At 38.4% G+C, this 72089-nt stretch overlaps 1 protein-coding gene and 1 pseudogene across 1 annotated transcript; both read right to left on the bottom strand.

Annotated features, from left to right (window-relative positions):
- Positions 1-20784: 20784 nt before the first annotated feature.
- Positions 20785-59283, bottom strand: LOC129667287 (vomeronasal type-2 receptor 116-like). Its single transcript, XM_055594849.1, has 6 exons — positions 59075-59283; positions 57205-57496; positions 56034-56840; positions 53708-53935; positions 52408-52531; positions 20785-21716 (listed from the first exon to the last, which is right to left on the bottom strand). The coding sequence occupies exons 1-6, from the start codon at positions 59281-59283 to the stop codon at positions 20785-20787; spliced, it is 2592 nt and encodes an 863-aa protein (XP_055450824.1).
- Positions 36817-37417, bottom strand: LOC129667288 (ubiquitin-conjugating enzyme E2 K-like; annotated as a pseudogene).
- Positions 59284-72089: the final 12806 nt, after the last annotated feature.

Here is a 72089-nt window from a genome sequence, read left to right as displayed (position 1 = left end):
GTCCCTTCTCTCTTCCAAATGAGTTTGACTTTTGAAAATTCAAATTGTAAATAAAAAGGCAGATAAGGGTAAAAAGAGAAAGGAAGAGAAAAGAGGGAGGGAGGAGAGAAGTGGGGGAGAGAAGTGAGAATCTGTAGACTGTGACTGTGGAATTTTGTTTGATCCAAGGACCCGGAGATTAAATGCATACTTGGACAGGAATCTAGAGTAGTAAATGAGGGAAGTTTGACAGCCTAAGGAAAACATTAGACACTACTCTGGGACTGGTGTAAAGGTTTTGGATTTACTGAAAGAAGGCTGATGCATGAAGCGTGCATCGCAGTATGGGGGAGGTGGTGAGTTCTTGCTGTGCCTCAGCTGATCTCCACCATTAGTGATATTAAATCTTCCAAACATTCAGAAAAATCTTGGTGTTAGGGCCAGTGAGATGGCTTAGTGGGTGAAAACTTGTTGCCAAACCTTATGTCCTGAGTTCTATCTCTGGGTCCCATATGATGGAAGGAGAGAACTGACTAGTGAAAATTATCCTCTGACCTCCAAGTATGAATGTGTGTGTGTGTGTGTGTGTGTGTGTGTGTGTGTGTGTGTGTGTGTGTGTGTATGTTAGACAGTCATTGCTGGAGAAGCTGGACCACAGCCAGCCTTTTCTTAATAGAACTGAAATTACAACTGTGCATCAATCCCCAGGGTTTTTGTTGTTGATGTTGTTTGTTTGTTTGTTTGTTTGTTTTTAAGTGTGTGCTAAAGAGAAAATTGGTCCTCTTGCTTGGATGGTAAACACTTATAGACCAAGGCATCTCCACAGCTTTGTGTATGTGTGTATTGAGATTATCTCCCTATATAACACAGAATGACCTCACAATTTTCTCTTGTCAGTCTTCTGTGCTGAGATCACAGACATACTTCATTTCCCTGGCTACCTACACAGTTTTTTGTTTGTTTGTTTGTTTTTTTTTTTGTTTGTTTTTACAGGGTCACACTATGTAGTTCTGATTGGCCTGGAACTTGCTACATAAACTATGCTGCATGTTGGTCTCAAATTTATAGAAACATGCCTATGCCTCCCAAGAGCTACAATTAAAACTTGCAATATTATGCCTAGACCCACAGTGTTTGTTTTATTTGTGTTGTATAAAACAGAGTGTCTATCCCAGGCTAACATTAAACTCATTATGTAGTGGAAACTTTTATTATGATTCTCCTGCCTTCAACCCCCTCCCAAGTGCTGAGATTATAGGTTTTCATCATCATACCTGCAGTAGGGACCAAACCTAGGGCCTCAGATATGCTAGGCAAGCACTCTATCTACTGAGCTACAGTTCCTCTATGTAATTTTTGGATGTAATGCCTAGAAAGTATTTCAAAATACTTTCAAGAAAAATGCTCTCCCAGGCCCATGCTTGAGTCACAATTGTTATTCCAGAGCTTGGAGTGGGAGAAGGGGATTGGATGCTCAGCTTGCAGAGCTGTCACACATAGGTCTTGCTAAACTCATGCTCCTTGTTACAACAACCAGGCTTGTAACTTCTGACCATATGTTGATGAACACGCTCCTGTGACCAGCCACAACTTCTGTGTCTAGAACATGCATCTAACCCAGCATGTCCCAAGTTGTTCTCACAATTGCCTCCCTTGAGGATAGACTGGGGAGGTGTTTCAGTGGGTAAGAACACTTGCTGTACAACCACAAGGGTCTGTGTTTAAATCCTCAGCATTCATATAAAAAAAAAGCTGAGGGGGCTTCAGCATACACATGCAATCCTTGTACTGGGAAAAGGATGGAGGGGCTGGCTGCAGCTTGTTAGGTATCATCTCAGCTCCAAAATCACTGACAGAACCTATTTCAAAACAGTAAGGCTCAGGGTGATAGAGTGGGACACATAACATCCTCTCTGAATACTGAGTGTGCATATGGGCACATAAATGTGTACGCATGTATATGCAAACACACATGCATGCACACATACATTTTGAAGTTGTTACCCTTTTTCACAAGTAGCAGAATTATGCATAACAATTGCTTACAAACTAAACACTGTTATTACCTCTCACATTTGTGTATGTGTATGTGTGTGTATTTAGTGTGCCAGCCAACACATTTAGTGGCGGGTGAGATGGCTCAGTTATAGCCTCAGTTGTGTTATCTTTCTGGTTCAGGAAGATTCTTTCCATTTAATCAGATCTCCAGTATCATTCAGTTTTCTGAAGGATGTAACTTCATCCATTTTTATGTCTAAGTAAAACTTCACTGTGTAGGGGACAGCAAGATGGCTCAGTGAATTAAAAGTGTCTTCCACTAGAGATGACAACCTGAAATTTATCCCCAGTGCTCACAGGGTGGAAGGAGAAAACTGACTTTCTGTGTTCAAGAATGGTCTGTCTGCACCACACCTAAGACAGGCATGCTGTACCAATGACTCTCAACAATATGGATGCCTGCACAAGATTATTCCAGTGATATTCCAGCACTGATGCTGGGATCACTGAGGGTAGGTACAGCATACGGGGCTAGAGGAAACAGATAGATATCACTAGGAAAGGGAAATAGTTAGATATGAAAAAAAAGGGCTGTAATTGGAGACTCAAGTGAGGAGTGAGAGGAAAATGTTGTTTTAGGAGGGGATGTGGAGAAAGAGACATCTAAAATTAAGAGACAGTTGAGTGATAATATGAAAACAGATCATACCTAAAATGTATACATATATGAAGGAGATCTAAAGTCACCACATAATAGGGAGGCAAGCTCCTATCTAGCTATCTCTATCTAGCTATCTTTTGTCATGAAATGAAGCTTCCAGTACTGGGATTTGGTTTCTTCTAATTGAATTTTTGGTCAAAGAGGTCTCATTAGAACGGGAATCCCTACACAACTCAGACTCTTTCCAAGACCATATGTTGTTCTCCATAAACTGATAGCATATCCCCATTGCTGAAGATAAAACCTACACAATTCACTCAATGTGGATATGTTGGGCTGGTGCCTACACAGAACCTTCACTCCTATATTTCTGTGTCTTTGGTATACAAATGTACTCTGTGTGCTATTAGAAGAGAAACATAAACACCAAGCAAGCCACAAATACTTTATCTACAATGGTGTATTTCTTGAAAGATATACTAGAAAACTGGTGTCACATAACTTGTGGGAGTAGCCAACTAATAACTGACTTGACTTAAGGCCCACTACACAAGATGTAACCCATACCTATGGATACTTGATTTTGACAAAGGAGCCAAAACCATACAGTGGAAAAATGACAGCATCTTCAACAATGGTGCTGTTCTAACTGGATGTCTTCATGTAGAGAAATGCAAATAGATTAATATTTATCTTCCTGCACAAAACTGAAATCCAAATGGATCAAAGACCTCAATATAACTCAAGATACACTAAATCTATTAGAAACAAAAGTGTGAAAGGGCCTCGAACTCATTGGTACAGGAGACAACTTTCTGAAGAGAACTCCATCAGATCAGGCTCCAAGATCAACAATTAATAAATGGGACCACTTAAAACTGAAAAGCTTTTGTAAGTCAAAGGACACTGTTACTAGAACAAAATGACAGTCTACATATTGGGAAAAGATCTTCACCAATCATACATCTGATAAAAGGCTAGTATCCAAAATACATAATGAACTTAAGAAGTTGAACACCAATTAGTAAAATAACCTAATTAAAAACTGGGGCACAGAACTAAACAGAGTTCTCAACAGAGGAATCACAAATGGCTGAGAAACACTTTAAAAATGCTCAACATCTTCAGTCATCAGGGAAATACAAATCAAGAAGGGAAACTCCGGGGGCAGGGGGACGTCACTTTGACAAGCTGGGGGTCTGTGACAGGATAGGCTCCTGGGAGGATATGGTGTGACTCTAGCCGAGGCTCTTAATTGGGGAAGGGGGTGTCATGGAGACTAAAGTGACTACCACATAGCCAGTCAGGACTTGTGGAGGGAGGGGAACAACAGCCCACTGACAAAACCTTTGATTCAAAAATTGCCCTGACTGCCAGAATAGTGGATAAAGAAGGAATAGAGATTGAGGGAATGGAAATGTCAACCAATGATTGGCTCAACCTGAGACCCACCCCAAGGTAGAGAGCCAGCCTCTGTTACTATTAATGATGCTCATCTATGCTTGCTGACAGGAGTCTAACATGCTTGTCTTCTGGGAGTCTCCACCAGGCAGCAGATCGAGACAGATGCTGGGACTTGCAGCCGAGAATAGGGCTGAGCTCTGGAGTCTTGTGGAACTGTTGGGGGAAAGATGGAAAGACTCGGAGGGGACAGGAACCCCACAAGAAAACCAACAGAGACAAAAACCCAGACCCACAGGGTCTTATAGAGACTGAGACAGCAGCTAAGGAGCATGCATAGTCTGGACCTAGGTCCTGACCTAGGTCCCCTGGACATACGTTAAGGGCAGCTTGTTCTTCATGTGAGTCACCTAAAGAGTGGATGGAGGCCTGTTTCTAACATTGCTTGATTTTGGATCACTTCCCCTTTGCAGGGTTGCCTTGCCTGGCTTCAGCGGATGAGGATATGATCAGTCCTGATATGTCTTTATGTGCTGGGGAGGACTGATATGTAGGTTGGAGGGAGGAGGGATCCCCTTTTCTAGGGAGAAAGGGAAAGGAGAAGGGAGAAAGATGGAAAGGGGGAACTGGGAAGAGAGAAGGGAGAGGTCATCTTTGGGATGTAAAATAAATAAACATAAAATAAATGAAAAAGAAATGCTCAACTTCCCCAATCATCAGGAAAATGCAAATCAAAATGACTTTGAGATTCCATCTCATACCATTCAGAATGACTAAGATCAAAATCTCAAGTGACAGCACATGCTGGCAAGGGTGTGGAGAAAGGGGGACATTCCTCCATTGCTGGTGGGAGTATAAACTTGCACAAACATTTTGGAAATCAATCTGGTGCTTTCTCAGAAAACCGAGAATAGCTTTATCCCAAGACACAGCTATACCTCTCCTGTATATATACCCAAAAGACACTCCACCATACAAGCACAACTATGTTCACAGCAGCTTTATTCACAATAGTCAGAATCTAAAAACAGCCTAGATGTCCCTCAATCAAAGAATGGATAAAGAGAGTGTGGCACATTTACACAATGGACTACTACTCAGCTATTAAAACCAAAGGAGTCCTGGAGGCATTGTAAATATAGAGGAGGACTTTGCCCTCACAAATTAGTTACCCCACAACTCAACTGTAAAGTCTATATACTTACAACATCAAGTAGAACGTTATGAAATGTATTTGTCAACAAAATGATTCCTAATGACACATTCCTATACCTATAGATCTGTGCAGTACTCAGTCCTTATCAGAGAAACTAGACATAGCATCCCACTATTGGGCCATTTGAAAAGCATGAAAGTTTGGAACAGTTTGCCCTACAGGGGATGCCTTTATCACACTCTACCCAATCAATATCTGGGATAATTTGGAAGAAAAGACCAAAATATTGTTAAAATAAGAGTTGATAAATCATTGTAAAGAAATAGCACTTCCTCAAAACAGAAAGACAAATGCCCTTATAAATTCACAGAAATTATGACAGTGTGCATGAGTTCTGCACATGACCAAGACAGACAAAAACCCAACTTGGAAAAGGTGGAGTAGGCATAAAGTTACAGTGCTATCTAGGGTTGTATTTTTATATTGATACATATCTTTTGGGAGACAAAAAATGAGTTTTTTATGATGAAGTGACACCGGGTATATCAACCAATTTCTAAGTCAGACCTCATGTTTAAAAGCTGCTTATGAATAAATTACATACTACTTGTTTTTAAAATACTTTTTAATGAGAGATAAAGAACATAAAGTTGGCAAGATGGCAGCACCGGGAGGACTGTCATTCTGACCAGCAGCACAGCAGGATCAGCACACGGTGGGGGATTCAATCAGCTTTTAACTCACCTGGCTAAACCGTGGAAGGGATCCCAGTTCCGCCATACACTTGGTCGCCAGCCCAGAGCCACACACCAATGTGCTCTGGTCACAGTCCCAGACTGAACTGTGCACACCACAACACCAGAGACTGGAATTTCTAGTTGAGAGATAACCCCACGGTGCAGGAAACGATTGGGACTGACCTTAGGTCACCCAGACATCCCCTGGAAAGGACTCGGGTTCTGAGGGCACCCCAGGAGCCAGCCCAGAGCCAGAGCTGGGGACCCAGGCTCCAGCACAGAGCCCTTCCTGTGCACCTGATTTGCTGCCCCAGATAGAACTGTGGGCCCCAGGGGACCAGAGACTGAGTTTCACTGTCGGGTGCAAACCCACAGGGAGGGAATCGGCTGGTCTGATCTCAGAGCACTCAGTCGACACCCTCACCCCGAAAAGGTCTTGGGAAAATTACCCAGTTTAGGCAGACATCCAGACTCCCAAAGGCTGGAAAGGCAGAGGCAAACGCATCTGTGCCTGCAGGTTCTACTCGCCATCTCAGACAGAACAGCGGTCCCCAAAGCAAAGACTGGGTGTCCCTGTCAGGAGGAAACCCCACAGAGGAGGAATCATCAAGACTAACACTCAGGACACCCAGCATCAAAAGACTTTTTGGATTCACACAGACTCTAGGCTTTAGCCTTCTACTGCAGGCAGGAGCGCTGTGCTCAGCCGCCATTATTGAGTACCCCTAGGGCACTGGGGCACACAGTTGCACCCTCAGACCTACAAAAGCCAGAGAGCCATTACAGCAGCCCTCAGATACTGTGCGAAGGATCAACCAGTTATCCCTAGCTAGACTGACAAAACTGTGGGAATCCCTGGTCCTTCAAGAGGGCTGCACCCAAAAATTACACCTTAAGAGCAACAGCTGCTGCTCAATAAATTCAGAGCAAGAAACCCAGCAGCAGGACAGCCATCACCAGGACCTCTCCTGAGGAGAGGAGAGCCTTCCTGAATACCACAGTTACCATACAGGTCCATACACCTGAAGTGAACTGTGACAATTCCTGAGAAGCACCACTATTCAGTTGACCATACCCAAAAATCAGAGGAAAACTTCAGAACCCCGCCAAGTGGATTCTCCTCACCCCAGGACTCAGCAGGCACCAGAAATTAACAGACAACACCTGAGACAGAGAGATGGGTAGAGGCCAGTGAAAAAGTACAACCAACAAAAGGCAAAACAACATGGCATCCCCAGAACCCAGTTATCCAGGGGCAAGTAGCCCTGGACACCCTAACATAAGTGAAATTCAAGAAGATGACCTAACATCCATGCTAATGAAGAGGTTAATGGAGGAAGTAAATAAAATGCGTAAAGAATTAGGGGAAAATATAATAAAACAGATTATGGTCATCCGTAAAGAAATACAGGAAGATGCAGCCAAACAGTCTGTGTTACTGAAAGAAATAAAGGAAACAGAGGAACGCTCAAACAAGCAGCTGAAGGAATTTAAGGAAAAACAGGAAAATACAGTCAGACAGGTAAAGAAAATCAACAAAATGGTTCAAGATCTGAAGATAGAATTGGAAGAATTAAAGAAAACACAAATGGAGGAAATCATGGAGAAGGAAAACGTAGGAAAGAAAACAGGAACTACAGAGGTAAGCATAACCAACAGACTATAAGAGATGGAAGAAAGAATCTCAGGTGTGGAAGATACAATGGAAGAAATTGATGTATCCGTCAAAGAAAATAATAAATCTAAAAAATTCCTGACATAAATCATCCAAGAAATCCAAGACAACATAAAAAGACAAAACCTAAGAATAATAGGAATAGAGGGAAAAGAAGATTCCATTCTAAAAGGCCCAGAAAATATTTTCAACAAAAATCATTGAAGAAAATTTCCCCAATTTAAAGGGGAAGACTATAAGAATACAAGAGGCCTACAGAATACCTAATAAATTAGACCAGAAAAAAAAATCCTCCTGCCACATAATAATCAAAACAGTAAGTATACAGAACAAAGAAAAAATACTAAAAGCTGCAAGCGAAAAAGGCCAAGTAACTTATAATGGCAAACCCATCAGAATCACACCTGACTTCTCAACAGAAACTATGAAAGCCAGGAAAGCCTGGACAGATATCATGCAGAGCCTAAGAGAACACAGATGTCAGCCTAAGCTACTGTACCCAGCAAAACTCTCAGTCCTCATAGACAGAGAAAACAAGATATTCAATGACAAAAACAAATTTCAACAATACCTACACAAAAATCCAGCATTACAGAAGATACTAGAAGAAAAAATACAGCACAAGAAAACTAACTACTTTCAAGAAATCATAGGAAATAAATAACCTCACTACAGCAAAACAAAAGTAGCCAAACACGCAAACACACTACCATGGCCAACATTAATATCAAAGGATCTAACAGCCACTGGTCATTAATCTCCCTCAACATCAATGGACTCAATTCTCCAATAAAAAGACACAGACTAACAGAATGGATGTGTAAACAAGATCCAACAATCTGTTCCATACAAGAAACACACTTAAATCACAAAGATAGACATTACCTGAGAGTAAAGGGCTGGAAGATGCTTTTCCAAGCAAATGGACCCAAGAAGCAAGCAGGAGTAGCCATCCTAATATCTAATAAAGTAGATTTCCAACCAAAATCAATCAAAAGAGATAGGGAAGGACACTTCATACTCATCAAGGGAAAAATCTACCAGGAAGATATCACAATCCTGAACATCTATGCCCCAAATGCAAGGGCACCCACATTTGTAAAAGAAACTTTAATAAAACTTAAATCACACATAGACCCCCCACATAATAATAGTGGGAGACTTCAACACCCCACTCTCAACAAAGGACAGGTCAACAAAACAGAAATTAAACAAAGAAACAATAACTCTGACAGAGGACATGAATCAAATAGACCTCACAGACATCTACAGAACCTTTCACCCAAACTCAAAAGAATTTAACTTCTTCTCAGCACCTCATGGAACCTTTTCCAAAGTAGACCATATAATTGGTCACAAAGCAAGTCTAAACAGATACAAGAAGATTGAAATAATCCCTTGTATCCTATCTGATCACCATGGACTAAAACTGGACCTCAATGACAAAAAATAGCAAAAGGCCTACACACACATGGAAACTGAACAGCTTGCTTCTAAATGACAGCTGGGTCAGAGGAGAAATAAAGAAATTAAAGACTTCCTAGAATTCAATGAAAATGAAGGCACAACATACACAAACTTATGGGACACAGTGAAAGCAGTGCTAAGAGGAAAGTTCATAGCACTAAGTGCCTTCAAAAAGAAATTCAAAACATCTCATGCAAGCAACTTAATGGCTCACTTAAGAGCCCTAGAAAAAAAAAAAAAGAAGCAGACACAACAAAGAAGAATAGACGGCTGGAAATAATCAAACTCAGGGCTGAAATCAATAAATTAGAAACAAATAAAACAATTCAAAGAATCAATGAAACCAAGAGCTGGTTCTTTGAGAAAATCAATATGATAGACAAACCCTTAGTCAAACTAACTAAAAGGCAGAGAAAAACTATCCAAATAAACAAAATCCGAAACGAAAAGGGGGACATAACCACAGACACTGAAGAAATCCAAACGATAATTAGGTCTTACTTCCAAAGTCTACATGCCACAAAATTTGAAAATCTAAATGAAATGGACAATTTTCTTGACCGATTCTACATGCCAAAGCTGAATCAAGACCAGGTAAACCAATTAAATACTCCTATATCCCCTAAGGAAATAGAAGCTGTCATAAAAAGTCTACCATGCAAAAAAAGCCCAGGGCCAGATGGTTTCAGCGCCGAATTCTACCAGACCTTCAAAGAAGAGCTAACACCAATACTCTTCAAACTATTCCACAAGATAGAAACAGAAGGAACTACCAAACTCATTCTATTAAGCCACAGTCACCTTGGTACCTAAACCTCACAAAGACCCAACAAAGAAAGAGAATTTCAGGCCAATCTCCCTCATGAACATTGATGCTAAAATACTCAACAAAATACTTGCAAACCGAATTCAAAAACACATCAAAGACATCATCCACTACGACCAAGTAGGCTTCATCCCAGGCATGCAGGGGTGGTTCAATATATGGAAATCCATCAATGTGATCCACCACATAAACAAACTGAAGGAGAAAAACCACATGATCATCTCCTTAGATGCTGAAAAGGCATTTGACAAAATCCAACATTCATTCATGTTGAAAGTATCGTAGAGATCATGGATACAAGGCACATACCTGAACATAGTAAAGGTGATATACAGCAAGCCTATAGCCAACATCAAACTCAATGGAGAGAAACTTAAATCATTCCCATTGAAATCAGGGACAAGGCAAGGCTGTCCACTCTCTCCATATCTCTTCAACATTGTTCTTGAAGTCCTAGCCAGAGCAATAAGAAAATTGAAGGAGATCAAGGGGATAAAAATTGGAAAGGAAGAAGTCAAAGTATCACTGTTTGCAGATGATATGATAATATACCTGTGTAACCCCAAAAACTCTACCAGGGAACTCCTACAGCTGATTAACATCTTCACCAAAGTGGCTGGATACAAAATTAACTCAAAAAAATCAGTAGCCTTCCTGTATACAAAGGACAAAAGGGCTGAGAAAGAAATTAGGGAAACAACACCCTTCACAATAGTCACTAACCACATAAAGTACCTTGGTGTGAACCTAACCAAGCAAGTCAAAGACTTGTATGAAAAAAATTTCAAGTCTCTGAAGAAAGAATTAGAAGAAGATATCAGAAGATGGAAAGATCTCCCATGCTCATGGCTTGGCAGGATTAATATAGTAAAAATGGCCATCTTACCAAAAGCAATCTACAGATTCAATGCAATTCCCAGCAAATTATCAACACAATTCTTTACAGACCTTGAAAGAAAAATTCTCACCTTCATATGGAACAACAAGAAACCCAGAATTGCTAAAACAATTCTCTACAGTAAAAGATCTTCAGGAGGTATCTCCATCCTTGATCTCAAGCTGTACTATAGAGCAAAAATACTAAAAACTGCATGGTACTGGCATAGAAACAGACTGGTGGATCAATGGAATCGAATAGAAGACCCTGACATAAATCCACACACTTATGGACACCTGATTTTTGACAAAGATGCCAAATCCATTCAATGGAAAAAAAGACAGCATCTTCAACAAATGGTGCTGGTCTAACTGGAAGTCTACATGTAGAAAAATGCAAATAGATCCATACTTATCACCCTGCACAAAACTTAAGTCCAAGTGGATCAAAGACCTCAACATAAAACTGGACACACTAAACCGCTTAGAAGAAAAAGTGGGGAATACCCTTGAACTCATTGGCACAGGAGTCAACTTCCTGAACAGAACACCAACAGCACAAGCTCTAAGAGCAACAATCAATAAATGGGATCGCATGAAACTGAAAAGCTTCTGTAAAGCAAAGAACATTGTCCTCAGAACAAAATGACAGCCTACAGATTGGGAAAAGATCTTCAGCAACCCTATATCTGACAGAGGGGTAATATCCAGTATATATAAAGAACTAAAGAAGTTAAACAGTAAAAAACCAAGTAATCCAATTAAGAAATGGGGTATAGAGCTAAAGAGAGAATTCTCTGTAGAGTAATATCGAATGGCAGAGAAACACTTAAAGAAATGCTCATCCTCACTAGCCATCAGGGAAATGCAAATCAAAACGTCCCCAAGATTTCACCTTATACCCATCAGAATGGCTAAGATCAAAACTCAAGAAACAACACATGCTGGAGAGGTTGTGGAGAAAGGGGAACCCTCCTCCACTGCTGGTGGGAATGTAAACTTGTACAATCACTCTGGAAATCAATCTGGCGTGTTCTCTGACAACTAGGAATAGCGCTTCCTCAAGATCCAGCTATACCACTCCTAGGCATATATCCAAAAGTTCCTCAAGTACACAATAAGGACATTTGCTCAACCATGTTTGTAGCAGCCTTATTTGTAATAGCCAGAAGCTGGAAACAGCCCAGATGCCTCTAAGTGGAGGAATGGATGCACAAATTGTGGTATATCTACACAATGGAATATTACTCAGCAATAAAAAAACAAGAAAATCATGCAATTTGCAGATAAATGTTGGGATCTGGAAAAGATCATCCTGAGTGAGCTATCCCAGAAGCAGAAAGATGCACACGGTATATACTCACTCATATAGACATATAATATAGGATAAACCTATTAAAATCTGTACACCTAAAGAAACTAATTAAGAGGGAGAACTGTTGCTAAAATGCTCAATTCCTATCCAGAAAGGCAAAGAGGCTGGACATCAGAAAAGAGGGAACAAGTCAGGAGCCTGACACAGAGGACCTCTGAAAAGCTCTGCCCTGCAGACTATCAATGTAGATGCTGAGGCTTATGGGCAACCTTTGGGCAGAGTGCAGAGAATCTTAGGAAAAAGTGGGAAACACTCCACAAGGAGAGCAACAGAACCAAAAAATCTGAGCACAGGGGTCTTTCCTGAGACTGCTATTCCAACCAAGGACTATGCATGGAGATAACCTAACACCCCTGCACAGATGTAGCCCACGGCAGTTCAGTATCCAAGTGGGTTCCATTGTAATAGGAACAGGGACTGTCTCTGACATGAACTGATTGGCCTGCTCTTTAATTACCTCCCCCTGAGGGGAAAGCAGCATTACCAGGCCACAGAAGAAGACAATGCAGCCACTGCTGATGAGACCTAATTGACTAGGATCAGAAGGAAAGAAAAGAAGTCCTCCCCTATCAGTGGACTTGGGGAGGGGCATGGATGCAAAGGGTGGAGGAAGGGAGGGATTGGGACAGGAGTAGGGAGAGAACCATGGGGGGGGATACAAAGTGAATAAAATGTAATTAATAAAGAAAAAAAAGAAAATCTAAGTGAATAAATGAACGAATATATATGTTATATATGTCACGCCCTTTCCAGGTCAGGTCTTAGGTTTCAGAGCAGCATATGTCAGATGCTTTGATTTGTATAGATCTCAAAACCTTTTTGTGAGATCAAAAGAATATCAAGTTTCATTTGTGGACGCTGGCAAGAATGTAGGAGGAAGAAATGATATGAACAAATATACAATAATACAGTCTCAAAAGTGAATAAAATGGTAAAGAAAAAGTCTACTTAGTACTGGCATGCTACATACAAATGCAATCATGTAGTTTAAGTCATAATAACCTACATGTACATTTTAAAACTGGTACTAGAATACTTGGTTTAAATTCAACACTATTCAGAAGAAATAAGGCAAATATATTATAATTTCTGTAGAGTACTACATTCTGATTCTAAGTGAAAGGATCTTCATAAGCTAGTAAAGTTTTGAGGTAACCACTACTTGTTTAAATTGCTTTGCTTTAGCCTCATCACATGAAATATTCTTTCATCCTAATTTATGTAGTTCTTTACTTTATGTCTACAATCAAAGGTTCTTTACTTTATTCAATATGGATAACTAGCTCTGGTTTTGATAAGAAAGTTTTGTGAATTAGAAGAGACAAGATACATTCTTGGTAATATGCTGAATATTGTTGGCTTTCTAAGGCAGAATTGTATCCAGTGGCTAACAGGGGACAGAATGGAAGTACGTGGATAAATGTCAAGACAAAAAAAAATGTGACAAAAAATGTTTGCTATAAGCATGATCTGTGACAAACTGGGAACCGAGACATAAGCCTGTTACAAATTCTAATAGTACTTGAAAGACATCACTAGGATGAAGTGGTAGTCATGAAAGAGAAACAATATTCTCACCCAAATAGACACAGTTTCTGTAGTTCTCAAACATGACATCTTTGTACAGTGCCCTGTGAGTAGATTTCTGTCATTACTAACTCTTCTGGAAGAAGTCTGTAGCCACATCCTTTAATCTCAGCAGGCTTTGATGTGAAAATTATCATCTTTTTCTTTGTATTCATTGGATGAGTCATTTCTTGGTCTTCAGGAAATATTTGCTTTCCAGCCTAGTGGCTCTATTATTAGTAATCTATATAACTTGTTTGAAAATTTAAGTTTGTTTTTTGGAGGGCGGATAGCCTTGGCTGTTCTGGACTCGCTTTGTAGACCAGGTTGTCCTGGAACTCACAGAAGTCTGTCTGCCTCTGCCTTCCCAAGGGCTTGGATTATAGGCATGTGCCACAGTGCCCAGTTGAAAATTTAAGTTTTTAAAGGGAGGTGGTTGTGACTTGTTTATAGAGTTTCAAGAGAACCTCAGTGAAAAGCTTCCTGGTACATGGGCATTAATTCTATGGTAAATAATGACGGAAGTGGGAGTGAGTAGGAATTGAGAATGTATATGTAGCTCAGGTATCAAAACGTTGTAAATATTTCAGGCCATGGATTTATGGTAAGACACCCTAGAGAAAATAAACGAGGCAGGAAATAATAGAAAGCAGGCTACTGTACACAGGTGACATAGATGTTGAAGATTTCATATAGAGAATTGAATAAAAATACTCTTGTTGATGTTCACAGGATAAAAAAAGGTTAGGAAGAAATACTAGCAAATGAAGCATTTGTGTAAGTATAGTTAATTTGCCCCATACAAGCCATGTATCTTAACCCATCTTTTGGATCCTGTGATGAAGTTTATACTAAAATTTCATCTTCCTGATGGAGTAATTTTTTTTAAAGTAGCACTTCTTTCCACCTGCTACTATATGAAGACAACTTTCTTATTCTGTGCCCTGGGCCACAACAGTGGTAGAGATGACATGAAGTATTAGAAAAAGAAAAAATGTAAATTTCTCATTTCCTGCATCAAAAGCCTGCTGAATTTTTCTACATTACTATGTATGTGGTTAAATTGGCATGTTCTGTATCAAACAAAGATAGGTTGTCACTTAAATGTTGTACATGGGCCAGGGCAGCAGATAGGCTAACTGCTGATCTTCACCTCTCTCTTTGCTTCTCCTCATCCAAATCCTATCTCCCTTTAAAACCTAGCTTTGTAGCTGACCATCCTTTTTTGACCTCACTGGCTCTCTGATCCAATCCCCAGTGGAACAGATCTTTCTTTCTAAATTTTCCTCCAGATCATTTATGTCAGTTCCCAAATCCAGCAGATATTTCTTGGGAATCTATAGAATATTTGGTCCAGAGAAGTAGGCAGCATAACTCAATATCTTCACTACTTCCTCTTTTCTTCAGATCTAATCCCACCCCCATTTCTGTAGCATGCCATGTGCTGAGGCCTTCCTTCCCTTACTCTCTGCTCACATATATGGGTGATAATGCAGAACTTGTCATCCAACATTCCTCTCTTATTCTATATACCAGCCTCCATAGCCAGCATGTTTCCTCTGACAACCCACCAGCTAAGCTGGAGAGAGACACAAATAAGCCAGTGAACCAAGTAGTTGAGTTTAAGATAGCCAATCTCCCCTTTCTCTTCCATTTCTTATTTCTTTCTCTCATCCTCACCTCTGTAGTATACTATTAGTTGTTATGTCTCCTAACTCCCTGTTCCCATTGCCAGGGACTAAGCAGATCCTGATGGACAATCTTTCTTTTCTCTCTGTTGTAGACTGCCTCATTTCCCCTTTCCTAGACCATCCCTATCCCTAACTGTCAGCTCCAAATACATAGGAACACATTTTTTTTTCCTGGACCACCCTCTACTATGTCTATGTTTAGCAAGATTTCAGAAGAATTAACTATCAGGCAAGAGACAGACAAACATTTTTCTAAGGATCAGAGAGTGCAATAGAAATCAAGAAAAGAAACACACACCCAACAAAGACATGACCAGATATCACCACCTAGAACGAAAACACAATAAATAATAGCTAGGCAAATAAGTCTCCATCAGAAACCAGGATCTCTACCACAGTAGGCTCTGAGTATTCCAGCAGAAGTGAAGCAGAAGTGAGAGACCATAAAACAGCTTTTATAAATATTATAATGCTCCTTAGTAAAAAAAAAAAAGGCAAATCCTTTAAATAAATATATGAAAATACAAACAGTGGAAGGAAAAGAATAAAACAGTTGCAGACTTGAAATTAGAAACAGAATCAATTAAAATTAAAAACTCAGTGTGAGGGGAAATTATAATTGAAGAAAACAAACACTTGAGCAAAAAACAAGAAAGTTCTAAGTTTTGGGCCAGTTGTGACAATTCAGGCTGTAGTTGCTACAGTATATTGGGAGACCCTTTCCAGAAAGAGCTGACAAGTATCTTGTAGCCAGATAGTTTTGAATTTTAGCCAATATTAATCCAGTTTCTATCAAGAAGAATGCCCTTTCTATTTTTGGCAACTTAGTATTCCATCCTTTGGTTTTTTTCCCCCATTTTCTCATTGAACTTTCTTGGAAAAGGCATGGAGAAGAGCCATCACCCTTAAACACATAATCCATGTGTTTAATGACAGTCATGTTACAATGAGAGCCATGACTATGACAACCAAAACAAAGCCAAAAGGAATCCAAGCACCCTCTGCCACGGCGTTTTAATTTTAGATGCAGTTCCTGGTCTAGCTCTGTCTAAAGTCTGACTGCCTCTAGTTTTGCCTCTCTATCTTGAAATGTCTCCACAGCCATGCCCCTGTTGCTGTTCTTTGACAGCTGAGCCAGCTAGCAGCAGTAGAGAGCAAAGCGTGTGTATACCTGGCAATAGATGCTTTATTTATTTCATTGTTTGGTTTTGGCTTCTTTGTCAAAAATCAAGGCTTGTAGGAGTGTAGGTTTATTTTTGGATTAATCTGGCTGTTTGTATGCCAATACCATGCAGTTTTTATTACTATTGCTCTGTAGTATAGCTTGAGATCAAGGATGTTGATTTGACCAGATGTTTTCCTATTGTATAGAATTGTTTTGCCTAACCTGGGTCTTTTAGTTTTTCATGTGGCGTTAATAATTGCTCTTTATAGGTATGTAAAGAATTGTGTCAGAATTCTGATGGGAATTGCATTGAATCTGTAATTGGCTTTTGGCAGCATGGCCGTTTTTACTATGTTCATCCTACTGATCCACATGTCTTCTTAAATCTTCTTCAATTTATTTCTTCAAAGACTTGAAGTTCTTGTCATACAGATCTTTCACTTGTTTGGTTAGAGTTTCACCAAGATATTTTATATTATTTGTTGCTATTGTGAAGGGTTTTGCTTCCCTAATTTCTTTCTGAGTCCTTTTGTAAAAAGGGCTAGTTTAAAGGAGGGCTACTGACTTTTTTTGAGTTAGTTTTATATCCAGACACTTTGTTGAAGGTGCTTATCAGCTGTAGAAGTTCTCTGGTAGAATTGTGGGGTCAGATATGTATACTATCATATCATCTGCAAATACCGATGATTTGATTTCATTTCTTCTAATTTGTATCTCCTTGATCTTCTTTACTTGTCTTATTGCTCTAGCTAGAACTTCAAGAGTTCTACTTGAAGAGATATGGCAAAAGTGGATAGCCTTGCCTTGTCCCTTATTTTAGCAGGAATGCTTTAAGTTTCTCTCCATTTAACTTGATATTGGCTGTTGGCATGCTGTATATTGCATTTATTATGTTTAAGTATGTGCCTTAAATCCCTGATCTCTCGAGGACTTTAAACATGAAATTACATTGAATTTTGTCAAAGGCCTTTTCAGCATTTAACGAGATGATCATGTGTTTGTTTGTTTTTTTCTTTCCATTTGTTTATATGGTGGATTAAGTTGATGGATATCGAATGGCTGAGAAGCACTTAAAAAAATGATCAATGTCCTTAGTCATCAGAGAAATGCAAACCAAAACAACTGTAAAATTTCCATCCTACACCAGCCAGAATGTCTAAGATAAAAACTCAGTGACAACATATGCTGGAGAGGATGTGGAGAAAGGGGAAGACTCCCTCATCGCTGGTGGAAATGCAAATTTGTACAATCACCATTGAGCCAAATCAGGAGTTTTCTCAGAAAATTGGCAACAGTTCTACCTCAAGATCCAGCTATAACTCCTCAGCATATGCCCAAAAGATGCCCTACCACTCAACAAAGATATTTTCTCAATTATGTTCATACTGGCTTTATTCATAATAGTCAGAAACTGGAAACAACCTAGATTTCCCTCAAATGAAGAATGGATAAAGAAATTGTACATTTACACAAGGGAGCACTACTCACCTACTAAAAACAAAGAAATCATGAAATTTTCAGCAAAAGGGTAGAACTAGAAATGATCACTCAGACTCAGAAAGCACACATGGTATGTATTCACTTATAAGTGGATATTAGATCTATAGTACAGGATAACCATACTACAATCTACAGACCGGAAGAAGCTAAGTAACCAGGAGGACCCAAGGGAGGGTGCTCGACTGTCACTCAGAAGGGAAAATAGAATACACAATAGAAGTGAATGAAGAGAGGGAACTGGACAGAAGGAGTGAAGCAAGGATGGGTACTAGTTGTGAGAACAATGGGGAGGGAGGGATGAGAGGGTAGGAACAAGAAGGGAAACTGGGAGGGGCATCTCTGTCAAACTGGAGGCCTGTGACAGGACAGGGTAGGCACCTAGGGGGATATGGATGTGACCTAGCTGAGAGTCCTCACAGAGGGGGACATAAAGACTGAGGTCCACCTCCTAGGTAGGCAGGACTACTGGAAGGAGGAGAACACTGGCCCACTGATGGAACCTGTGACCCAAAAAGTACCCTGCCTGCAGGGATAATGAGGGAACAAAGATCGAGGAAAAGTCCAAACAATAATTGGCTCAACCTGAGACCCACCCCATGGTAGAGAGAGACAGTCCCTGACATTAATAATGATACTCTGCTATGCTTTCAGGAGCCTTACTTGACTGTCATCTGGGATACTCCAGCCAGGAGTGGATCCAGACAGATGCTGGGCTTTGCAGCCAAGCATGGAGCAGAGATTCGGGGCTCCTGTGGAAGTGTTGGGAGAAACATGAAAGGACACATACAAGACAGGAATCTCATAAGAAGACCAACAGAGGCAACTAATACAGTCCCATGGGGCTATCAGAGACCGAGACATCAACTAAGAATCATGCATGATCTGGACCTAGGCCCCCAGCACACATAGAGCTGATGGGCTGCTTGGTCTTCATATGAGGCACCTGATGAGTGGAGGAGGGTTTTTCTAATGTGGACTCTATTACCTGCTTCTGGATCCCTTTCCCTGGCCGTGCTACCTTGCCTGGCCTCATGGGATGAAGATATGCTCAGTCCTGATGTGACTTGATGTACTGGTAAAGGTTAAAGGTGTGGAGGGGGCTCCCTTTTCTGGGGGAAAAGGGAGACAGAAAGGGGAAAGAGGAAAGGGGAGGCTAGGAGGAGGGGAGAGAATGTAAAGTAAATAAACTAATATAAATTAAAAAAAAGTTTGGGTTATTCTGCTGGGAGCTCATTCCCCCCACAAAATTATGATAAAGTATGACTTAGAGGGCGTGAATACATAAAATTACTCGGGCAACATTTGTCATAGTAAATTAAAAATGAATGTTAGAATATATAATGTTTATTATTATTTGCTCTATAATTATTAAAATGATATTATTTGACCCATTGTCATAAATAATAAGACACAGACACCTGTTAGATTTTATAATTGTTTTATTACCTTGGGCCAGGCAGATATTTCTCTCTATGCTGTCTCAATAAATTCACCGTCCATCTCCCAGCCTCCATCCAATGCCATTTGCTTTAACCATCTTTATCTAAGCTACCTTTTATCTATAATCCTGTGAATACTTTCTTTTATTCTTTATCTGGGCCTTTCCATGCCATTCTTGGAGTCCTTCTCCTGCCCCACATGGTTCTTTTTCCATGCTAATCCATCCTGGAGTCCTCCTCCCTCCTCTCTTCTCATCCATCTGTTTCTCATGATTTTTCCTGTTCTCAAATCCTGGGCACCTTATCCATGCCTACCTCATTCTGCCCTGCCTAGATAGGCCTTCAATGAACCAGTTCAGTAAAATGTCTTAGGCAGTTTCACAAAGTAAGGATAGGTGTAACCATATCTTGAGAGCCAGTAATTAGCATCAAAATAAACCGGCAGAAGAACCCCAACATCTAAGAAAGAAATTTAATTTTTTCAATGAATTATATAACCTTCATATTATTCTTCTGTAATATTTTAGGAGCTTTATCCTCTATAATGCCTGTTGCTTAAGTGAGCCCACCTCTGCTTGTCTCTTCTCCATTGCTTTGTGATCATAACAGCCTATGAACTACTTTATCAGTCACTGACATTCTTTTCTTAAGCTCTAGGATTCTAAACAACTACTAGTTACCAATCAAGCATCTGAGTTATTTCCCTTCAGTAAGAAGTTTCAGTTTATCTCATGCCACAAAATAATGAGATATGAAAATAGAAGGAACTCTACTGTCATTCTAAAAGGTAAGATTTCTTCTGAAAAATCACTGAGAATAAGAATCTGTTAAATTCATGCTTGATAGACAATCTGTTCTCACAATGCTCTATTCACCCAGTAGAATATAAGAGAATATTTTTTAATCAAAGAAGGACAGAATATAGGCAACATGGATGAACATGGTGACACATCTTTAACACTAGCATTTTGTAGGCAGAGAAAGCAAGAAATCCATGAGTTTATGCCATACCGGTCTACTTATGGGGCTGCAAGTCAACGAAGGATACATAGTAAGATACTTTTACAGAAAGAGAATAACATTAATCTCAAACATGAAATACAACTAATAGTTCCAGAACAAAAATATTTCAATACAATTAAATGAAGAATTTTGAACTCACAGAATCACATCATATTATACCTGAAAAAGAAATTTTAAAAACATTTAAAACGGTATGATACTGGTTTTAACCACTGCATTTAAGTTACTACCAGGGATTAATTTTAACCTTTAACTAAAATTTAAATGACTACGCTTTCTTGAATGGGTTTTGTGCCTGATGTCAAGACAGGAGTTCTTATCTGGCCGTAGCAAAATAATGTAGCACTTGGGGGCAAAGATCAAGCAAAGGAGTGCTACACTGGAAGCCAAGACAGAGAAGACTTCCATAGCCACCATGACTTTCCCCTTGGTGCTGTGGTAGACAGGGAGGAAGGTGACCCAGACACAGAAGAATACCTGCATGCTAAAGGATAGAAATTTGGCTTCATTGAATGTGTCTGGCAGTTTCCTGGACAAGAAGGCCATGGTGTAACTCCCAAGTGCCAAAGAGCAGAGGTATCCCAGAACACAGTGGAAGGCAACTGCTGAACCTTTGTTGCACATAATGATGATGTGGCCATGTTCAGCATGAGTATCTTGATCAATGAAGGGTGGAGAGGTGACCAGCCAGATTCCACACAGAACAAGTTGGATCAGGGTGCAGATAGGAATGATGAAATTAGGGGCTCTTGATACTACTAACCACCTCACGATGCCAGCTGGAACAGTGACTCTGAATGCAATAACCACTGTAATAGCTTTGGCCAACACTGTGGAGAGAGCCACAGTGAACAAAATTCCAAATGCTATCTGCTGCAAGATGCAGGTGGCTGTGTTGGGCTGGCCAATAAAGAGCAAGGAACTGAGGAAACAGCTGATCAGTGTCAATAGCAGGGTGTAGCTGAGAGCCCGGTTATTGGCCTTGACAATAGGTGTGTTTCTGTGCCTCACAAAGAGTACAAGAACCACAGTCGTGATTACAGAGAAGCACAGTGCTGTGATGGTGAGAGCCATCCCCAAGGGGTCTCCATAGGCCAAAAAGCTCACAGATTTCTGGAGGCAGTAGTTCTTCTCTGAGTTTGCATAGTGACTTTCTGGACACTTTGCACACTGATCCATATCTGTTCAGAAATTAAGGTCATTGTGAATCAATCCTAAGTTTTTCCCTTTCCCCCTAAATACTTACTCAGCCTCAGCTCTTTGAAATAATTTCTGAATCTTATTGTTTCAGAAGCAAATATGTAAGTACTCTGTGAATGATTTCAAATCTATATAGCCCTGATTGCATACAGTGAGAAAAATCAGACTACTCTTTTTCTTGTCTTTCTATGCTCTTTTCGAATTTGTGACTCTGTTGCATCTACTTTATAAATCATAAGATTATAAAATTATACTGTATAATCCTACTTTGATTCATTCATCACTTTTAGAATAGTCCTTATTTCTGTATAGATATTTTGTACAATATGGACAATATTTTTGAAATTAGTTTCAGATATCGTGTTCTCAGATATGGAACCTATATTTACTTATTTTTCTCAAGTCCCATGGGTATTCCAGTTCAGTTTGTACTCTGATTTTGAAATAATAAATGCCATTATATTCCTGAATTTTAAATCCTTCAATAGTAATATATATATATATATATATATATATATATATATATATAATAGTCACATTTTCTATAACATTATTTGTTAATATATAGGGAGAGAACTATTGAAATATTTCTAGATATTCAAAACTAAATTTTGAATACATTGCTCCTAGCCATTTGTGTCTTTTATTTCAAATTAAGAATGTATATACACTCAATTTATAATGAAATATTTCTATTTCATTAAATCTTTATTTCTGAAACCTATCACATCAGTGTATTTTCTCTGCTTTATATTTTGAGGTGAACATCTTTTATTTCCTGAAAACCAAACCTTTCTTTTGATATCTTGAGTTTTTTCTTTAGTGATATTTTTTTTTTTCAAGATATTGGCTCAAGCTTATCACACACTGACAACAACTTATTTTTATTCTATCATGGATGTCTTTTGTTGGTTTTCTGTTGTATAATGAATGCTTTAAGTTTAGAATTTCATTTTTACTTTATTAAGTCATATGACATGTTTTATTAACTAATTTATATAAGGATAACACTTCTCTTTGAAGATAGGTTTCTATCATTCTGTAATATTAAATTAGTGATATTTTGATTTTTTAATTTTGTCATTTATATGTTCATGCTACTTTGATTTGAGTATAGTTTCAAAATATAATCACTAAAAGGAAAAGGTAGGGTTTTATATTCATGACTAAAATGCTTCTAATGTGTGCATACTGAATATATTCATGGACCTACCATGTAGCTCAAATTCAAAAGAGGGATATTTTTAAAAGGTATTTTAAAAGGGTATTACCCAATACTATTAATCCAAATTAAATTTCATGGTGGGAGATGGCCATATCACATAAGGAGGAACTCCATGCTGCCCTTTAACTTAATCTACTTCTTGTCAATCAGCCTTCTAAATTTCTGTGTGTATGCAAATAGACAAGTCTCATTCTCATTCTTATCAAAGTTGCTACTCTTCATAGTTATCTGTGATTAAGGCCAAGAAATATGAGAAAAAGCTGTGGTTTAATTCTTATCTGTAAACCAAGACCTTCAAACACCTACTCGAATGTACAAGCAATATAATGGAAATGAAGGGGAAATGATTGTAAGATGAGGATTGTGAATTGCCTGCTTCCAGGACACAGACGCATTGAAAATATCTCAACAATTGGATAAGTTCTCTGGCTAGTTCTGCATAAATATGGGCTGAAGAAGAGTAAGGAAATTATGTTATCTGTTAATTATCTCCTGCAAAGATAATCAAATATAGGAGAAAATAATTATTCAGTTGTGTAAAATTTGACAGCTATACCAGGATCGAAGGTGCAGTCTTCATGCAAGGTCATGAAGATGAGAGTGATTAAACCACATAGGCCACACACAAATGTAAAAATAATCCTTAAACTACTAAAAGAACAAATAAGGATGAAATGACTTGACACACGTTGGTAGTAGGGTTTGGAGGAAGTGTACCTCGATTATATTGAATATATATGAGAAACTGAAAAAATAAAAAAGGGAACTTTACAAAAATAAAGCAAATGAAGGTCATGCCTATCAGAAAACCAGGCAGGACTTTCTCCTTGCTCTGTTCCCCTAGATCTTATTCCTTAATCTCATCTTTAGCGCTGAAACAGAAAACTACTTGCACCTTCCTTGTCTCCTTGCCAACATCTTCTGTGGATCCCATAGACCATCCTCTCCTATTTTACTTGCCCCCAAACATTGCTGTATCCCACCTTTCAACCCCACATGGTATCTGGTCAACCACAGGACACTGCGTGATTACCAGGCAGCTTGCCCACAGACTTTCTCCTGTCTCTGTTAGACCGAATCCCTGATCAGTTCCCCAGCTCTGTAGCAAAATAGCTTTGTAGCCTTTTGAACACTTGGGCTACCATCCCCTGTGGATTCCATAGATCTTCCTCCTCTAACCTTCCCCTCACCGTTTGTTGCTTTGTTCAGATTCTAACTCTACCTGACAACCTTTGCTACATAAGAGCTGCTCTTCTCAGGGCAGCAAGCAGGCTGAGATCAGCAACAAGACCCTAAGATCCAATTCCCCAGTCTCATTTCCAGCTCTATAGAAGAAAATTTTTGTCTGCCTTTGCTCTCTGATCCTGTCCTCAATTTATCACAAGAACCTTCTCCTCCAACTTTTCTTTCCCCAACTTTTTCAGTATGCCAAACTGCAACACCAGTAGGCATTCCCTGTCAACACACTACCTGAGCAGGCAAGTAAAGCAGGCAACATAGAGCTATCACAATTTCCAAAAATTCAGAGAAGAAACAAAAAATAAGAAATAAAACACCCATACAACAATGACAAATATTCAGATATCAGCTCCTAGACATATAAACATCCCTAACCCAAATATCTAGGTGATGGCCTAACAACACAATAACAGCCAAGGCAATATCTCTACAGTAGAACCCAGCTATCCTATCACAGCAGGCTTTTCATATTTCAACATAGCTGAGGTACTAGTAAAAAACCTTAACACAGACTATGTAAAGATGGTAAGAGTCCTTAAAGAGAACATAGATAAATCTGATAAAAAAAAAAAACAAGAAAAACACAAAAATGGAGAAATGACTAAATCACTTAAGGAAAGCCAAAGACCACAAAAGTTGTAGGGAACAAAACTGTTCAAGACCTGAAAATGGAAATAAACACACCACACACACACACACACACACACACACACACACACACACACACACAAACTGAGAACGAAATATTTAGAAATTAAAAAAATAAAGAGTCAAGATGTACTAACAGCATACAATACATGGAAGAGAGAATCTAGGCATTTGAGATGTTAGAAAAAAAATGGATCCACCAATCAAAGAAAATGATAATCCAAAAACTCCTGAAAAATATCCAAGAAATCTAGGAAAAACAAATGTACTTTGAAAAACAAATGTAAGTATAATAGGTGTAAGGGAAGGAGAAGAAATTTATCACAAAGATCCATAATAGGTTTTCAACAAAATTATAGAAAAAAATTTCTGATCTAAAGAAGGAGAAGCATATAAAAGTACATGAAGCATAGAGAACACCAAATATATTGGGCTATAAATTAAAAACATCTCACCACATAATAATGGAAACACTAAACATATAGAGTAAAAAATATTAAACGCTGAAAACATAAAAAAATAAAGTAGCTTATAACGGCACACATATTAGAATTTCACTTGATCTCACACTAGAGAACATAAGTCTAGAAGGGCCTGGACGGAAGTATTACAGTGTGCAAAACATCATAGGTGTCATCACAGATGACTATACTCAGCAAATTTTCAAATCAACATGCATGGGAAAATAAAATGTTCACGATAAAGTCAAATTTAAATAATGTCTAAAATTCAAACCTATAAATGTGACAAGTAGGAAAACTACACTTTTCAGAGGTTAATGACAGTGACAAAAACAAAGGAAATGAAAAACTTCACAGCATAATGAAAAGGGTAAACACACATACACACAGAGAAAGATAGAGACTACCACCACTACCACCAGCAGCAACACCAACAACAAAATAAAAATCAATAATCATTAGTCGTTGATATTTCTCAGTATCAATTCCAATTCTCCAATAAAAGATATAAAGCAACAGAGTGAAGGTGGAAAGATGTTCTTTCCTTCTGCTGGATCAAAAAAAAAAAAAAGCTGTTGTAGACACTTAAAAAATAGACTGTTGCCAAACACAATCAAGAGGGATGGGAAAGGATGCTACATACTCATCAAAATAAAAATCTACCAAGATGACATTTCAACTGTTAATATCTATGCCCCAAATGCAAGAGAATCAAGTTGGCAAAGAAAAAAAAACATTATTAGACTTTACATCACCATTCACCCTCACACACTGACAGTGGGATATCTCAGTACCCCACTCTCACCAATGTACAGGTCATCCAGACAAAAACCAAACAGAGAAATACTGGAGCTAGCAGATGGTTTTTTTGTTCTTAATTTTTAAAATTTATTTCTTCAGTTTACATCCTGATTGCATCCTCCCCCTTCACTCCTCCTTGTCCCTTTTCACATATTGTTCTCCCAATTCTCTTCTTTCTTTATCCTCAGAGAAGCTGGAAGTTCCCCATGGGCACTAACCTGCCCTGGCACATTAAGTTGCTGAACATCCTCTCCCTCTGAGGCTAGACAACACAGCCCTATTAGGGGATTGGGACCTGAAGTGAAGAATCAGGGTCAGAGAGGTCCCTGATCCGGTTGTTCAGGGATCCACATGAAGACCAAGTTGAATATCTGCTCCTTATGTGCAGGGGGCTTAGGACCAGTCCATGCATGTTCTTTGATTGGTGGTTTAGTTTTTGTGGGCACCCGTGGGTTCAGGTCAGTTGACTCTGTGGATTTCCTTGTGATATCCTTGAGCCCTCTGGCTCCCTAAGTCTTTCCCAGCTCTTTTATAGGACTCCCCTATCTCTGTCTATTATTTGGCTATGGGTTTCTACATCTGTTTCCATCAGCTGCTGGGAGGATGTCTGCATGTAGACAAATGCAAATAGATACATGTTTATCACCCTGAACAAAACTCAATTCCAAATGAATCAAAGACAGTCAACATGAAACCAGATAGACCAAATCTAATAGAATAGAAAGTGGGAAAGAGCCTTGAACTTCTTGGCATAGGAGACAACTGCCTGAATAGAACTCCAACAGCTCAGGCACTAAAATCAACAATTAATAAACGGGACTTCAAGAAACTGAAAAGCTTCTGTAAATTAAAGGACACTGTCAATAAGACAAAATAGGACCTTTTCCAATATAATGGGAAAAGGTCTTCACTAACCCTTAATCAAACAGATGTTTCATATCCAAAATATATAAAGAATTCACAAAACTAAAGACCAACAAATCAAATAATCCAATTAAAAAGTTGAATACAGACCTAAACCAAGAATTTTCAACAGAAGAATCTCAAATGACTGAGAAACACTTAAAGAAATGTTCAATGTCCTTAGTAATCAGGAAAATATAAATTAAAACAACCCTGAGATTCCATCTTACACCTGTAAAAATGGCCAAGATCAAGATCAAAAACTCAAATGGCAGCACATGCTGGTGAGGTTTTGGAAAGAAAGGGGACCACTCCTCCATTGCTGGTGGGAGTGCAAACCTGTACAACCACTTTTTAAATCAATCTGGCATTTTCTTAGAAAATTGCTAACAGATGTTTTAAACCAAAAGGACCTAATATCTTTACAGAAAATTTCATCCAAACCCAAAAGAATATACCTTCCTGTTAGCACCTCATGGACCTTTCTCCAATACTGACCACATACAAAACAAATCTCAACAGATACTGAAATAATCCTTTGCATCTTAAAAGATGACCATTGATTAAAGATGGACTTTCATAACAACAGATATAACAGAAACTAATACAAATTCATGGAAACTGAACAACTATCATAACTATCTAATGAATGAAAAAAATTGATGAAGAAAGTAATAAAGAAAGCCATTAAAGTTTTATAGACTTCAATGAAAATAAATACAGAGCATACCAAAGTTTGGAACACAAAAATGTTAATAGTTCTTGTGCCTAAATAAAAAATGGAATAAATCTTTTTAATTAAATTTTTATTTTTTATATTAATTACAGTTTGTTTACTTTGTATCCCAGCTGTAGCCCCTCTTTCATTCTCTCCAAATCCCACCCTCCCTCCCTCATCGCCTCCCTGACCCTCTCTAAGTCCACTGATAGGGGTCTTTTCTGAGACCGATTTTCCAACTGAGGACCATGCATGGATATAACCTAGAACCACTGTTCCAATGTAGCCCATGGCAGCTCAGTATCCAAGTGGGTCCCCTAGTAAGGGGAATAAGGACTGTCTCTGACATGAACTTAGTGGTTGGCTCTTTGACCTCACCCCTCCCTCTGAGGGAGGAGCATCCTTGCTAAGCCACAGAGGAGGACATTGCAGCCAGTCCTGAAGATACCTGATAAGCTAGGGTAAAAATAAATCTGATACTAAAATCTTATATTAAGAACTTAACATCTTAGTTATTCTGACAGGCCTCAGACGGAATCTCAGAGTTGTTTTGATTTGCATTTCTCTGTTGACTAAGAACACTGAGCATTTCTTTAAGTGCTTCTCCACCATTTGAGATTACTCTGTCGAGAATTCTGTTTAGCTTTGTAACCCATTTTTAATTGGATTGTTTGGTTTGTTGGAATTCAGTTTCTTGAGTTCTTTATATATTATGGATATTAGCTCTTTGTTGCATGTTGGATTGGTGAAGTTCTTTTCCCAATCTGTAGACAGCTGTTGTTCTATTGATAGTATACTTTGCTTTACAGAAGCTTTTCAGTTTTAAGAGGTTCCATTTATTAATTGTAGATATTAGATCCCGAGATGTTAGTGTTCTGTTTAGGAAGTTGTTTCCTGTGCCAATGAGTTCATGTGGGCCCACTAGTTATGGGAGTGGGGGATATCTCTGAAATGGAATATGTTACTTGCTTTTTGATCTCTTCCCCCTGATTGGACTTTCCTACCAGGTCACATGGGAGGAAGATGAACTCAGTCCTTGTGAATAGATGAACTGGTGTATCTGGGTAGGAGGGCTTCCCTATTCTGAAGAACAGGCAAGAGGGGATACAACAGGGAGGGTGGGACTGGAAGGAGAAGAATGAGGGGCTTATAACCAAGATGTAAACTTAATTAATTAATAATAATAAAAAACTTAACAGAACACTTGAAGAGCTTTATAACAAAAGAAGTAATCATACCCAGCAGTGTCACTTGTGAGAAATAATAAAACACAGGCCTCAAATAAAAAAAATAGAATTAAGAAATCACTGCAAAGATTCAATGAAGCAATAAGTTGGTTCTATTAGAATTTTTGGGCAGAGTGCAGGGAATCTTACGAAATAAGACAGAAAGGCATGGAGGGGACAGGAGCTCCATGAGGAGAGGGAAAAAAACCTGGGCACAGGGATCTTTTCAGAGACTGATAATCCAACCAAAGACCATTAATGAAATTAATCTAGAACTCCTGCACAAATGTAGCCCATGGCAGCTCAGTCTCCAAATGAGTTCTGTAGTAATGGGAAAAGGGACTGTCTCTGACATGAACTCACTGGCCTGCTCTTTGATCCACCTCTTCCTGAGGGGGGAGCAGCCTTACTAGGCCACAGAAGAAGACAATGCAGCCTATCCTGTTGAGACCTGATAGACTAGAATCAGATGGTAGGGGAGGAGGACTATCAGTGGACTAGGGGAGGGGCATGGGTTGACAAGAGGGAGGGAGGATGAGGTTGTGAGGGTCCATGAGAGGTGGCTACAGTTGGGATATAAACTGAATAAACTGTAATTAATTAACTAATTAAAAAAAAGAAAATAAGATCAACAAATCCTCATTCCATGTAACTAAAAGATGGAGAAAGAATACTCAAGTTAACAAAATCAGAAAAGAAAGGGGGCTTAACAACAGACACTGAAGGAATCTAGACAATAATAAGGACATTTTAACAACCTTTACTGCACCAATTTAGGAAATCCAAAAGTAAGGAATAATTTTATCATTAGTACTACTTACCAAGGTAAATAAATATCAGATACATGATTTAAATAGACCAGTAATACATAGCAAAATAAAAGCACTCATTGAAATCTCTCAAACTGACCACGACAAGATGGTTTAAGTGCAGAATTCTCCAAGAGTGTCAAAGAAGACTCAATGCCAATAATTTGAGGGCAAATTTTTCCACAAGAAGAAACATAAGAAATACTTCTGAATTTATTTCATGAGGTCACAGTTACCTTGATGTTCAACCCACATAAGGACTATAAAAGACAAAGAATTACAGACTAAGTTTGCTTATGAGCACAGAAGTGAACTTATACAATAAAATGATTGTATACTGAATCCAAAAGCACATTAATGAGGCTCTATTCCAGAGATTCAGGGATTTCTCTATATAAAAATATAAATAAATAAGTCAGTCCGTAAGCAAGTAAGTAAATAAATAAATGATATCCAATAAATAAATGATCTAAAAGAAAAAATAATCATGTCATTATATATAAAAAGTATTTTGAAAAAATCTAATATACCATCATGATAAAATGTCTTGAGGAGGTTGGAGACACAAGAGAGATACTTAAACATAATGAGGGCAATTTACAACAAGCCCATAGCCAACATCAGATTAAATGAAGAGAAACTGAAAGTATTTCATAAATCCAGGAACAAAACAAGTTTTTCTATTCTCAGTATATCTATTGAATGTAGAACTTGAAATTATATCAAATGAGCAGAGGGCCAGAATTCTTATAGAAGAAGAGGGAAATAGAAAGACCTGAAGGGGACAGGAACTCTACAAAGAGATCAACAGAGCCAAAATACCTGGGCCCAGGTGTGGCCTGCAGAGACCTATACTCCAACTAAGGACCAAGAATGGGGAGGACTTTGACCCTAGATTCAAAGGACCCATTGGCTCCTCAGTTTCAAAGGGACTTTCCTAGTAAGGGATACAGAGGCTGTCTCTGACATGAACTCAGTGGCCTGTTCTTTGTTCACCTCCCCCTGGGGGGTGCAATCTTGCCAGGCCACAGAGGAAGGTGATGCAGCCAGCCTTGATGAGGCCTGATAAGCTAGGGTCAGATAGATGGAGAGGAGGTTCTCCACTATCAGAGGACTAGAGAAAGGTCATAGGGGAAGAAGAGGGAGGGTGGGTGGAAGTGGGAGGAGATGAGGGAGGGTACTACAGTAGGGATACAAAGTGAATTAACAGTAATAAATAAATATATAAATATTAAATTAAAAAATAAAAAAGACAATTGAAGTAGATTGAAAGATGAAAATCAAAAAAAAATAAGTCAGGGTATTGTTATTTGCAAATAACATGATAATATACATGAATGATCCTAATGCCTCCACCATAGCACTGGTATAGCTGAGAAACACTTTCAGCAACATGTCTGGATGCAAGGTTAACTAAGAAACGAGAATCAGTAGTGCTCCTATATACAAATGCCAAGTAGACTGAGAAAGAATTTTGGAAAACAACGCCTATCACAATAGCCTCAAAGAATATTGACTATCTTGGTGCTACTCTAACCATGTAAGTGAAAGACTTGTGTGACAAACACATCAAGTCTTTGAAGAAAGAAACTGAAGCCAGATATGAGAAGATGGAAAATTCTCCCATGCTCATGGATCAATAGAATTAACATAGTAAAAATGGGATACAAAATGAATAAAGTGTAATTAATAAAAGTTAAAAAAATGGCCATACTAGCAAAAGCAATTCACAGATACAATGCAATCCTCTAAAAATTACAACACATTTTTTGCAGTACCTTAAGGATATTTCTCAACTTCATACAAAAAAACATGATATTTAAAACAATTTTGAACAATAAAATAACCACTGGAGGTATCACCAGCCCTGATTGCAAGTTCTATTACAGAGGTATAATAATAAAATCTGCACAGTATTGGTATGAAAACAGACATGTTCAACGGAATTGAATTGAAATCCAACATATAAATCCAAACACATCTGGACACCTGAATTTTGATAAAGTGTCCAAAAATACATACTGGAAAAAAAAAAGAAAGCAACTTCATCAACTGGTCATGGTAAAACTAGATTTCTGCATAAAGAAGAATGCAGATAGTTCTATATTCATCATCTTGCACAAAACTCAACTCTAAATGGATCACATGACAATGTTGGACTTCTAATGCAGTTCATGTCTCCTCCAGGTCCTTCTATCCTTCACCCACAAGATTTCTTGAACTCTGCCTAATGTTTGGCTATGGGTCTCAGAATCTGTTTCAATCCACTGCTGTCTGGAGACTCTCAGAGGACAGTTATGGGAGGCTCCTGTCTGCAAGCATAGCAGAGTAGCAATGGTTGGCTCTCTCCTATGCGGTGAGGCTCAGGGAGGGACAGTCATTTTTTGGTCATTCCCTCAATCACTGCTGCACCTTTATCCCTGAATGTTTTTCATCTTTAAAAATGTGTTTATTTAAAAAAAAATTCAGTTATATACAAAAGTGTTTCTTCTCATTTCTCAAAACAAACACCGAATAGCCCATACACCCATAGCCTACCCAGCTTCAATGGTATTTCTGATAACCAGCCCATACTACCTTTTCAGGAAGTTAATGGCTCAGAAAAGACACTCCTACAGAATTTACCACCACTAATAAACTTTTTAGGGATCTCAAGAAGCTAACAAGTAGGTTCTTTCCGAGTGATTTTTTTTTCTGAACTAAACTTACCATTTGGGAAATAAAGAGAAAAACTCAAGAGAACAAGTGAGTAAATATCCTAGAAAAACTATTATCACATTAAGGGAAAATGAGAAAGCCCAAGTAGTCTTGATTATGTAACCCAGAGAGCCTTGAGCACATGGTTCTGGCACCCAAGTGCTGGGAACACAAGAGAATTTGCCCTCATGCTTGGCTAAAAATAATTTCTATAATGATATAACCATATACAATTCATGAGACCACATTATACTTCTCCAGTTTCCAGCTTGCTAGCCACACTTACGTGTATTTAGTACATACACAATGGAGCCAGTCTTAGATAATAAGCCAAAAAGAAATAATAATAATAATAACGAAGGCAAGAAATAGCTGCCTTCGAGAGGAAAGTAGGTAATACTTGACTCTTGACATATGAGTTTTTTTTCACCTACCTCTAACCAGACAATATACCTTGACAACACAGGCAAAGAGTAAACTCCAAGAATGTGTTTTATACCTTTAAATACTCAAATATTAAAGTTACCAAGCCACCACCACCCATTAAAAAATCTTTCTAATCAACAACGGAGCTAAACTGCCCATAATTTCACACAATTCTAACTTATCTCAGAATATAGAGAAAAATACAAAGTTTTAGCCTGATATGTTAGTATACATGAGTAACCCCAAAATATCTACCCAAGAATTACTGCAGCTGATAAACCCCTTCAGCAAAGTGGCTGGATATAAAACTAACAACAACAAAAACATCAGTAACCCTCCTGTATATGAAAGACAAAGGGGCCGAGAATGAAATTAGGGAAACAACACCCTTCACAATAGCCACTAATAACATAAAGTACCTTGGTGTGACTCTAACCAAGCAAGTGAAAGATCTGTTCAAAAAAGTCTTCAAGTCGCTGAAGAAAGAAATTGAAGAAGGTATCAGAAGATGGAAAGTTCTCCCATGCTCATGGATCCGTAGGATTAGCATCCTGCCAAAAGCAATCTAAATATTCAATGCAATTCCCAAAATACCAACACAATTCTTTACAGATCTTGAAAGAAAATTTCTCAACTTCATATGGAAACCCAAAAAACCCAGAATTTCTAAAATTCTGTACAACAGTAGATCATTTGGAGGTATCTCCATCCCTGATCTCAAGTTGTACTACAGAGCAATAGTAATAAAAACTGTGTGGTACTGGCATAGAAACAGAATGGTGGATCAGTGAAATCAAGTGGAAGACCCAGAAATAAACCCACATACTTACAGATACTTGATTTTTGACAAAGAAGGCAAAATCATACAATGGAAAAAAGACTGCATCTTCAACAAAGAGTGCTGGTTTAACTAGATGTCTACATGTAGAAAAATGCAAATAGATCCATACTTATCACCCTGCACAAAACTAATTTCCAAGTGGATCAAAGACCCCAATATAAAACCAGACACACTAGACTTGTTAGAAGAAAAAGTGGGGAAGATCCTTGAACTCATTGGCACAAGAGACAACTTCAAGAACAGAACACCAACAACACAGGCTCTAAGATCAGCAATCAATATATGGGACCTCATGAAACTGAAAAGCTTCTGTAAAGCAAAGGATCCTGTCATCAGAACAAAAGACAGCCTACAGATTGGGAAAGGATCTTCACCAACCCTGTATCTGACAGAGGGCTAATATCCAGAATATATAAAGGACTAGAGTAGTTGGACTTGGCAAGGGGCACAGTGGAGATGAGGAAGGGAGGGACTGGGAGGGAATGAGGGAGCGGGATACGGCTGGGATACAGAGTTAATAAAATGTAACTGATAAAAAAAAATTATAAAAAAGCAATAAATCAAGTAACCCAATTACAAAGTTGGGTACAGAGCTAAACAGAGAATTCTCAATAGACGAATATAGAATGGCAGAGAAACACTTAAAAATTGCTCAACATCCTTAGTAATTAGGGAAATACAAATCAAAACGACCCTGAGATTTCACCTTACACCCATCACAATAGCTAAGATCAAAAACTCAAGTGACAATACATGCAGGAGAGGATGTGGAGAAAGGAGACCACTACTCTATTGCCAGTGGTAACGTAAACTTGTACAACCACTTTGGAAATCAATCTGGCGCTTTCTCAGGAAACTAGGAATAGCGCTTCCTCAAGGTCCAGCCATACCACTCCTAGGCATCTATCCAAAATATGCTCCAAGGACATTTGGATATACAAATATATACAAATATACAACAAGGACATTTGCTCAACCATGTTCATAGCAGCTTTGTTTGTAAGAGCCAGAACCTGGAAATAACCCAGATGTCCCTCAACTGAGGAATGGATAGAGAAATTGTGGTACATTTATGTAATGGAATACTACTCAGCAATTAAAAAAAAAGAAATCATGAAATTGACAGGCAAATTGTGGGATCTAGAAAAGATCATCCGGAGTGAGGTATCTCGGAAGCAGAAAGACACACATGGTATATACTTATGTATAAGTGGATAATGGAAATATAATATAGAATAAACATATTAAAATCTATACACCTAAAGAAACTAAGCAAGAAGGAGGACCTCACTCAGAAAAGCAAATGGGACAGACATTGGAAGACAGAGCTAACAGGAAACAGGACAGGTGCCTACCACAGAGAGCCTCTGAAAGACTCTACACAGCAGTGTATCAAAGCAGGTGCTGAAGCACATAACCAAACAGTAGGCAGAGTGCAGGTAATCTTATGGAAGAAGGTGTACATACAAAGACCTGGAAGGGACAACAGCACCACAAGGAGAGCACCAGAACCAAAAAATCTGGGCACAGGGTTCTCTTCTGAGACTGATACTCCAACCAAGGATCAATCATTGAGATGAACCCCCACTCAGATGTAGCCCATGAGAGCTCAGTCTCCAAGTAGGTTCTCTAGTAAGAGGAACAGGAGCTGTCTCTGACATGAACTCAGTGCCTGGCTCTTTGATACCCTCCAACTGAGCAGAGGCAGCCTTACCAGGCCACAGATGAGACAATGCAGCTAGTCCTGATAGGCTGATAGGCTAGGGTCAGATAGAAGGGAAGGAACACCTCCCCTATTAGTGGACTTGGAGAGGGGCATGGGAGGAGATGAGAGAGGGAGAGTTGGATTAGGAGGGAGATACAGCTAGGATACAAAGTAAATAAACTTTAATTAATATAGAATTTTAAATTAGAATTAAAAAATGAAATACCTTGTTTCTTTTAGCATCTTTAGAAAATGAGCCCCAGGAATAAAAAGGATGTGGCTGCAACAGGAAATGTGTTCATCGGTAAACACATACAACAACATAGCAGGGTGAGCTTCATATGCAAGGACAGCAACACATAGAGTCACTGTGAATGTGAAGACCTTACAATTTGCTGGAAAAACCTTAACATCTTTAATATTACAATATATTTAATGTTTTTTTAATTGCCTGTAGCATCAAGATTATTGAAAAGTCCAATGAAATTATGCTGTGTTAATAGGTTCAAAAGTATTTTCAAAACACATCATGACTATAGGATGAATAACACTTCAAAAAATCAAACTTTTTAGAATATGGCCTTCAATATACAGCCTTACTTTAATTCAGTCTGTTTCCATTACATTTCTGCAAGTTGTGCATTGGGCCTCAAAATTTAAAATTGTATCTACTATGAACAACTGCCTACATAAATTCACTTGAACATGAATAAAGATGGCTAAATTAAGTGAATTTGCAAAACTAAGAGTTTTCAAACTTAGGAACTTTGAATGAAATGTGACAGTAAGAACAGGAAGTCTACCTACAGAGAAGGTAAAGTGTCAATTCTCACAGTATCAGAAGCATCATAAAGAAAGCTAGATTTTAGAACCACCCCTATTCCTATGTGTATCTGTTATGTACAATGAGACACTGGCATCTTTCATGTGCCAACATGGAGAGTATAAGAAGGGTGAATCCATGTCGGAGAAAATGAAACTATGAAGCTCCAGTCAGACTGAACACTACAGGAATTAGCTCTCAAGTTTCCAAGGACTTTATCAGTTTAAAATTTAATGTATTATCTTAGTCAACAGAGTCCTGAACAAAACTCGCTTAGTGTTATTACACTGCTAAAACTAAAGTAGCATGTCCCCCACCACCAGTTTTAGATAGCTCAAAGAATTTTTACACTATCAAGAAAAATTTAATATATTACACAGACATTTCATTAGCTTTATTTAAAGAGCAGGGATTTTGTTTTTTGCAGTCTACAATGATGCCTAGATAACATCATCAGGCAAGAATGCCAGTTTAAAAGAAATTTATGCAGAATCCTAAAAATAACAGGTGTTGGTGCTCCTCAAGGAGAGGAGAGCGCAGCTGGCACCAACTCCAGACCTCAGTTACTCAGAAGCAGTTCCACTGCAGTATCTACATGCCGTGATTCTGAAGATAAGCCCATTATTACTGCACTCCTAACATTACCCGTAGCACACAGGTTTTCTACTTTTTGGTGTATTCTGGATTAGAAACTGGTGCTCCTGCATACACATGAGCCCAAAGTTGAGCTATCTGCTTGAACAATTCAGGATGTTGTTTGTACTGATTTGCTACTCTTGCATCTTGGGGTCATCTGGCTCTGCAGCTGCCAACAGTGCTTGCAATGACAATAATACAGTGCACAGAGTCTTTGCTGCTGCCTATTGATCTTTTAAGATATCCAAACAAATAGCCCCTGTGAGGGAACTAATCTTAGGGTGCCATATTTTTGTGATGAACTGGACTTTAGAGGGATAAAATGGATGTTTCTGGTATTTTTTTATCTCTAGTTGGTATCTTGCAACCTCATATGGTGTGTCTGGAGGTCCTGCTATACCTCCTCTTAATTCTGTAAAATTCTCATCTGCAAGATCTACTTTAATTTGATTTTTGATCGTCTCCTCACCCTTCAGCACCTCCTTGAACTCCCTCTTGATTAGCTGCACTGCGATGCTGGCCATCTCTCTGCCCACAGCTGACTCGTACTCACCTCCTCTGTCATCCCTTCCTCCACCGCCTCCTCCCTCAGTGATTCAGACCCGAGCACAGGAGTGCTGCCACTGCCACGCTTGCTGGTGCGTTCCCCTCAGTGTAGAATCACCTCCATGCCTGGCCACCAAAATGGAGCTAGGTCCACACTCCATGCATTTCTTGTAGGTAAGGTAAATTTTGGGTAAAAGATTTTGTGGGTGGGTTATTGGTGTCCTCCTCCCTCTACTGGAAATCCTGCCTGGCTATGAGGTTGACTCTTTAGTCTCCATACCCACCCTCCAACCCACTAGGAGTCTCAGCTAGTGTCAGCACCATATCCTCCCAGGGACCTATCCTGTTGCAGGTCTCCACCTTGTCCCAGACATGCCCCTTGGTTTCCCTTCTCTCTCCCAGCCTTCTTTCCTATCAATCCCACTTTTCTCACATCTGGCCCCCACTCTCAATCCCCTGCCCACACCCTCTACTACCCATTTCTGACACCTCATCCGTTTCCAATGTCTATTCTACTTGCCCTTCTGTGTGTGATTTCACCATCCTCCCTTGAGCCCTCCTTTATACTTAGCTTTTTTGGGTTGGTGGCTTGTAGTACGAGTATTATTATTATATAGCTAATAACCACTTATAAGTCAGTACAAACCAAGTGTGTCTTTCTGGGTTTAGGTTACCTTACTCAGGATTATTTTTTGTAGTTCCATCAATTTGCCTGCAAATTTTATGACTTCTTCATATTTAATAGCTGAGTAGTAGTCCATCATGTAAATGAACCACATTTTCTTCATCCATCTTTGGTTGAGGGACATCTAGGTTGTTTTCAGTTTCAGGCTCTTATGAACATAGTTGAGCAAGTGTCTTTGTGGTATAGTGGCCATCTTTTGGGTACATGCCAAGGAGTGGTACAGCTGAGTCTTGAGGTAGGTAGAGCTATTCCCAGTTTTCTGAGAAGCTGCCAGATTGATTTCCACAGTCGTTGTACAAATTTTCATTCACACCAACAAAGGAGATATGTTCCCTTCCTCTACAACCTGGCCAGCATGTGTTGTTGCTTGAATTTTTTTTTTTTTTATCAAAGCCATTCTGAAGGGTGTAAGATGGAATTTCAGACTTGTTTTGATTTTTATTTCCCTGATGACTAATGATGTTGAACATTTCTTTAAGTGCGTCTCCGTCATTAAAGATTCCTCTGTTGAGAATTCAGTTTAGCTCTGTATCCCATTTTAAGTCAGATTGCTTGGTTTTTTTCATATTTAATTTCTTGAGTTCATTGCACAGTTTGGATATAAACCCTCTGTTGGATATAGGGTAGGTGAAGATCTTTTTCCCAATGTGTAGGCTGCTGTTTTGTTCTATTTGCAATCCTCTATATGCAGACATCCAGTTAGATCAGCTGTTTTAAACCACACTTCAAAACTCAAGTGTCCATAGTTGTGTGGGTTTATTTCTGGGTCTTTGTTTTGATTTCATTGTTTAGCCTGTCTTTTATTCATCCAAATTCAATGTGTTTTTTACTACTATTGCTTTATAGTAGAACTTGAAATCATGGATAGTGATACTTCCAGAAGTTCTAGTGTTGTACTGAATTGTTGTTTTTATCCGTTTTTTTTTTCATTTTTTTACATGAAGTTTACATGAACTTGCTCTTTCAAGTTCTGCAAAGAATTGTGTTGAAATTTTGTTGAGAATTGCTTGAATCTCTCAATTGCTTTTGGTAAGATGGCCATTTTTACTATGTTAATCCTACCAATCAATCCATGAGCATGTGAGATCTTTCCATCTTCTGATCTGTTCTTCAAATTCTTTTTTCAGAGACTTGAAGTTTTAGTCATACAGGTCTTTTACTTGCTTTGGGAGAGTTACTATCAATATAGTTTATGTTATTTACAGCTATTGTGCAGGGTGTTCTTTTCCTAAGGAGAGCTACTAATTTTTTAGAGTTGATTTTTTTTTTTCTCCAGCCACTTTGCTGAAGGCATTTATTAGCTGTAGCAGTACTCTGGTATAGTTTTTGGGGTCACTTATGCATACTATGATATCAACTGTCAATAGTGTTACTTAGATTTCATCCTTTCAGATAGGTATCCCCTTGGTCTCCTTTAGTGGTATTATTGCATTGCCTAGGACTTATATTGGAGAGGTATAGAGTGGGCAGCCTATTCCTGTCCCCGATTTTAGTAAAATTGCTGTAAGTTTTTCTCAGTTTTGTCTGATGTTGGCTATTGGATTGTTGTATATTGCATTTCTTATGCTTAGGTATGGGCCTTGCATCCCTGATCTCTTCAAAACACTTATCATGAATCAGTGTTGGATTTTGTTGAAGGCTTTTTCCACATCTTTTTTTTTTAAATTTTTTATTACTTACACTTTATTCATTTTGTATCCCCCCATAAGCCCCTCCCTCCTCCCCTCCCTATCCCACCCTCCCTCCCCTTTTTGCATGCATGCCACTAAATGATTATGGGGTTTTTTTTCCCTTTCAGTTTGTTGGATTTTCATATGTTGATCTATCCCTTTGTCCCTAGGATTAAGCCTTTTTGACCATGGTGGTTGATATTTTTGATGTGTTCTTGGATTTGATTTGGTAATATGTTGTATATTTTTGCATCAATGCTCATCAGAACTATTAGTTTGAAATTCTCTTTCTTTGTTTGGTCTTTGTGTGGCCTAGGAATCAGGGTGACTGTGCCTCATAGAATGACTTTGGCAATGTTCCTTCAGTTTCTATTTTGTGGAATAGGTTGAGGAGTATTAGTATTAGCTCATCTTTGAATGTTTGGTAGAATTGTGCACTGAAAACATCTGACCCTGGGCCATTTTTGGTTGAGAGACTTTTAATGATGGGTTATTTTCTTAGTGGTTAGAGGACTATTTAGTTAGCCTCATCTTGATTTAATTTTGGTAAATGGAATATATCAAGAAAATAGATTTATTTTAATTAGGTGTTTGATTGTAATGATTAATATTTGATTGTTTTGATTTTCTCAGTGTCTGTTGTTATATCCTTCTCCTCAGTTTTGATTTTGTTAATTTGGATACTAGTCCTCTATGGTTTTGTTAGTTTGTCTGAGGGTTTGTCTATTTTGTTGATTTTTTTCAAAGAATCAGTTTTTTGTTTTGTTGATTCTTTGTATTGTTTTTCTTGTTTCTAAGTTATTTATTTCAGTGGTGAGTTTGATTATTTCCTCTTTGGTCTGTTTGCTTCTTTTGTTCTAAAGCTTTCAGACGTGCTTTTAAGTTGCTAGCATGTAATCTTTTGAATTTCTTTATGAAGGTGATTGGTGCTATGAACTCTCCTCTTACATTATTTTCATTGTTTCCCATAGGTTTGGGTATGCTTTGCCTTAATTTTCATTGAATTCTAGATCATGTTTTGTTTCTTTTTTTAATTTTTTACTGACTCAGTGGTCATTGAGTAGAGAGCTGTTCAGTTTCCATGAGTTTGTATGCTCCCTATTGTTTCTGTTGTTGTTGGGTTCTAGCTTTAATCTATGGATTTCTGATAAGATACAAGAAGTTATTTAATATTCTTGTGTATGTTGAGGCTTCCTTTGTTACTGCATATGTGATCAGTTTTGGAAGGTATACTCTTTTGTGTTTGGGTAAAATGTTCTATAGATATATCTCAGGTACATTTGATTCACAACATCAGTTAGTTTCATTATTTCTGTTTAGTTTCTGTCTCATTGACTTGTCCTTTGATGACAGTAGCAAGGTGAAGTCTCCCACTATTAATGTGTGGGGTTCAATGTGTGATTTAAACTTTAGTCATTTTTTTTCAATATGATTGCCCTTGCATTTGGGGAATAGATGTTCAGAATTGTGATGTCCTCTGGTAGATTTTTCCTTTGATAAGTATGAAGTACCCTTTTCCATCTTTTTTGATTAATTTTGCTTAAATGTTTATATTTAATCGATATTACTCTAGCTACTTCTGGTTGTTTCTTGGGTCCATTTGCTTGGAAAACATTTTTTTTCCAGCCCTTTACTCTGAGGTAATGTCCATCTTTGCTTTTGAGATATGTTTCTTGTATGCATCAAAATGAAAGATGCTATTTCCACATCTTCTCTGTTAGACTGTTTTGTTTTGTACTGTTTGTTTTGATCTTTCTTTTCATTTTTTAAATTTATTACAATTTATTCACTTTTTATCCCAGCTGTAGCTCTCTCCCCCATCCCCTCCTAGTCCTACTCTCCCTCCCTCTTCTTTTCCCATGCCCCACCTCCAGTCCAAGTACTTGAAGTCCTAGCTAGAGTAATAAGACAACTAAAGGAGTTCAAGGGGATACAAATCAGAAAGAATTAAGTCAAAATACCACTATTCATAGATGGTATGATAGCATACATGAGTGACCCCCAAAATTCTACTAGAGAACTCCTTCAGCTGATTACTCCTTCAGGGTTGTTGTTTTAATTTGGGAATTGAGTCCACTGATGTTGAGAGGTAATAATGACTGACAGTTGTTGATTCCTGAAATTTTGATTTTGGAGCTAGTAGTGTGAGTTTGTGTGTTTCCCTTCTTCAGTTTTTTTTTTTTTAATGAAAGGGATGAAGTTATTTATTTCCTGCATTTCTCAGGTTAGCCTCATTGTGTTAGAGTTTTCCTCCTAGTATGTTCTGCATGGTGGGATTAGGGAAAAGATGTGGTTTAAATTTAGTTTTGTCATGAAATATCTTGTTTTCTCCATCTCTGATGATTGAAAGCTTTGTTGGGTATAGTACTCTGGGCTGGCAACTGTGGTTTCTTAGAGACAATAAAATACCTGTCCATGCCTTTCTTGCTTTCCAAGGCTCTGATGAGAGGTCTTGTGCAATTCTAGTATGTCTGACTTTATCCATTGTGGTTTTTAACATTCTCTCTTTCTTCTGTACATTTAGTGTTTTAATTACTATGTATCAGGAGTTTTTTTTTTTTTTGGTTTTTTTTTTTTTTGGTCTAATTTATTTGGTGTTCTTTAGGCTTCTTTTATGTTTATTTGTATGTATTCTTTCTTTGGGTTTGGGAAATTTTCTTCTATGAAAGAAGTGGGCAAAAACAGTTAGATCTGGAGAGGACAGGAGGTCCACAAGGAGAGCAACAGAACCAAAAAAAATTGAGCACAGGGGTCTTTCCTGAGACTCATATTCCAACCAAGTACCATGCATGGAGATAACCTAGAACCTCTGCACAGATGTAGCCCATAGCAGTTCAGTGTACAAGTGGGTTCCATAGTAATGGGAACAGGGACTGCTTCTGACATGACTGGTTGACCTGCTCTTTGATCACAGTCCCCTGCGGGGGGAGCATCCTTACCAACCCACAGAGGATGACAATGCAGCCACTCCTGATGAGACCTAACAGACTAGGATCAGAAGGGAGAAAAAGAAACCCTCCCCTACCAGTGGACTTGGGGAGGGAGTGTGTGGAGAAGGGGGAGGAAGGGAGAAATTGGGAGGGGAGGAGGAAGGGAACTAGAGGGGGGATACAAAGTAAATAAAGTATAATTAAAAATAAAAAAGAGTTTTTGAAGATTTGTTCTGGACCTTTATGGCAGTAATCTTCTCCTTCTATTCCTATTATTCTTAGGTTTGGTCATTTCATGATGCCCCAAATTTCCTGAATGTTTTATGTTAGAAATATTTTAGATTTAGCATTTTTTAACTAATGTGTAGATTTCTTTGATCGTGTCTTCTATGTCTGAGATTCTCTCTTTCTTTTCTTATAGTCTGTTGCTGATACTTGAATTTTTAGTTTCTGTTCTCTCTCCTATGTTTTTCATCTCCAGAAAAGCTTCAGTTTGTACAGTCTTTATTACTTCTATTTATCTTGTCAGGTCTTGAACTGTTTTACTCATTTTCTTCATTTGTTGGCTTGCTTTTTCCAATATTTCTTTGAGGGAGTTATTCTTTTCCTCTCTAAATGCCATTATCATCTTCATAAGATTAGATTTAAGGTCATATTCTTGTGCTTCAGTTGTGTTAGGATGTCCAGGGCTTCTTGTAGTAGTATATCGGAGTAATGGTGGTGTTATGTTGACCTGTTTTTTGTTTGTTTGTTTGTTTGTTTGTTTGTTTTTGAGTGTGTTCTTAAGGTGTTTGTTAGCCATCTGGTTGTTCCTGGTGTTGGCAGGCTTGGAGGACCCTAGGAGCCCCTGATTACTTTGATCTTTGGTAGTCCTTCATGGTTGCTGCTTCTGAGATTGCAGGCAGAGCTGGGACCAGAAAACTGATGTGCTGAAGGCATGAGGAAGATATCAGCACTTGTAGTCCTCAATGGCTGCTGTCTCTGGGATTGCATGCAGAACTGGGACCCAAGACCAGGTGTGCAGAGGTCATGGAGCATATACCCTACAGCTGCTTGTAGTCCTCAATGGTGGCCACCTCTGGAAAATACCTATTTTCTCATGGTCTTAGTCAACCCTTGTGAAAGAATCTTTCAATCCCCAAAGGGTTCATGACCCACAGATTGAGAACCACTGCATTATTGAAAGAGGCAATATCTAATGGGAACAAATTTATCTCTGGGTTAGGAAAATTTAATATAGTTTGCAGGTGGAATGGAGGCAGGTGGTGAAAGAAGCAGGAGGGCTCAGGAGTTGATGGAGATAAAATGGAGGGAGAGAATGTTACAAGAGATGGATGGAATTGATCAGGGCATTTGCATTTATGTGGAAACATTCTTTAATCTATGAAAGTGATTCTATTGATCACTCCAAATGATAGAGGATAAGAAATCTCAGCTGGCCATGTCTTGTAGCCAGGCAAAATTTCTAGTGGTGGGACTAGATTGCTTTCATTTGAGTTTTTGTCCCAGAAGATCCTATGGAATTCCCTAAACAACACAGAGTGATGCAAAGACAAAGGTTGATTTCCACTAACTGACAGAATGATATCTCTAAGTAGAGGACAACATCCATACAACTCTTTGAAGGTGGAGAAGTGAAGCAGTTAGCCACATGTAGCTTATCCTTCTATTTTCTATCTCTTTGGTGGAGGAATTTACTCTGTATGCTCTCAAGTGTCAAACATGGACACTAACCCAGTCACAGAACCTTTGACATACACTGTGTCCTAACTTTAACATAATCTAGGTGGATGGTGCCACAGAACTTGTGGGAGTGGCCAACAAATGTCTGAATTATCTTAAGGTCCACGAACAAGAAAGAGCCCATGAGCTACACTACTTGGGTAATGACAAGCAAAAGACTTGATATCCCTGAGACTAGAGTAAAACCAGATACAACTGGTCTAAAAAATATCAATAATTGCTAATAGTAGTCGGCTATGTTCACAGAGATGTGCCTTATCCAATTGTCATCAGAGAGGCTTCCTCTGGCAGCAAATCAGAATAGATGCAGAAACTCACAAGCAGACATTATGTAAAGAGAGTATAAACTGGAGGTATCCATCAAATCCTTCCCCTCAGAGTTCGGAAAGTCACACTGAAAAGGAGGCAGCAAGATTACTAGAGTCAGAGGGAATGAAGAACAGCAACAGATCAAGGTCCTCTGAATCAATTAAGCAAGGTACAAATGAGTTTACAGAGACTAAAGCAGAAAGAACAGGGCCTACAAGAGTGTACACCACTTCCTCTGCATATATATTTTAGTTATTAGCTTATTATTTTGGGACCTCTAATTATGAGAATAATTGGGTCTCTGACTCTATTGCCTCATCTTGGAACAATTTCCTTCTGTTCAGTTGCTGTTTCCAACTTCCGACCCCTGCTCAGATGTAGCCCATGGCAGCTCAGTTCCAAGTGAGTTTCATTGTAATAGGAACAGGGACTGTCTCTGACATGAACTGATTGGCCTGCTCTTTAATTACCTCCCCCTGAGGGGGAAGCAGCTTTACTAGGCCACAGAAGAAGACAATGCAGCCACTCCTGATGAGACCTAATTAACTAGGATCAGAAGGAAGGAGAAGAAGACCTCCCCTATCAGTGGACTTGGGGAAGGGCATGCATGCAGAGGGTGGAGGAAGGGAGGGATTGGGAAGGGAGGAGGGAAGGAACCACAGGGAGGATACAAAGTGAATAAAGTGCAATTAATAAAGAATAAAAAATATGTTTTCCGGAGAGATACATACAGTTTACAAACATTGTCAATGTCTGAATATAAAATCTGATTTGTGACTGCCATATTATTGATGGTTGATATATCTTTTTCTGTCTCTATCTGAGCTCTCATTCTCTAGTTCTCTGGTCTCACATACAGTGTACCAATTTTATTTTTCATGAATTCATTTAGATATAAGAATTTTCAAATTTGAACATCCTGGAGAAGAACTAGTGATGTTTTTTCTTGACTGTCTTCATTTGCCACTAGCTCAATGTTACATGCAGCTAACATTCAACTAACACCCAATAGTGCAACTACATGACATGACTGAATGTTATGTATGTGTATTTGTACATATATATATAACTTTTATATATTATAAGTATATAAATTATATATATATATATGTAATTGAAATACCAAATAATGGGAGAGCCAAATGCCAACTAGATATTTCTAGCCACCAAATGAAAGCTTCATTGTTAAATGAGTTGCATATAATTGTTGGCCAAAACGTCCCAGGAAAACCCCCAGTTAATTCAGTCAATTGTCAAGGCTATTGGTTGCTCTCTACAATCTAATTGTAGGCTTTATTGTTGAAGACATCACCTCATAATTTACTGATCATAGGGAAGTTGAACTGGTGCCTCTATAGAGCCTTTACCACTACTCACTAGTTTTCATAATACTGAGAGGTACTCTGTACACCATGATAAGAGTAAAATAAACATAGTAAAATAAACATAAAATAAACATACAAACACTGTGATCTATGAGGATAATCTGCCTGCAAGATACAGTGGTACAATAGTGGAACAAAAACTGTGTAAATAACAACCCACTATCCAATTTTAGTTGTGACCCACTCCACGATATTTCTGAGACTGCTTGGGTACCTCAAAACCTGAGATTAGTCAATAGACTCAGTAACAGCCAAAAAAAAAATTTCTACAAAAGGAACACAGAAATATAGTCAACTCCTCATTATATTCTATACACATAGGTCAATATTTTTTAAATTTCTTTCAGTGAAGCTTCTTCCTACAGTAACAGTGACTTCCTACAGTACAGAGACACACAAACAATGTGCTGGGAGTGACAGGACTTGAAGCACTCAGTTCTAACTTGGGTGTCTCTATAAAATCCCTTGCTATGTGGCTTAGGGAACATAGCAGAAAAGGAAGGATTCAGAAAGATAAGAAGAGACAGTGATAAAAGAGGACACCATGGAAAGAAAGCCTTCTTGACACAGAAGGACATAGACACTTATGAACTCACAGAGAGTCACAAAGGAATACACAAAGGGCCAGTATATGTATAAGCCAGATGAGGTCCTGATTATGAGTTGGGAAGTAGACACAAGCCCCATCCATAACAAATTGTAACTTCTGGCAAATGAAAAAAAAATATTTTTAACAGTGAAATTCCTTTTGGATCTCCTGTTCCCTCCAGGTCTTCTTATCTCTGCATTCTTTCATACAATTCCATGTGGCATAGGAGAAGAAGATGGAGGGAGGGACTGTTTGTGAGGAGATGAAGAAGGGAGCCACAGCTGAATACAAAGTAAATAAATTGTAATAAATAATTAATTAAAATATTAAAAGCAGAAACCCGGAGAATAACATCGGAGGAATTTGGAAACAACAACAACAACAAAAAAACAAACAAACAAAAAAAACAGTGAATTTCTACTAGGTAATCAAATAAAACTTAAGGGTGAACTCCATGCTCAATAGCCAATAATCAGTACAAGATGAACTCAACAATATTTGGGGAGCTTTGATTGTTTCACAATGTTTTCTCATGCATTATTTTCTTTAACCTTATAGATCTTTGTGTATATGTAACAGTTTTAGATTTAGTTTTTATGTGGTTTCTGAGTCTGAAAATATGTATATATCAATAACTCCCTTTATTTCTTGCAATTCGGGGGGTCTTACATTTATTTATTTATTGTTTTATTTTATTTTGGTTTCTTTTATTTTACTGTAATTTATTTTATTCTTATTTTGAGATGTCTATTTTATTGTAATGAGAGAGAAAAATAAAGTGTATGGATTTTGGTCTGAGGGAAAGTGGGGAGGGACTGAGAGAAATTTGGTGATAAAAACCATAATAAGGACATATTGTATGAATTAAAACTATTTTTACATTCCAGGATATCCCTGTCAAAATGCCTAAGAACAATAATACAAGTTACATATCATTCTGGCAAGGATATGGAAAAGAAAAACACTCTTCTATTTGTGATGAGGATGCAAACTTGTACAATCGCTATAAAAATATGTATGCTTTTTGCTCTCAAATATGGGAATCAAGATGCCTCAAGATACTGCTTTACCGACTGCCTACAGATTGGGAAAGAAACATCACCAACCCTTTATCTGACAAAGGACTCATATCCAATATACATAAAGAACTAAACAAGCTGAAATGCAACAAACCAAGTAATCCACTTAAAAAATGGGGAACAGAGCTAAAGAGAGAATTCTCTGTAGAGGAATATCGAATGGCAGAGAAGCACTTAAAGAAATGCTCAACCTCATTAGCCATTAGGGAAATGCAAATCAAAACAACCCTGAGATTTCACCTTACACCCATCAGAATGGCCAAGATGAAAAACTCAAGGGACAACACATGCTGGAGAGGTTGTGAAGAAAGGGGAACCCTTCTCCACTGCTGGTGGGAATGTAAACTGGTACAACCACTCTGGAAATCAATCTGGTGCTTTCTCAGACAACTAGGAATAGCACTTCCTCAAGATCCAGCCATACCACTCCTAGGCATATACCCAAAAGAGGCTCAAGTACACAGAAAGGACATTTGCTCAACCATGTTTGTAGCAGCTTTATTTGTAATAGCCAGAAGCTGGAAACAACCCAGATGCCCCTCAACTGAAGAATGGATGCAGAAACTGTGGTACATCTATACAATGGAGTATTACTCAGCAATGAAAAATAAGGAAATCATGAATTTGCAGGTAAATGGTGGGACCTGGAAAGGATCATCCTGAGTGAGTTGTCCCAGAAGCAAAAAGACACTCATGGTATATACTCACTCATATAAACATACAACATAGAATAAACCCACTAAAATCTGTACATCTAAACAAAGTAAGCAAAAGAGAGGACCCTAACTAAAATGTTCAATCCCCATCCTGAAAGGCAAAGAGGATGGACTTCAGAAGAAAAAGAAAATAGGAAACAACCTCGGAACCTGTTACAGAGGGCCTCTGAAAGCCAGAAGAAAACAGGAAACAACCTTGGAACCTGCCACAGAGGGCCTCTGAAAGCCTCTGCAGTATAGACTATTAAAGCAGATGCTGAGCCTGATGGCCAACTGATGGGCAGAGTGAATGGAATTTTATGTAAGAAGTGGGAAATAGTAAGAGCTGGAGGGGACGGGAACTCCACAAGCAGAGCAACAGAACAAGAAAATTTGAACACAGGGAATTTCCCAGAGACTCATACTCCAACCAAGGACTATTCGTGGAGATAACCCAGAACCCCTGCACAGATGTAGCCCATGGCAGTTCAGTGTCCAAGTGGGTTACATAGTAATGGGACATTACTGCCTCTGACATAATCTGATTGGCCTGCTCTTTGATCACCTCCCCCTGAGGGGGGAGCAGCCTTACCAGGCCACAGTAGAGGACAATGCAGCCACTTTTGATGAGAACTGATAGACTAAGATCAGAAAGGAGAGGAGAACCTCCCCTATCAGTGGACTTGGGGAGTGGCATGCATGCAGAAAGGGGAGGGAGGGTGGGATCGGCAGGGGAGGAGGGAGGGGCTTATGGGGGGATACAAAATGAATAAAGTGTAATTAATAAAATAAAATAAAATAAAAAAATTTGTAAATGTAAAATCTAAGTTCAAGTGAACTGCTTACTTATGCACATCAAGTTTGCCCATAAATGTGACAAACTAAAAAAAAAAAAAAAAAAGATACTACTTTACCATTTTTGGTAATTTATCCAGTGATGCTTCATCCTACCACAAATGTATGTGACTAAACATGTTCATTGCTACTCTGTTCACAAAATCCAGAAACTGGAACAAACCTATATGTCCCTCATCAGAAAAATGAGTTAAGCAAACATGATACATTTATATAATGGTGGATTGTGATTCAGCTGTTAAAATGACATACTGAAATCTTCAGGCAAATAAATGGAAATAGAAAAAATTATGCCAAGTGAGGTAAGGAAGACCCAGAAAGGTAAATACAGCAAGTATTTGCTTATTTCTCTGTATTAGCTCTTAAATAAATGATAACAAAACTATATTTTATAGAAACAGAGTTGTCAGGCATAGAGGAAGGGACTAGATCACATGGATCTCTTTGGGAGGGTTAAATAAAATAGATTTTATGAATGAACTACAGACAGAGGGGTTGATAATAGGAAAAACAGGTGGGAATGAGGTAAGATGAAATTGAGGGAGGGAAAGACAACAAATACAGCTAGAAATGAAGGGCATTTGAGGGTCAATATGAAAACTTAGTGCAGTGGAAACGCTGTGTAAAATTTGAAGGTGGGGCTGGAGAGATGGCTCAGTGGTTAAGAGCACTGCCTGCTCTTCAAAAGGACACGGGTTCAATTTCCACATGGCAGTAGGCAACTGTCTGTAAATCCAAGGGATCTGATACCTTCACACCAATACATATAAAATAAAGTTAAATAAATAAAAATATTTAAAAAAATTGAAGGTGGTACTAATGAAGACTCCAAATAATGGAGGAGAGAGAAACTCAATTGGGCACCTCTTGTCAACAAATGAGGCTTCCAGTACTGAGACTGAGTTTCATAAATTTGAGTAGTTGTCTAAACAGGTGTCATGGTAATCCCCCCAATAGTCCAGGCTATAGCCAAGACATTAGGTTGCTCTGCACAAAATGACAAGGCCCCCTTCTGAAGACAACACACAGAACATAACAACTCATTGAACATAGTGAAAGAAAATGGTGCTACATGTAACCTTCAACCCCCTGTTACACCATAACACATAGACATGCTCTGTAGGCTGCCAAAAGCTAAGCAAAAACACAACCCCAGCCACAAGGTTTTCATCGACATTTAGTCCTATCCACAAAATATGCTTGGGTAATGATAGCACAAACCTTGAAGAAATATCCAGTCTATGTCTAATTTGACTTAAGGTCAAGTCCGTGAGATTGGACCCATTCTGGTTAATACTTGAGTAATCAAGAACCAGAGACTAGATAGTCCAGGGACCTTGGGTAATACGAATACTACTGGTTTAAAAAATGATTCCTATGCCTTTAATATCAGCACTCAGGGAGGCAAAGACAGATGGATCACTGTGAGTTTGAGGCAAGCCTGGTCTACAAAGTGAGATCATGACAGCCACAGCCACACAGAGAAACCCTGTCTGAAAAAACCAAAAACATGAAAAAGAGTATAAGCCTACTAAAGATACACTAAGAATGAACACAGGATTTGTACTGGCAATGGGGAGTAAGTGATGGAGGTGGTAGATCCAGGTTCCTATTCTCACTGTACTTGAAAATTCAGGAAGTCCTATTCAGAGGATCCTTTTCAGGCACTTTGGAATTTTGAGGTGAGTTACTCTGGAATTTGTTTATTTTTTTCCAGCTCACTCAGCATTAAAATACAATTCATTTTCATCCACTAAAACAACAACAGCAGCAAAGTCCTAAGTATATTCTGCTGTACTCATAAATCAGTGCATTACTCAGGTACCATCATAAAGGTTTACTCTTTTACTTCTGCAGCCAAAGGGACAGACATTGTGCAGAAAAAAAGAGACCTTGGAACACACAGTTCTAAGTCAAATGTCTCTATCTATTCCCTGCTTTCAGAGATGTTCCTCCCAGGAACCCCACAGAAGATGAGGCAGAAGGAACAAGAGGAGAGAGAAGACAGCAGAAGAAAATGCTCTCTATGACAAATAAGTAACACCTATACAAACACACAGAGCAGGATTCACAGGGTCTACAAGAGGACTGCCTTAGGTCCTCTGTATAAACTCCTTAGCTTTCTGCTTAGTACTTTTATTAGACTCCTGAATGTGCAAACAGCTGAACCTCTGATTATTGTGTGCTTTCTTGGGGCTTTTGGTTTTCGCCTGTCTTGTCTTCTCCAACTTTGATACTAGGGTTTTTGTTTTATCTTATATTTTATTTTGTTATGTTCTGTTGTTATCTCTTAGAAACCTGTACTTTTCTTATGAGAGAGGGATGACCAGTAGACCTTTGATAAGAGAGGAGGTGGAAAGGAACATAGAGAAGTGGAGGAATGAGAAATATATTCAGAATATAATGTGTGAGAAAAGAACTTATGTTTGGTTAAAGAGAAACAAAGATTTAAAAAGAACACATATGAAATATTGTATTTTTCGTAAAACAAAGAAACATAATAATGATAGTGATAAAATATATGTACTGTGCAAATTAAACCCAACTCTTCAGTCACTTACTGTGGAAAAACCAACCAAATAAAACAACAACAAATATAAAAACAAAATTAAAAAAAAACAACAACAACAAAAACTTGTACTAGGTATAATCCTAAGAGAGTTTATGGGACTTTATGGGAATTCTACATGTGACTGTGGATGGCAAGAAACATAAAGCATGAAAACATAAAGAAATAGTACTCAAAACATTGTAACCTTGGTGAAATAAAGAGAGTGTTGTTAGTTTTAAGGCAAGACAGGTCTTTTTAGGGAACAATACCTGCAATGGGTCAACAAAATAAGTCAAGAATGCTTTCAATGTGTAGAGTGTGTCCTTTCAAAAAAGAATTAAAAGTAAGAGCAATGATTAAATTTCTAGTTAAAGAACACAAGTTTATCTCTTACTTTTCTCCAATCCTTTTCCATTTGTGTAAGTATTGCAGACTCCTATGGGCAAGTTGGAAAATTTTCTGTAAGCCTATATTTACCTGTATCATTGGAAATCTCATTGTCTGCACAAGGAATGCAATCAAAGCAGCAGACAGCTTTGCCTTCCTGGGCAGCTTTCCTGAATCCAGGCCTGCAGCTCTCACTGCACACTGACTGAGGAATCTGAGAGAAATGAAATCTATTAGCAAATGCTTAGACTTTTGTGAATAATACAAGTAAACAGAATATTTCTGAGAATTATTGAACAATCAAATTTGATAATGGTTACACTTATAATTAAACATAATGGAGTTTGGTATTATTAATTTTTGCAGCTTTGGGGCTACACAGCTCACATGTTTTCATTTTAGTCCAATACATGAAGCTGTTGTTAAAAGTAGCTCATTAAAGTAGTGTACTAGAATATGATTGTATGACTTCAGAGTCAACCTGTTTCTATACTTACTGGCTGCTAGGGGAGCTTTTATATCCAATGTGGTTGTGAATGTTGATTGACAATTTTACAGGGCTTGGATTCATCTTGTAAAGAAGTCATGCATTTCTCTAAAAAGCTTTACAGAACAATTTACCTGATGTGGAAAGAGCCACCACAAAATGCTCATCAGTATTTCACTGGCTATTGTCATAGACAAAATGAAATGGAAACACAAGCTGGGCAACCACACTTTTTGATCTCTGATTCTGGTCTCTGAATTTGATGCCTTTACTTACCTGGCTCCTAACATAGTCGTTCCAACCATGATATACTGCATGGTCACAGTGTCAGCTAAAACACACCTGTCCTCCCTTCTGAATTAGCAAAGCACATAACACACACACACACACACACACACACACACTCACACACACAAACACACACCAGATTGTCAGAGTCTGATAACATATCAGTGGAATTGGGGAGTGGCATGCATGCAGAAAGGGGAGGGAGGGTGGGATCGGGAGGGGAGGAGGGAGGGGCTTATGGGGGGATACAAAATGAATAAAGTGTAATTAATAAAAAAATAAAAAAAATAAAACAAACAAACAAAATGATAGCTCATTGTTTTTAAAATTTCTTCATCTGGCTGACCAAATAAACCTTTCTGTGTTTTGAGGCAATTAGAGAAATTTAACAGATACTCTACTCATAAAAATTGCAGGGGCATTAATAAAATTTAAAAATAAACTTTTCCATTGATAAGAGCCAGAAAATGATAAAATTTTCTGTATTGGTGCCTTTTTTTGTGAAGTTCTTTATTTGTAGTTATTTGATTGGTACTAAATGAGAGTGCAAGGATCATCACATCCTGAGAATTATTTTTGTTAAAAGGTCAACCAGTGAGGTAACTCATAACTCACCTTTATAAATCTAGTAGGCCATTGTATCATCGGCTCAGATAAAGAGAACTGTTGACCCTGTGGAGCATTTGCAGAAAAGCTTCCTACTTTCACTTTTAATCCAAGACCCTTTGGAAAATTCCAAAAATTGTGAATGTCATACTCAGAATCTATGTTTCTTCTTCCATCCATTATAGTGTGTCCTCTCACATGTGTTTTTGTTACGTAGTTCTTTAGGAAAGGGAGGAGCTAAAGGAGATACACAAACATATGTTGAAGTATACCTGCGATTCTAAAAACACTTCTTTAGAAAAATTAAAAACATTTTAAAAATTATGTCAGATGGAACAATCATATCAACTGGAAACTCTGAATGTCATTTAGCCAGCACAGTTGTTTGTCACAGTTCCACTTTAGCTGAGCTGAATGCTGTGATCACTGTGATTCTGTCTCTCCCTTTTTGGTTTTGGTACCTACATGTTGCATTCTTGGGGAATTTTTGCATAATGATTCATTTTAAGTCTTTTTCTGAGAGAATTATGTCTGAGTCTTCAGTGAAGTCATCAGCATACTATTCCTTTTGATTTTAACTAAATAACTTCATCTGGCCCTATTTGGATGTCTTCCTTATGCTCTGGAGGTCATGATAAGCACAGATAAGCACAAAGCTAAGAATTTATAAATCAGCCCATGACTGCATGGTTCTTCTTGGGGTATTCAACCCTATGCAAACTCAAACAGTGCAATTGGAACAGGGTAAACTTAGAAATATTTGACAAACTATAAGTGGACAGCAGAACTGCTACTAGATTCAAGGCTTCTTTATATAATATACTTAGAGATTTCTAAAATTGTAGTTTAAAGATAGGGCCTCACACACAGGTACCTCTGAAGGAATAGACTACAGTAAATAAGATAGATTTACTTAAAGACCCTTTTCCTACTTAGCAACATAAATGATAAAATGATATAAATAAAAGTTAGATATTATAAGTATTTGCTATTCATAAAAAGACCAGATTTGGTCTTTGCATGTAGAGCACTTTTTAATTTTTTAATTAATTATTTTAACAATTTATTCACTTTGTATCCCTCTGCAGATGCCTCCCTCATTTCCTCTCCCAGTCCTGCCCTCCTTCTTCTCCCTATATGCCCTTTCTGTAGTCCCCTGAAAGGGAGGACTTCCTCCCCCTTTATCTGACTCTACCTTATCAGGTCTCTTTAAGGCTGGGTGCATCAGCTTCCTCTGTAGCCTGGCAAGGCTGTGCTCTCCAGGGTTAGGTGATCAAAGAGTAGGCCACTGAGTTCATGTCCCCTGTACCTCTTACTAGGGTCCCCATTTAGCCTTAAAACCGCTATTAATGCCTCTCTAAAAGCAAGCTCTCTTATAATGAATGTGTTCTGTTTGGCAGAGACATTCATTAAATTCTTTGAATTGGAATAATATGGCTCAGGTAAAAATTAAGTACATTCTATTTGTACTTTAGATATGCTTGAACTTGTAACCCCAGAAATGAAATGAAAAATCTAACACATATTTGGAGACACAGTGATACAATTTGTACTTCTTTGTTCTGTGAAAATTGTATAAATAAAGAAAAAACTGATTGCTAGTTAGAGCTATGAGAGTTCTGGACCATCACACCTGACTCACTCCTCCATCTCCGACTACTTATTTATGCTTGGGGAACTGTGTCAACTGGATGGCCAGGCCTCTGTAACTCTGCTTTTAAGCCCTCATGAGTTAAAGGAGGCATCAATGTGCCTGGGTAAATAAGCTATACTTGGATTGAAAAGCATTAAATTTCAAAAATCTCATTTTGTTCAAAAGAAATCAATGACCTAAACACACCTAAGACACGAAGACAAGTTATGTGGATTCAGATGATTCAAATTTGTGTGAAAAGATAACCACATGATTAAATTCTGGAACATGTTCAGAGTTTCCATGCATAAAATGAGGACCCCAAATATAAAAATGCACTATAAAGTGAGCCTTAACTTTATAACCATGTGATAATTCTCATAAGCATCTTATGCCCTAAGTATCTATTAGTCCTACTTCTGTTCTGAGAAATACATATGAGAAATTTCAACTTTTAACAATGAAGTGATTATGAAGAAAAGTGTGTGGCAACTTGTTATATGAACTTAATAATGACCTAATAGGTATTTTTTACTGTTTTTTTTTCACACCATATATAAAGACCACTTTTTTCATTGACAAGGAAACAAATATTGCTTATGGACAACATATTCGAAAATTTATGATGCCCAATTGGAGTGCCTTAGAAAGTAATAAAAATGTCACATTGCAGGTAACACAATACACGGGAAGGTGTATTACCTGCCAAGGGAAGAATGTCATTTTTTCTCCATTAGCATATGGTTGTGTGTGCATTTGCTGAAGAATCATCTCATGGAGACTGTAGGCCACAGCATACACAGCATTGTATATATTGTAGCCCTCATTACTCATAGCTGGGTCGAAAAGGTGTCTGGGCAGTAAGTCCAAAGAAGCATTGGGTTGGCAGTTCTCTAAAAGTTGACAATCAGACTCAGAGAATGAGCACTTGAAGAACAAATACCAAAACTTAGGAAGATAATTGTCTTCTGGGTATTTGTAGGGATTAACTGTTTGAATAAAATTCCTATACTCAACCATCTCTTTATGGTGGTGTAAAAAAATGAAACTCCCATGAAATGACTCTACCATGAAATAATCAGAATAGTGGTCAGCATCCCATGGAGAATTCAAGATCCAGACTTTCCATGTCACTAAGAGTTGTCCAATGTGTCGCATTAAACCTTGCAAAGAAACAGTGTCCCCATACATAACAATCACGTTTGCTGATGATTCCTGAATATTCTCCAGATTTCTCCATAATTCATTGGAAAATGAATTCCACATGCCAGGGATCATTTTCAAAAAACCTATGCAGATGCTATTTTTCTCCATATCTTCTCTCAAGTCTGATAGTATCTGAGTTCCTCTGTGGTCATCTGGGAGGATTAGACCAACCCAGGACCAGCTGAAATGAACCATCAAAGAGACTATGGCCAGAGACAGAGCTGTGTCTTTGGGGCTCATCTGATAGAGAAAATTAAACCGACCTTCGTCACTCAAGGTAGAATCAAAAGGCCCAAAGGTGAGCTGGAGTGAAAACAAAAATGAAAAGCAGAGAAAGAACATTGGCATCAAACAAAATCTCACTTTTGAATCAACAGATGGAAAATAATAAAGATAAACATGGGTTTGTCACATTTTAAAGTGGAAATGTATTATAGACTTTTCCACAAAAATGCTGACAGGACTCCAGTTTAAATAACCTAGCTCGCCTCATCCACCTCTTCATCCTTTCTCTTTCAAGTAATGAAAATGTGCATTTATCATCAAGTAACTTCATGTTTTCTTTTGATATCTGAATAATTCAGTTTCCCTCTATTTTACATTTTCTTGGCATCTATAATGTCAACAAAAAATACTCTATTTTTAGTTCCTGTGCCCAAGCCCTCACCTGAGGTATTTTGTAGAGTTGTAGCAGAGTCCCAATGTAGGCAGATGTTGCCCATGATGATCCTGTGAGGGCAGCAACTGATTTTCTCTTCTGTTCACAGTTGAAATTAGCAAGGGGAACACTCATGTTTGTGAGCCAAAGAATGGCATTATAAAGAATATTCCTTTCAGTAAATGGGACATTATAGAGATCAAAGCCAAGAGTTGTATTGGGTAGAAGATAAGGATTTTTGTTGATCTCCTCAATTGCAAAAACCAGAGCGAGAACAAATTCATAATGCTTAAACTTATACCTGTATAGATTTCACAAAATTACACAGGAGGAAGACATAGACTATACAACTTTCATACTTAGGGCAGTATATTGCCCTAAGTATGAAAGTATGAGGTCCCTTAAAGCTTTTCCCCTCCAACCCCTAAAACTAAGTAGGAGAGAGAAGGTCAGTGGGGAAAGGGTATGCAGATCCCTTTACTTTTCCTGACTGTTTTCATTTGATGGGTTCTTTTAGGGGTATACCCGTCACTGTCAACAGCAAATACAGCAAGCAGTCTCTTCTAAGCTGCTGTTCTCTGAAGTATTTCTCTCTGTCTGTCTACTCCAAATGACCACACCATCTGTCTCTGATCTCTCCAAACTGCCACTCACATGTGACCACTGCATGTCACACCTCCTCCTTCTAGGCTTTCAACTTTATAGCCTCAGAATGTCCTCCAGAGCCAGCTATACCACTTCCAGGCATATAAAAAAAAAGATGCTATATCATACCACAGGGAAATTTGTTCAGTTATGCCCATAGTAGCTTTATTTGTAAGTAGCCAGAAACTGGAGAAAACCTAGATGACCCTCACCCAAAGAATTGATAAAGAAAATTCCAATGGAATATTATTCAACTATTAAAACAAAGACATCATGCAATGTGAACATAATGGATGGGACTAGAAAATATCATCTTGAGTGATGTTATCCAGACCCAGAAAGACACACATGGCTTGTATTTACTTATAAGTTGATATTAGCCATAAAGTACAGGCTAACCAGGCTACAATTCACAGACCCAGATTAGTGAAGGGAGGGTACATGGGAGGATGCTTGAATCTCATTCAGAAAGGGAAATAAAACCGACATCTGATCATCCTGAGAGAGTTATCCCAGAAGCAGAAAGACACAGACAGTATATACTCACTTGTAAGTGGATATTAGACATATAATAAAGGATAATCATACTAAAATCTGTACACCTCCCATTCTCTAAGAAGAAAATGGTGGAATGGTTAGAGTGGGGTGTGAGTTTGGGATTGGGAAAAGATGAAGGAAGGGGCTGGGATAAGGCTCTAAATTGATTTAAAAAACCAAATAAATAAATGAGAAAAAATAAAATTAGAAAATACTTCATGAATTATTTACTTATTCAATTAGAACAGATTGTTATGTCCCATTCTCAGACCGCAAAGACCACCAAGGAGCAATTCTGATGCAAACTCAGTAGAGCCTTTATTACAAGCTCAAGGACCAAATATATCAGGGCACAGGGTTCCTTTATAAGACTGTTTCTCCATGTACGGATATAACCTAGAACTCCTGCTCAGATGTAGCCCATATACTGAAATCTTAACACTGAAAATATTCAAATCATCTGGCATTGCAAGCTTGACAAAAGGAGATAATGAAAAGCCAACGTTATATGAGGCAAGTAAAATGAATAAAGTCAAAATTATTGGCTGTTTTTGGAAAGAAGAAAAGAACACATGAAAATATATACAAAAGTGATTTGAGAATGAAAAGAGAGATTGTGAATAACCCAGGGAAGTTTTAATCAATACATCCTTTAAGTAAAAAGAATTCTGAAATTTTAATGAATAATTGTACTTACTGTATACGAAGGTCTCCAAAATGGTATGGCAAAAAGTGATGAGGAATGTTGCTGCCTGTGTAAAAAAGATGAAGAGGGAAAAATGCAGTAATCTTCACATCTCCTTCATGGTGAAAAAAATCTGTGATTCTTACAAAGCATTCATTGTCAGTAAAGTTATACCCGAAATTCAGAATATACAGGAGCACTAAGAAAAAAACCCAGAACATCCTATTAACACACATATATGCCCAGGCATAAGACTAGTGGATTCAGATTTAATGATGATAAGCAGGTATATATTCAGCTCAAGTGTTTGTGAACAAGTTAGCTTCTAACTCTGTTAATGACTGTAGGTGACACTGATCACCCTAAGCTCTTCATAGTCCTTTCTTCCTTGACATTGAGGATTCTGAAACTCTGTCTTCCCTTAGGCTTTGCATCTGAGGCCCTGTGTTCTGAATAAAAACAAGTTGGATAATATGTTTTGGATCTTCTTCCCTAGCCACAGGCATCATGATTTGAGCCATGAACACAGCAGGACAGTAGTGATCAATTTTCTCATGGGGCTCTTTTAGCCAAATCTGAAGCAAGAAACTTTTTTCATATGATGACAGCTGTGGTTGATGAAAACCTGTTGCATCAAAGATTGCCATTGTAGGTAAATTGCAAGAAGTCCTGAACTTCCCCTTGCCATTTATGCAGAGCCAAGATTAATTGTACCATGCTTTTTTAACAAAAGACAATCATTGGATTCTCCACTTCCTACTAACAGTAATGTCTCAGAATTTTCTTCTCTGATGTATTTACATCTGCAGAAAAATAAGGTGCCTGTACCCAACACAATCAGCCCATTGATCACTTCGGAAATTTCAATAGTCATGCTGCCTTCCTCACTTTAAAAAGAGAGGACCCTAACTAAAATGCTCAATCCCCATCCTGAAAGGCAAAGAGGACGGACATCAGAAGAAAAAGAAAACAGGAAACAACCTAGGAACCTGCTACAGAGGGCCTCTGAAAGCCAGAAGAAGAAAACAGGAAACAACCTGGGAACCTGCCACAGAGGGCCTCTGAAAGCCTCTGCCCTGCAGACTATCAAAGCAGATGCTGAGCCTGATGGCCAACTGTCCGGCAGAGTGAATGGAATTTTATGTAAGAAGTGGGAAATAGCAAGAGCTGGAGAGGACAGGAACTCCACAAGGAGAGCAACAGAACAAGAAAATTTAAACACAGGGAACTTCCCAGAGACTCATACTCCAACCAAGGACTATTCATGGAGATAACCTAGAACCCCTGCACAGATGTAGCCCATGGCAGTTCAGTTTCCAAGTGGGTTATCTAGTAATGGGAAGAGGGACTGCCTCTGACATAATCTGATTGGCCTGCTCTTTGATCATCTCTCCCTAAGGGGGAAGCAGCCTTACCAGGCCACAGAAGATGACAATGCAGCCACTTCTGATGAGAACTGATAGTCTAAGATCAGAAAGAAGGAGAGGAAGACCTCCCCTATCAGTGGGCTTGGGGAGGGGCATGCATGCACTTAGGGGAGGAAGGGTGGGATCGGGAGGGGAGGAGGGAGGGGCTTATGGGGGGTACAAAATGAATAAAGTGTAATTAATAATAATAATAAATATTTAAAAAAATTATCTGCTTATTTCAGTGGAAAAATCAAGTTTCCTCTTTACATTATGGGACTGGAACTTTTCCAGTCCTGTTCTTTCTTTTTTTTCTGGGTTAATCACTGAATATAGGTGTTGTTGTGATACATCCATGCATCCAGAGCAGTGTGTTCTGCTCTGAAATCATTAGGGTATGTGAGAAATCCTTCTTGGTTCTCTAAAACTTACAATAATTTAAAGGCATCTTAGTGTGTCCTTTCGCCTAATATAATGAGGGAAGCTATCCTGAGCAGTGCTCTATTTCTTTGCTACTAGAAGTTCAGAACAATGAATGTACTATGTATTCTGTTACTGTAATAAATGGATGCTCTCCAAAATAAGTTGATGACCCCAAGAAAGGGTGGGTGAGTAGAGTGAACAAAACCCCAAATGGAACAACAATTAAAATAAGAAATGTTAACAGGAGAAACTATAGCTTGTTGGGAAGTTCTTTTTTGTTTCAGATTAACAATATGCAATGAGAATATAATAGTCAGAATCTATCTATTATAAGACGGTATGCAATAAAAAAGACACAGGAAAACCTGCTGCTCAGGAAATCACAGTTCAGTGCAATCGTGGGTAATAGTGCAACTGTGTGTCAATCAACTGAAAGTTGCTCCTTCCTTAGAGTGCCAAATCTGCAGAACAGAAAGTTCATTGTTAATGTCTTCAACAAGATTTTTTATACAGGATAACCATAAGCCATAAAGATATGGGTTTCAGGGAATGTCCTGGTAACAAGACTAGGCATTTATTAAATTCTTTTTATTTCTTGGTATTTTCTGACAAAATAAATCATTGTTACACTGTCTCTGCATTGTTGATATAGATGTCATAGTCTAAGAAAAAGCATAAGATATAGTAAACTAGTTTCTCAACTTGTATTTAAGTTGTCTGTATTCTTAAACTTGTATTTAAGGATAAATATTGAAGAAATATGTTAGTTAAATAGTTAAAAATAAGCTAGTAAACAGATGATATTGACTGTGAGATATTGATTGTGTTCTGATGCTTGTGTCCTGACTTTTCATTTATTTATTATTTATACATATTCTGCCTTCATTGTGTGCCTGCATGCCAGAAGAGATTTCATTATAGATACTTATGAGTCAGCATGTGGTTGTTAGAAATTGAACTCAGAAACGTTGGAAGAAGAGCCAGTGCTCTTAACCTCTGAACCATCCCACTAGCTCCTGTCCTGACTTTTAAGGTGTAACTCTACTCGCTGAGTCCCATGGTCTTGTGTCTAGCAAGCAGTGCAGACTATGTTATCACTACGCTCACTTTTATATCTGTCAATTTCTGAGTTATGAGAGTAAAGTTCAAAATTTTAAATCTTCTCAACTTTTATTTATCTGCAGGCTGTGTTTATCACTCAACCACCCACCCTGTAGAAGCTATAATTGGGAATTTGTAAGCCCAGAGTCCCAGATACCTGCAAGTAGCCTTTCTAGCAGTCTATAATCTCCTTATCCATATTGGAGAACAAGGACCACGCCACACTGCTAAAGGAAATGTTTGGAGATGCTTTTTCCTAACTCTTGAAAGCACTGGGCTGTAGCCTTGTAAAAGAAGACCTCAACTGATGTTGTAATCTCAACTGTCAGACAGAGTAAATCAAGACCTCAGCACTGTTGTTGGAGAGTGACTCAGCAATTATAGTCACGGCTGCTCCTTGAGAAGACTTGGCATGTGAAGTGGCTCACAACTCTCTGTAACTCCAGTTCCATGGAATCCAGTGCCTATTTTTGGCCTCTACAGGGCACAGGCATGCTTTTAGTGCATAGACATACATGTGGGAAGACATCAATGCATATAAGATAAAAATAGCAAAAACTGTTAAAGTGTTCCTAAGACTAGTATGAATGCCTCTTCCTGAACCCTGTAAATACTTCTAGTGAAATACTAAAGGAGACATGGGGAAAAGTGCAACCAACAAACTAACAAGATGTGCAAATTCCAATACAGGAATGATTTAACTAATAAAAAATTTCCGATTTTATTAAGTCTTCACTTTTGAATATAGATATTTAATTTTTTGGCTTTTGTTTTTAATTAAGTTATTAATTTAATTTACATCTCAATTGCAGTTCCCTCTCTTGTTTCTCCTCTAGGGCCCCCCTCTTACCTATCCCCCCTCCCATCTATCCCTCTGCCCTTTTCTTTAGAAGAAAGGTGGCCTCCCATGGATATCAACCAGCCTTGGCATATCAAGTTACAGTAAGACTAGGCTCATCTTCTTCCATTGAGGCTAGAATTGATAGCCCAGTTAAAGGAAAGGATCCAAAGTCAGACAATATCAGAGAAGACCCCTGTTCCCACTTCAGTAGTCCCACAGGAGGACTCAGCAGCACAATTGTTACACATATGTGCCAAGGGCCTATGTCCATCCCGTGCTTGTTCTTTAGGCAGTTCAGTCTCTGTGAGCTACTCTAGGCCCGGGTTAGTTGATTCTGTAAGTTTTCTTGTGGTGTCCTTGACCCCTCTGGCTTTCTCAATCTTCCCCTGCCACTTCCAGAGGAATTGCCAATCTCCTCTTAATATTTGGCTATGGGACCCTGCAGATGTTTCCATCAGTTCCTGGTTGAATGTCTTGATGATGACATGCTAGGCTTCTGTTTTTGCGAGCACATCAGGAAGCTCATTATTTGTGTCAGTGGTCATGTTCCTCTCATGACATTTGTTTCAAACTGGACCAGTCTTTAGATGGCACATCCCTCAAATTATGCTCCATCTTTTAATCCTGTGCATCATGTAGGTAAGACAAATTTTAAGTCTAATATTTTGTGGATGGGTTTTAGTCCCAATATCTTCATTGGAAGCCTTGCCTGGTTACAGGGGATGGCTGGTTTAGGCTTTTAAGAACCCATTGATTGGAGTCTTACCTAGAGTTACTGTCATAAACCCCTAGGAATTGCTATTGTTTAAGGCTTCTACCCCATGGCTGAGATGCCTCTCCACTCCAGTTGTCTCTTCTATTTCTCTCTTCCTCCATCCTTCCTCCAACTCTTCCTTCCTGTTTTCATCCCTACCCTTTACTCTGACTCAGTCCCCTCCTTCCATTCTTTGGGATATCTATTGAATTTCTTTTTCACAGTGAGATTCATGCTTCCCTCTCGGCGCTATTTTTAAATTCTATTTTATTTTAGCTTCTTTGTGCCTCTATTGTCTTTCCACCAATACCCCAACACTATATAGGAGAGAAAGAGTGTTAGAGAGGAAAGGGGGCATAGATTTCTTAGGATATTTCTGGCTGATTTGGGTTACCTTTTGGGAAATACTAATCTCAGTTGTCAGGATTTCTAGCAGTCCATCAACTCGCAAATCAGCAAATGCTGAACCAGCAAAACCACTGGGAACAGCAGCCTTCTTCTGAAGGTCTCTTCTAAGCATCCTCTCTCTCCTTTGGAGCCTCTCTTTGAAGCCTTCTCCTTCAAAGTGTCCTTTTTGGGTGAGGGACATCTAGGCTGTTTCCAGTTTCTGGCTACTTACAAATAAAGCTGTTATGAACAGAATTGAACAAGTATCCTTGTGGTATGGTGGAGCATCTTTTGGGTATATTCCCAGAAGTGGCATAGCTGGGTCTTGAGATATATCTATTTCTAATTATCTGAGAAACTATGTATTTTATACGTAGTTGTACAAGTGTGTATTTCCATTAGCATTGGAGGCGTTGCTCAATTTTTTTTTTTTTAGGTCTTAGCCACTCTGGTGGGTGTGAATTGTAATCTCAGTGTCATTTTGATTTGTATTCACCTGATGAATAAAGATGTTGAACATTCATATAGATTCTTGCCCATTACAGATTTCTCTGTTGAGAATTCTCTGTTTAGATTTGTACCCCCATTTTTAAAATTGTGTTATTTGGCTTATTCATACCTAGTTTCTTGAGTTCTTTATATATTTTAGATACCAGCACTCTGTCTGATGTAGAGCTGGTAAAAATATTTTCCCATTTTGTAATTGTTTTATCTTTTTGACCATGTCCTTTGCCTGACAGAAGCTTTTTCTTTCATGAGATCCCACTTACTAATTGTTGTTCTTAGTGCCTGAGCTGTTGTGGTTCTGTTTAGGAAGTTTTCTCTGGTTCAAAGATATTCACCGCTTTCTCTTCTAACAGATTTACTGTATCCAATTTTATGTTGAGGCCTTTAATCCGCTAAGACTTGAGTTTTGCAGGGTGATAGATACGGATCTATTTATATTCTTTTGTTAGAACATCCTCATTTGTTAAAGATGCTTTCTCTTTTCCATTGTTTGGTTTTGCTTTTTTGTCAAAAATTAAGTGTTTATAAGTGTGTGGATTTTCTTCTGGGTCTTTGATTCAATTCCATTGCTCTACATATCTGCTTCTGAGTTAGTACCATGAAGTTTTTATTACTGTTGCCCTCTCATAAAGGCTGAGATCAGAGATGGTGATACCTCAAGATCTTTTATTATATAGCATTATTTTAGATATCCTAGGTATTTTGTTTTCTTTATGAAGTTGAGTATTGAACTTATGACAGGAGTCTACCACAAAAGGCATCTGAAAGACTCTACCTAGCAGTGTTTCAAAGCAGACACTAAGACTCATAACCAAACCCTCAGCAGAGTGCAGGGAATCATATGAAAGAAGGGAAGTTAGTAAGATATGGAAAGGATAGGAGCTCTACAAGGACCAAATGTATCTGGGCACAGGGTCTTTTCTGAGACTGACACTCAACCAAGGACCATCTATGGATATAACCTAGAACTTCTGCTCGGATGTGGCCTGTGGTAGCTCAGTAACCAAGTAGTTTTCCTAAGTAAGGGGAACACAGACTATTTCTAACAGGATCTCAAGGGCAGGCTGTTTGACACCCCCCCCCCAGGGGAGGAGCAGTCTGTTAGGCCACAGAGGAGGACTTTGCAGCCAGCCCTGAAGATACCTGATAAAACAGGGTCAGATGAAAGGGGAGGAGGTCCTCCCCTATCAGGGGACTTGGAAAGGGGCAGGGAGGAGACCAGGGAGGGAGTGTGGGGTTGGGGAGGGAATGAGGGAGCGGGATACAGCTGGGACACAGAGTTAACAAAATGTAACTAAAAAGAAAAATAAAAAAAAAAAAGAATGAAGTTGAGTATTGTCTCTTCTATGTCCGTAAAGAATTGTGTAGACATTTTGATGTGAACTGTGTTGAATGTTTAGATTGGTTTTGTAGGATGGCCATTTTTTTCATGACCTCTGTTAGAGATATTGTTTCTTTGTTTAATTTCTGTTTTGTAGACCTGTACTTTGTTGAGAGTGGAGTGTTGAAGTCTCCCACTATTAATGTGTGGGGATCTATGTGTGGTTTAAGTTTTATTAATGCTTCTTTTACAACTGTGGGTGCCCTTGCATTTGGGGCATAGATGTTCAGGATTGTAATATCTTCCTGGTGGATTTTTCCCTTGATGAGTATGAAGTGTCCTTCTCTATCTCAGTCCTCATAGACGGAGAAAACAAGGTATTCAACGACAAAAACAAATTTCAACAATACCTATACACAAATCCAGCTTTACAGAAGATACTAGAAGAAAAAATACAACCCAAAGATCACAGGGAAAATTGATCTGTAATTCTTATTTTGTTTATGTCTTTATGTGGTTTAGGTATCAGGTTGATTGTGGCCTCATAGAATGAGTTTGGCTATGTTCCTTCTGTTTTTACTATATGGAATAATTTGAAGATATTTTTAGTAACTCTTCTTTGAAAGTAGGCATAATTCTGCACTACAATCATTGGTCCTGGGATATTTTTGTTTAGAAGACTGCTAATGACTGCTTTCCCTTACTTATTTTCATATCTGTCATTTTCTGAGTTACAGGAAAAGTTTACAAAATTAAATTTATTATTATCACAGCCTGTATTCTTCTGGGTCTCACTAAAAACATCATGTAACCACAGATCTTGAAGAAACTACAACTGGAAGACCTAGATAATCTGTAAGCATCACACATGACACAGAATCAAAGTTAATGGCAAGATGCCTTACTAGCGTTCTTTAGTTGGCTCATCCATATTTGGTTACTGGACTGGTTATATTGGAACCATTCTTCTTTACATCAAAGGATTTCTGGACTAGTGTATTCTGGATGTGGGATAAACTGAATATATTAGGCACTGATTCAAACTATGTATCATTTTTAATTTTTTATATTAATTACAAGTTATTTACTTTGTATCCTATCTGTAGCCTCCTCCCTCATTCCCTCCCAATCCCATCTTCCCTCCCTCATATCTTCCCTGCCCCTCTCTAAGTCCAATGATAGGGGAGATCCTTTTCCCCTTCCATCTGACCCTAGTTTATCAGGTCTCATCAGGACTGGCTGCACTGTCTTCCTCTGTGGCTTAGCAAGGCTGCTCCTTCCTCGGGAGTGGGAGGAGATCAAAGAGCCAGCCACTGAGTTCATGTCAGAGACAGTCCCTATTCCCATACTAGCGTAACCCACTTGTATGCTGAGCTGCCATGGGCTACGTCTGAGCAGGGGTTCTAGGTTATAACCATGCATGGTCCTTGGTTGGAGAATCAGTCTCAGAAAAGATCCCTGTGCCAGATATATTTGGTCCTTGTGGGGCTCCCGTCCTCTCCAGGTCTTAATAACTCCCCCTTCTTTCATAAGATTCCCTTCATTCTGCCCAAGGTTTGGTTATGATCCTCAGCATCTGCTTTGATACACTGCTATGTAGAGTCTTTCATAGGCCCTCTGTGGTAGGCTCCTCTCCTGTTTCTTGTTTTCTCCTGCTTCGAATGTCCATCCCATTTGTCTTTCTAAGTGAGGATTGATCATCTTAATCCAGGTCCTCCTTCTTGTTTAGCTTCTTTAGATGTACAGATTTTAGTATCTAAAGAAGTTGAAAAGCAACAAATCAAGAAATCCAATTAAAAAAATGGGGTATGGAGCTAAGCAGAGAATTCTCTGTGTATTCTCTGTATATTCCTCTGAGGAATATAGAGTAAAGAACTGCTCAACGTCCTTAGTCATTAGGGAAATGCAAATCAAAAATGACCCTGAGATTTCACCTTACACCCATCAGAATGGCTAAGATAAAAAACTCAAGTGACAACACATGCTGGAGAGGTTGTGGAGAAAGGGGAACCCTCCTCCACTGTTGATGGGAATGTAAACTTGTACAACCACTCTGGAAATCAATCTGGTGCTTTCTCAGACAATTAGGAATAGTGCTTTCTCAATATCCAGCGCTACAGAATCTATTTCCTGGTCAGCATAAATATTATGTAGAATACCAAGATGGTAGATAACACATTCTGTAAGTTCATGGCTGGAAGCTGGGCAGAAGTATTATGTGCAGGAAAGTCAAATCCATAATCAGAATTACTCTCTGGTCAAAGCATTTTTCTTTCAATGGAGTATATTGTACAACGAAGTCATCCAGGCACCAGAAATTTACTGATGACTAGAAAGAAAGTTATCATTCAAGTCTAGCTTAGTGAAACATTGAGATTAGTGGAGTGTCTTACCTGAATGTTGTTATTGGCAAGAACATGGATGTTAAAATGCCTTGGTTGTATAACCAAAAAGCCCATCCCAGAACTGGTGCTGATTTAAGAAAGCTGCATCTAAGATCTGTTTTCACAACTATGAGGTACACTACAGAATCTGTTATTGCTTATAAATTATTTGAAGAGGAGCCTGGTGAATTTTGTAAGTTTCAGGAAATCCAGAGACTTGTGAGTTTTAATTCTTGCCCCTTGGTGAGCCTTTCATCTCCCTTTAGGATGGAATGTTATTGAGGAAATGACTACAAAGTGTCATACTATGGCACCAATCAGAAGACCCTTCATTCATACATTGATGATATATATGTACATTATGAATGTGATGTACATGTGTATATAAATATATGCGCATACCCCATCTTTATATTATTTATTAAAAGTGAAAATATATCTATACAAAATTGGTTGTTTAAAAGAAATGCTATGTTCACATTAAATATATTGCCAGTATTTCAGATGTAGACAGTTATAGGGCAGTGGTCTACAGCTACACAGATGCTGTAGTGGTTAAAAATGAGTCACCACACCAAATACATCACTAAAGCGATCTGACAATCCCTAGGTGATACTTTTCATTTAAGGAAAGATACATTTAAAATTCTGTAGTATCACTTTGACTTTTAGAGAAAGAAAAGTTATATCCTTGACATGGCATTGATACTGCACAAATTGGACTTGGGGAGTGGCATGCATGCAGAAAGGGGACAGAGGGTGGGATCGGGAGGGGAGGAGGGAGGCGCTTATGGGGGGATACAAAATGAATAAAGTGTAATTTAAAAAAAAAAGAAAAAAAAAGAAAACACTCCAATAGAAAAAAATCCCTATTTCAACCTGAATAAACTCTGCTTTAGAGTACCCATTCTCTAGATTCCCATGCTCTCTTTCCATTTCCTGAAAGGCTTATCTACAAATGCATCATAACAGATAAAAGTGCCTTCAGACTGCAAAAGCACAGTTGCAAGCTTAAGTAAAACAGAATGAATACAGTTGAATGAAAAAAATTTAAAAATAGATTAATGTCAATACCCTTACATGAAGCATTTTTTTTGCTGAAAAAAAAAAAAAAAGGAAAACTTAACAAGCTAAGAACCATGATACAGTATTATTCTCAGGTTTGAAAATACAATCTGAAAGCACTGACTATTTCAATACACTAGACTGATGCAAAAATCAGTAGATGTGTTCTAAAGTAGTATTTGTTAAATGGATTTTTCTATTAACGCAAATTTGGAAAAATTAAAATATTAGTATTTTTCCTACTTCTCTTAGATATTATATCACCTATATGAAGAAGAGAAGCCTATTAAGTTATAGACTATTGTTTAATATTAAGAGAATTTTGTTCTATATTTTGAAGTTAATGCATATTTTAATTTAGAGAAAATGACTTTATAGACCTGTTAATGTGCTCTCTCATATGCAGAAATTTCTGAGTCAACATCTACAGAGAAAAGAGATTTATTTTTTTCTTTATTAATTACATTTTATTCACTTTGTATCCCCCCCTGTGGTTCCCTCCCTCCTCCCATCCCAATCCCTCTCTTCCTCCACCCTCTGCATGCATGCCCCTCCCTAATTCCACTGATAGGGGAGGACTTCCTTCTGATCCTAGTCAATTAGGTCTCATCAGGAGTGGCTGCATTGTCTTCTTCTGTGGCCTGGTAATGCTGCTTCCCCTTCAGGGGGAGGTGATTAAAGAGCAGGTCAATCAGTTCATGTCAGAGACAGTCTCTGTTCCTATTACAACGGAACCCACTTGGATACTGAACTGCCATGGGCTACATCTGTGCAGGGGTCTTAGGTTATCTCCATGCATAGTCCTTGGTTGGAATAGCATTCTCAGGAAAGACCTCTGTGCTCAGTATTTTTCTTCTGTTGCTCTCCTTGTGGAGTTCCTGTCCTCTCCAGATCTTACTGTTTCCCACTTCTTTCCTAAGATTCCTTGCACTCTGCCCAAAGGTTGCCCATAAGTCTCAGCATCTACATTGATAGTCTGCAGGGCAGAGCTTTTCAGAGGTCCTCTCTGTCAGGCTCCTGACTTGTTCCCTCTTTTCTCCTTCTTCTGATGTCCAGCCTCTTTGCCTTTCTGGATAGGAATTGAGCATTTTAGCAAGAATCCTCCCTCTTGATTAGTTTCTTTAGGTGTACATATTTTAGTAGGTTTATCCTATATTATATGTCTATATGAGTGAGTATATACCGTGTGCATCTTTCTGCTTCTGGGATAGCTCACTCAGGATGATCTTTTCCAGATCCCACCATTTACCAGCAAATTTCATGATTTCCTTGTTTTTTATTGCTAAGTAATATTCCATTGTGTAGATATACCACAATTTGTGCATCCATTCCTCCACTGAGGGGCATCTGGGCTGTTTCCACCTTCTGGCTATTACAAATAAGGCTGCTACAATTAAAGACTTCCTAGAATTCAATGAAAATGAAGGCACAACATACCCAAACTTATGGGTCACAATGAAAGCAGTGGTAAGAGGAAAGTTCATAGCACTAAGTGCCTTCAAAAAGAAATTCGAAACATCTCATGCAAGCAACTTAATGGCTCACTTAAAAGCCCTAGGGAAAAAAAAAAAAGAAGCAGACACACCAAAGAGGAATAAATGGCTGGGAATAATCAAACTTAGGGCTGAAATCAATCAATTAGAAACAAAAAGAAGAATTCAAAGAATCAATGAAACCAAGAGCTGGTTCTTTGAGAAAATCAACAAGATAGACAAACCCTTAGCCAAACTAACTAAAAGGCAGAGAGAAACTATCCAAATCAACAAAATCCGAAATGAAAAGGGGGACATAACCACAGACACTGAAGAAACCCAAACAATAATTAGGTCCTACTTCCAAAGCCTATATGCCACAAAATTTGAAAATCTAAATGAAATGGACAATTTTCTTGACTGATTCTACATGCCAAAGCTGAATCAAGACCAGGTAAACCAATTAAATAGTCCTATATCCCCTAAGGAAATAGAAGCTGTCATTAAAAGTCTATCATGCAAAAAAAGCCCAGGGCCAGATGGTTTCAGCGCCGAATTCTACCAGACCTTCAAACTATTCCACAAGATAGAAACAGAAGGAACACTACCAAACTCATTCTATGAAGCCACAGTCACCTTGGTACCTAAACCTCACAAAGATCCAACAAAGAAAGAGATTTATTTTTTTTTTAAGGATCAACAATGTTGATCAAAGAAATCTGGATTATAAATACCATAGGCAATGATTACTCCATCCTAAACCTCTAGCCCACATAGTTTCCTATCATTCAGATTTTACCTATTATACTTGCTTTTAGTCATATCTTAGGTCCAGTTCATCTCTCTTCATGGTTCCAAGTCCTGTCCTGCCAATCTCTCTCAGCTATTCTGTGGAGAGCTGCTCATTTAGTTGCATTGTTATGTTTTCACTTCGTCCTTTACCTTGGCAAAGAAAAGAGTAAGTTTCACCAAATTTCTTAAAAGCTTGTTCAAAATTCCTTAAAAGGTTTTCTCTGTGACCTTGGACCACAACTTCTTTAGGGAACTAATTTTAGAATAGTACTTTATGCCCTACAGGGAGGTAGTTTTTGAAATGGAAGTTGGGCGTTTCCAGGAACCTTTTCTTCTGAATTGGTGTGGCTTCTCTTTGCTTTACCTATATAAAAAAAGAACCCTGGAATAAACCCATGCTGCTGCAGTCATACTGACAGCCCTCTCAAGCCATCCTGTGTGTATTGTGATTTGTTTTAATTATTTTAAATCCTCACTCCACACTCAGGTACTGTTCGGCTCTGCTGGCAGGCTCTGGCACTACCCCAACTCACTCCATCTCCTCCCCTCCAGACCAGGATGTCCCACCCTGTTC

This window comes from Psammomys obesus, unplaced genomic scaffold, assembly GCF_907164565.1.
Source record: "Psammomys obesus unplaced genomic scaffold, mPsaObe1.curated_primary_1811, whole genome shotgun sequence".
Classification (NCBI taxonomy): Eukaryota; Metazoa; Chordata; class Mammalia; order Rodentia; family Muridae; genus Psammomys; species Psammomys obesus.
This window is presented reverse-complemented; position numbering and strand designations above follow the sequence as displayed.

Coding starts and splice junctions, on each gene's coding strand:
- LOC129667287 (XM_055594849.1), bottom strand. CDS start 59,283: ATGTTCTGGGTTTTTTTCTTAGTGCTCCTGTATATTCTGAATTTCGGG. Junction 52,532..53,707: donor GGCCTACTAGATTTATAAAG/GTGAGTTATGAG, acceptor CATTTCTCTCAG/ATTCCTCAGTCAGTGTGCAG. Junction 21,717..52,407: donor TGAGATTTCCAATGATACAG/GTAAATATAGGC, acceptor ATTTCTGAACAG/ATATGGATCAGTGTGCAAAG.